Raw genomic sequence first — 72,089 nt, forward strand, 5'->3', positions numbered from 1 at the left:
GGAGAAATTTCTTGGTGGAAATCTGTCTTTCCCTGAAGTGCTGAGAGTAATCTGGCTGAGACAACTTGGTTAAAGTAAACCCAAAGGATTTCCACCTGGGACTTCGGGTTTACCTGGGAAGCCAACCCCAGGTTTGGGAAAGGATTCAATTCATCTGTGAATCTTTCCTCCTTAGCCTTTTATAGACAATCTATAATACTTAGGTTAGATGGCTAGTCAGATAATTTGGGGGTCTAGATAAGATCATTTCCTTTTCTCAATACTCCTTTAAAAGTCTTTCTGATTAAGTTATATAATAATCTGAATTCATCATATGATGAAAATCTGGAAATACTTTAGATCAAGAGGGCAAGTTTGAATAACAACAGGAGGGAGAGAGGAAAATGTTTACCCTCAAAGGAGACCTCAAAGGAGAGGGTATCTGATGTAAACATTTGATCATGAATTTGTGTTCCCCAAAATTTCCATGACTGCTTTTAGAGACTTAATTAAACTCTGTTTGCATGATGGGAAGAGTGTCAGGAGTGAGGGAGGCTCCTTTTTTCCAGTTCAAATCTGGCTTCAATTGCTTAAAACCTCTATGACTCTGAGCAAGTTACTTCATCCTTTTTCCTTCAGTTTTTTTATGTTTGTAAATCTGATGGAGAAGGAAATGGTGAAGCACTCCAAGATCTTTGTCCAAAAAATGCCAAGGAGGTTTGTGAGAACTTGCCCAAAAGCAAAATCACTGAACAACAAATCCAATGTTGTGGGTATTTCCACTTCTGATATAGAACTTGTATATAGTTTCAACTCTGTTTGTCAATGGAAAGTCATAAATCCCACCTTCTCTGAATCAGCAGAGGTACCTCCAGATGCCAGACTAGGAAACAAGATCAACCATTCAAATCACTAGAATATTATTAAACAAGCAGATTCAATCAAGCTGAAATATTAATTATTTTTTATTTTTTTAATTAATAATTTTTTATGAACTCTCTAAAGTTATGACTCACTGAAAAATACAGTATGCCATGCCCAAATACAAAGAACAGGACTTTTTTAGTGAAGAAAAATATTAAAAAAAATTTCCTCTCCTGTGAGCAATACATTCCTTCAACCTTTCTTGTACAAAATGAAGTTCCCAGTAGAGATGCATTGTCATATATTTGGTGGAAAATACGCTATGAACACTTTTATTTAAAAAATTTAAAAAGTTATAGTGTCTTGTGCAGATTCTGTTCATATTCATGTCTTTAGGAAAAGATGATATTGAGGAGAAGAGGGAGAGTTGGGAGAAAATCTCCATTCAGAAATTTATCATCCTTGCACTTCCAGACTTCAAAAAAGTTATTCTAAATGTCTGCCATAGATAGGAGAAGTCTTAAATCTTCATTTCCTCAGTGAATCTCCCTTTTAGCAATCATTCTTACACTGATATTTTTTTCTCTTCCTTATATCGAAACTCAGATTCCAAGTTCGACATGCAGTGTGGCCTGTGGCCCCGGCTTCAGGAAGCAATTTCATAAAGGCCGGCCCATCTGCTGCTTTGACTGTACCTTGTGCCCTGATGGGAAGATTTCCAATAAAACAGGTGGGTGCCTAAAGAGAAAGAGTTCTGCCAAATGATAGACATTGGCTTTCTTTCTTTTTTATTTAATTTTAGTTTTGTTCTGAACCTGAGAAGTTTTTTTCTTACCTTAGTAATATGGAAATATTTCTATGTTATATGGTAGTCCTAAGACTATTTACCTGAATTAGTAAAATTCCATTCACCACAGCTTAGACCTTGAAAATTATATTTGCATGTTTTCCTCACAGTTATATTCCTTTCATTCTTTACTTATCAATCAAAACTAACTTCATTTTGAGGTTTCAGAATACAGAGAATACATTATAGAAGTTTTATATTAATGTATTGACAAAATATTGGTAAAATATTATATACATTTAAAAAGTTTTTGCAAATCATAGCAAAATGCTTTTCAAATTAAAACTGAGTTTATTATAGTGATCTTAATATTGTCTTTTAAAAAGATTCCATTAACATTCAATAGTGTTCAGATATCTATTGGTATTATCTTATGGTTAAAAATATCAATTCATAATTTAATAGCATGCAGTTTAAAACACATTTAAACTGTAATTCTAAAACAACAATTTCTTAAATTTCCAAAATATAAGATGAATTAGAAATAGAGTATTAATGTATAATATGATATACTTAAAATGAAGTACAAAAAATAGGAACAAAGATAATCCCTTATTCCCGGATAGGTATTTTGCATTTAAACTAGGAAGAGATGAAGGAATTATTTTCTATTTGAAACTAATGATTATACTAGTTGGTTCACTTCAGTCTATTTTCCTCTCCCCTTTTCCAGTGCATAGGCAGAATAGAGTATATAAGACTTAGAATGATCTTTTATGACATTTGCTTCTTTTATATATGTTTTTCCTTGGTTGCTAAGATGGAATAAAATGAGGGTCAAATATTCTAAGAATCCATGACTGTCTCCATTTCTTAATGGGAAAAGAATTAAAGATTTTTAGTCTCATGGTGCTAATATTCAAATGAAATGGAGATACTGAGTGTAGGAATTCCATGTACAAATCACAAATGATGACTGGTCATTCTTCTTTCTACCTTCTATTGATTCATTTTAGTTATATAGTTTTGTCCATGGTTTGATGGCAAGAATGGTTTTCATCTAATATTTCCAGATCATGACTTAATTAACATCCACACTCTAATTGAATAATGAATGATTTCTAAGCCGCCACCAGTGTTTGAATAAATGCTACTTAATCAAATTTCTTTAACTATTAGCTTTCTCTTGCATATCTCTAAATTTCACTCTATCCAAATCTCATGATCTTAAATAGAAATCCAAGTTAATAAGTATACAATTTATTAATAGTTCAGGTAAAATATAGTAAAGAATTAGAAATTTATATACATTTATAAGAAACACACTTGGTGAGAGTAATAGCCCCTGATACTGAAATAATGCTTATGTATGCAATAAAAGTATCATCTTAATGAGTGGAAATTTTGAAGAAGACAGATTTGAAATCAGCATTTAATAACCTGAGGAAAGTATGGAGCCATTGCCATAGATTCATGACATAGTTTCCAATTAAAAAAATTAAAATTTTTGTGAAATTTTTATGAAAACTATGAGTAACAATTTCAGTGGAGAATATTTGATTTCGCTCAACAGAATCATGGATCTAAATAACCCTGAGGACTTGCAATTGTGAATTTTCCTTAAAAGATTGTTATATAAGACAAAGATTACACAATAATTATTCTCTATTTCATTACTACTTGGAGCATGCAATAGTAGTAGTTGTCTCTCGGTAACCGAGGATGACTATTGTCTTTGTGTGTTTTTGTGCACAAAGACACTTGTACATGAAGATTTAAGTGGAAAAGTTGATGCACAGAGCTTTGCAGTTTCCTAAAAATACTTGCTGTAGTCCATTGCAAGGTTCATATTCACAATAATGATTTTGTCTCATGAGGAAATAATAGAGTGCATGTCACAGCTAAATTTGCTGCAGAACAAAGTCCTGAAATTATATTAAACCTCTGTAATCAGTGCTACAGGTTTAGCAAAAGCATACACAGAGAAAGAGGTACTGTAAAGATTAAAATTTAGGGGAGACAGGGAGACTGAGGCATCTGAGGCAGGTAGAAATTAGTTTCTCTCTGCAAGGAGTATTATAAATTTTTAGAGGTTTATTGAAGATTAAGGATTAAAGAAAATACAGGATAAGAACATGTGTCCAGGCCATAGAGTGGCCTAGACACAACCTCAACTACATTATGTAAAAAGCCAGGCCTGCCCCAAAACGGAAGTCCAAGAGTCAAGAGACCCTCAAAAGCCTTTGAATCAGCTTAAATACCTTCTTCATCTCAGCCCAGGTGAGATTACAAGGCATTCTGGGAAAGTGGAGCAAAGACTCGTGGGGATTCTAGTCCTGTATTCGAGTCTATTTTTTTACATTTCTCCGTATGATCATTTTGGAAAAATTAATTTTTCCCCAAAAGGATCATAAAAACATAATAAACTTAAAAGATTACAATAATGTGAGAAAAAGAGAAAAAAAGAATAAAAACAATAATTGCTGAACGCATTGACAAAAAGCCAGTTAGGGGGCAGTCCCCTTTGGCATGAAAGTACAGATACAAATAAATGTTCAATCAACCACACCCAAAGTTCAATTTGATCCTGTGCAGCTTGTGGTCTGGAGGCTTCTTCATGGTGGCTTCTCCAACAGTTCAGTTCTGGATTCAGAGAGGTAGCATCTTCTTTACCTAAAATTCTTCTCAAAAGGAATTTAAACTTTGCAATTTAAATAATGATATTTTTTACATTCCCCCGTGTTGTGGGTGATTGAAAGATTCAGAATCAGTTAGGGATGCATGGCTGAGGTATGAGGTACATGAATCAATTGGCAAGAGATATTAAAAAGACATCAGAAAAATCAAAAAGAAAAGAAAAATTCCTGGATGAAAATATAGACTATCAAAGTCTTATGTGTAAAAATTCCAAGTAAAAGAAAAATAATCTATAACAGGTCCTTGAATCAGGGCCCAATTAAAATGATCTAAGCAATGAGGCATTTACCCAGTCAGTGCCAGGACTGCAGAAAGGTACCACACTGAGAGGCAGAAAAGGGGACCAGAGTATATAAGCCAAGGTTCCGGGAGCCAAGTTTGAGGTACTTGGTAGAATGTGGAACAAGGAAGACCTGCTTTTAACACATGTTAAACAGCCGCAACCTCGAACCCCAAACACATTCAAGTCTTCTTTGTCTAGGCTCAAAGTGACATCAATTTCACCAGGATTGGTTGGTCTCTTTGACCTTATGCTCTATTGGCACTATGCAGTGGCTCTTTTGTGTATATCTTGTCCTAGAATTAGACAGAATCATTAAGCAAAAGTCCCATAATTTATTTAAATAATTAGTAGCATCATTTTTATAGTCACAAGCTTTTCGGAGCATGCATTAGCAAATGTATTTCAAACTTGTAGCACTGAAAATTCAAAAAGTTAAAGAAAATCTTAATGCTGGTGACATGTGCTTCAAATATAAAAAGGAGAGAAAAATAATAAAAAAATTTGAAAAAGTATATTGCACATGCAAGAAAAATATAATAATAAAAGAGCTTTTAAGAAAATTCAAAAATGTAGCTTATAATCATTGACACTCTGTGTCAGCTAAGAAAATATAAAATGCAAGGCTTTCTCATCAAAAATGAGATCCATTTCCTCTTTGTATCTGGCCATGATCACTGTGAGTAGAAGGCAAATGAATTGAACAAGGTTAACAAATTTTTTTCATTTTAAAAAATACAGTAGTACAAATACGTAGTTACCAAAATCCCCAAAATTCTCAATACTTGCAATAGCAAACAAACACACTTTCATATTTCACATAAGTTGCTGTATGACATTTTTTTTAAACCCTTACCTTCCGTCTTGGAGTCAATACTGTGTATTGGCTCCAAGGCAGAAGAGTGGTAAGGGCTAGGCAATGGGGATCAAGTGACTTGCCCAGGGTCACACAGCTGGGAAGTGTCTGAGGTCAGATTTGAACCTAGGACCTCCCATCTCTAGGCCTAGCTCTCAATCCACTGAGCTACCCAGCTGCCTCTGCTGTATGACTTTTTTAAAGCCTATGAATTGATGGACATTTGTCACAATTTTTACAAACATAGCAATCTTTCAACCTTGGTATTTAAACATATTTTTTAAAACAAAGTAAAACTCATCTTGGGTTAAGAACATCATCAAGAAATCTATATATCATTCTGGTAGAAGTAAAATAGTGAGCTGAAGAGCATAAATAAAGGGGTGCTCCTTTTTTGGAGGCTTTTAGGGATACAAATGCCCTAAGATTAACTGCCCAACTTCCATTCACATATGGGAATGTTGGGGTTTATAAAATGTATTTCACTTCAGCTACAATTGGCCTTACCTCATGGTAGGGGAAGGCAAAAATAACCAGAGATTGTTAAGAAAAAAATTCCAAAAATCATATTTAAAAAACCCTTAAAATCATTTGAGATATTTAGCATATTAAATCTTCCAAAGGTTCTTATATAATTATAACCAGTTCTGAAGTCCATCTATCCTCGGCAATGTTACAAAGGCAAAATAGAAAAACTGTTTTTTTTTTCCATATTGGGCTTAATCACTAATATTTTTTCAGCACAGTTATAGGGGAAAAACAGCAGAATTTCAAAACTCAGTACATTAAAAATAAATTCAATCAACCTTCAGTGTAAGAGAATATTAAATCCAGTAATATATGAATTTAAAATCACAAAGTTAAACCTTAAACAAAACAATCAGGAAAAATGCAATAGAATACAGAGATTTTTATTGACCATTGGAGTCTGAAATGCCTCAAAATATAGCCTTTAGTCTTTAAAGTTCCTTGGGTGGGTTTTTTTGTTTGTTTATTTGTTTGTTTTTAATTATCCATTTAAATGTCTATTGTCTGAAGGTAGAGTAGTAAAGGCTAGGCTATGGGGTTCAAGGGACCCGTCCAGGGCCCCACAGCTGGGGAGTATCTGAGGCCAGATTTTAACTAGAGACCTCCCGTCTCTGGGCCTGGTCCCCAGTTCGCTGGGCCACCCATTTTCCCCTTCAAAGTTAGTTGAATCTTCTCCCTGACACGCAGGTGAAGTTAATGCTATTACCAGAACAGTCAAAAGGCTTAAAAATTTTTAGAAAGTTTTGAAACAATCCTGTCCTTAGATCATACCATCCTGGAAGAGCTGAAAACTTATAAATTTCTAGATCTAGTTCTGAAAGTATTTGCACAAATAAACTGAAGCTTTTCATCCCAGGAAAAGAGATCAACATTAACAGTATTTTTTTAGATAAAAACCAAGAAAATGGTTATAAAAAGAAAAAAAATGAAAAATGAAACTGAGTGTAAAATGGTATTTGGTGATAGTGAAGACAAGAACAGAAACACAGAAGAAGAAAAGAAAATCAATATTGCTATATCCAAAGCTTCAAAGAAAAATATTAAGTTAATCTTAAGCCAAAAAGGAATTCTATGAGGAATTCATTTCTCTTACTTTAAGCAAAGTGAATGGAGAACTTGACATACAAATTAGCATAGTGAGTAGCAGGTCTGCCAATTGGTGTGTATTTCTTCTTGCTAAGGCTGAGAGTTTTATGTGAGGCTTGGTCCTCTGCTGGGTCTGGTATCCTGTCTCAGTTCTTTATTAAGTTGTTGAGTTGTAGGCACCACGATTGTTGGGGAGACTGTAATGTCACTAAATATAGACCATTCTCTTTAAATTAATAAGAGATGCATTTTTTCAATCTCTTTGTGCTCACCTGGGGTAGCATGGTGCCTGACTATATTTTACTTATGATTTATTGATTAGGACAAAGTTTGTATCATTTTCCAAATCGCTAAGAGAAAGACTGATGTGGGCTTCCAGGCTGATTTGCTACTGGTGATTTGATTTTCTTGAATTATTTTAAAAATCAAATTGATGGATACTCAATCTTTTTTATTTTCTCTTCTTTGTCACCACAATAATTTTCTATGCTTATTTTTTTATATTTCCTCATTTTCCTAGCCTTTTCTCTTGACCTTTATTTTTATCATAAAGGTATTTCCTGTTCTCAGGGCAGAGAGGGCATTTTCTTAAACATCACCTTTAGTTGTGGGATCCTATACATTTCAGCTCTGCTAAGGTGATGTGACTGCCTGGGGGCTAGGAGGTCTGAAAGCCACCTCTCACTGCTGATTCTGTCTCCTCCTTTTGTCTTGTACAGCTCAGAACACTGTGAGCTACCTTATTCTGGGCTCATGGTCTCTGCTTGTTTGGGCAATAGCTCTGGTTCTCATGCTGAACTTGAGGCTTGGGTCTCTCACTTTGCTGTTGGGCAGGATTCATGGCCCCATTACGGACTTCAAATGGACAAGCACAGTATGGATAGCCTTGCAGCACAGTATTAGTCCTCATTGAAAATTTGAGAAAAGACTTGGCACCTCCTCTTGTGATTGAACCAGTCAGGTAGACTGTGGACTGCTTTGCTTGAAGCTATAGTGCATTGCTGAGAGATTTTGCTACGAATCCATAGCACATCCATATGAATCCAGAGTATTTAAAGAGGTATTCACAGGATTACTGTAAACCTCAAAATTTCTTAGGCTTATAAATGTTGGAAATTTCACCGTTGGGAAATTTCATACTTGAAAAATTTCCTATTGATAGTGGGTCTTGGCTATTGGAATGTGAACCCCATTGGCATGAGAGTTTCCTCCTCCTCCCTTCTTAAGATTACTTTAGGACAGAAACCTTTTGCTGAACAATGGAAAGGACTTTGACCTATGCTTAAGCATAGAACAGGAATTTCTTTGAGTCATGATTGATTTTAGAATTGATACAATGGAGATACTTGGAATCAATCTCCACCCTACTCAGTCCTAACAGGATTTAGGAAGGGCTGTAGCATAGATCAAAATTTAATTATTCCAATCTCTACCCTACTCAGGTTAACAGGATTTAGGAAGGGCTGTAGCAAAGGATCAAAGATTTAATTATTTGAAAATATGACCTTCAACAGACATGAGCAAAGCCAGAGACCTCTGGGCAGTCCTGACTTAAGCTAGAGCCTCCATTGGCACAGGGAAATTGATGGACAGTGATTGGTAGATGTGAGAACTGAGGGGAGGGAACTTGGATGGTTTCCTTAAAGATAGAGGGCTCTGAAGACTCAGGGGTGGTGGTTGAGGAGTTTGTCTGAGTGGTTGGAGTGTGCTCTGAGAAGCTTGCTCTGAAGGAAGCTGAAGGTGGGGGCCTCTGAGACTGTTTCTCCATTTTGGTCACGTGAGTAATAGGGACTGATCTCTTTTCTTTGCCCCAGCTATCTAAGGGCTTGGGCCTTTTGGCCCAGCCTAAACAGAAGGGGTATTTAAGCCCTATTCCCTTCTCTCCCTTTTCTCTCTCTCTATCTCTAATTCCTTTTTTCCTCCTGTTGTAATTAAACTCCATAAAAGATTGACTGCTGATTTGAGTTTTCATTTAGGAATTACATAGCTGAATTCCTTGGCGACCTTAAATTAATATATATAAGTCTTTTAAAGTGATTTCCTTGTCACATACTCTTATGTTGACTTAGGGAAGAGCTTGGGGTCTTAGAGCTGGCTTGAATACAGATTCAGAACTCTGAGCAATTGGGTAGAGTAAGGGAAGGCTTGTTGTTGGCTTGTACCTGTGATTCTGGGTGAGGCCTTTCTGTAGAGTAGGTCCCCCTCTCACTCCAGGGAACCTATCTCTGTATACCTTCCAAGTTCTTTTCTGAAGCAAAATCACCTCATTCTGTCTCTTAATTGCTTCTACCACTCAGGAATTCACTTGGAAGTCACATTTCATTGTTGGCTTTCCAAGATTCTCAGAGAAGTTTGAGCTTTCCTTGCCTCTACTCTCTTGTTTCAGGTCGGCCTCTAAGCTTTCATAATTAAGAGTACATTTTCTATAATGTAGAATAGTTTTAAAATTAGCACAAATATTTAAACAACACAGAAGAGAAGATTTTGCCTATTGGTCCATATCTGAAATCATCTGCTTTTATTTTGCCAATCTCTACTTTAGACTGATGTAAAGTCATTTTGTCCTCCCTCTCCTACTCTTGAGAGGAAGTCAGCCAGCATTTATTGATCACCCATTGTGAGCAATGCATTATGGTAGGCAAAGTGGATATAATGTTATGTCATGTTCCAACTTAACTTTACTTAATCCTTAGCATAGAATGAAATTGGTCCTAAATATTCAGTTCAGATAGGATGAAAATGAGCCAATAACACATTACAAACTCGAATTCCTTAATTCAAAGAGTGAGATTTTAAAAAGAAATATTTTTTTTAATATTACTAGATGGTAGTTTGTCATAATGACAGTCTTATAAAGGAAACAAGGATAGGGACCATCATTTCCAAAATGCATGGGTAAAATATACCATGGCTGGATCACATGGTAAATGTAGAAACCAGTATAGCAATCATCATTTCTAAAAGGCATGGGTAAAATATATGGGAGCTGGATGACATGGTAAATGAAAAAATAAGTAGGGAAATGTTAGTGTGTTCCATTTATGTTGTTTAGAGATATAAGGGAATATATGTAAGACAAATATTAATCTTACAATGTGAATCTGATGGGAAGACAGAGACAAGTTTCTCCCTGAATTTGTAGTTATTTCTGTACTATGATCAAACTCTATGATGGAAAAACCCACCTTGAGGACTTCCTACCAGGACCTGATGAATGTTTCAGATAAATTAGTTAACTGTGCCATTAGCTTCATGTGGATGAGCATAATGATCAAAGTGGACCCAAATCCTAGTATGGAAATTTTGGTATTACATCATCTTCTAGATCCATCTCAATTGTCAGTGGCACAATTACTCTACTGAGTCCATGGCATCCACTATTGAGGCAACAGGCCCACTTAAGAAAAATGAGATTCATCAACCTAAAAGCATTGTTCTAATTCTATTTTTATTACTACTAATTCTTCATTCATCAATGGTTTATTGTCTGGCCAAAGCATTGTTAAATGTAAAATTCATCTCAGGATGGGAATTTGGGACTCTGATCTTGACACTATCACTCATACTTTTGCCCTTCTCATGTCAAACTAGACACGGAAACAGGAAACATCTGGTGATATTGAGTCATTGCAGAGTTTTGGGTTAGTGAGAAGGAACATTACATTCTGGAACACCTTGAAGCCTAACTTGGGAGGGATAAGAGAGCCTTTGGGGCATTTATAAACCCATGGAAGCTGCTGCTTCTCCAGGCATTGTATACAAGGAGTCAGGATCCCAAATTTATTTTGTCATTCACTTTGTAACTCAAGATGGAGATGCAGTGTTTTAGGGCATGATGTTTTCCAGTGGCCCTCACTTTCAGATACTCTCAACATACTTGTTTATCTTGCACTCCAGAGGCATGACTATGTGGCAGCTTCCATTTTCTAACACACATGGTGCAAAGTGAATAATATGTAGGAGGCAAAAATGCCACAGAATTATTTCCTGTTCTGTGTAGCTTCCCCCTTTGTCCTAAACAGAGGTCTATCCTGTGTCCCACATTAGGATTTCTAATTTACAAGGGATAATTCAAACCTGGAACACAAATTAGAGAAAAAAAGCTTTTGTCACAGAGAATATTTTAATATACACATGATCAAAGACTCTGAGTCATCTTAAGATACCCCTACTCCTTGGTTCTTTGTAGATTTTGAATAGTGGCTATGAGCTTGGGTTTACTGGGATTCTCTTCCTCTAGTGTATTTGTGATCCTGATTTATCATTTTTCATTTCCTGAGCACCGTATTGGGAAGCATTCTTGTCACTATTAGAGATTACAGTCTCACATCTAGAAAAGAAAGTTACACGGTCATTTTCTCCATCTTTGTGATGACTGAGTCTCAAATTCCCAGGAACTTTTCCTGGGAATTCCCCCATGACTTTCCTCTATAAGCTCCCACTGAGTATTTAGTTCTACATTTTGTTGAATATTAGAGGGAACAATGGGTTAGTTTGACTGAGAAATGAGTTCTTCAAGGAGATCCAATATTACAACTACAACAATCAAAAGCTCAAGGGAAAGTAGTATGTTGACTAGATTTTGCCATAAATTCCATGGGATGAGCCCTTTCAGAGAGACAAGGAATTCTGTATTTACAAGATTGGTCATGGAGCTGATGAGCCAGCTGTTAAATAAGTTGCAGACAAATGCTTGCACTAAAAAAACAAAACAAAACAAAGTATTTAATGAAAAGCCAGTTGTTAACTAAGTTCTGAACTGGCTGTAACTCCATATTTCTAAAGTAAACATGTGGGAAGCAGGACAAGGCCAAAAGCTTTTCCCAGGTTTTTCTTAATCCTAATTTAGGCAGTTGTTCCCTAAAGGAAAGGATATTTAGAAACAGCTCTCCTAGCTAGGACCTTAGGGCCCTGTTGCTAAGATGTAAAACAGCTGAATTCTATTTAATTTAAGGAGAATCAAAATGTTTTTTACTCACCCTCTTTTGCAGCAGCTGTATTTTGAAGCTGAGTTAGCATGTTTTAAAAGACTGACTGACAGAGCAAGTAATATAGAGAGAAAGGAAAGAGATTTCACAGAAATTTTTGAGGGTTTTCGTCACAACTTACAAGGTCAACCATAAACTGTAACAGTTAAAAGAGTGATTGCCTTAAACTGTGACCGTGAAAATATGGTTTCAAGACAGTGTCTTGCGTTAAATCAAAAATAAAGTGGTTGCCATGGGAAAAATTCCCAAATGTGCAATACCCAAGTCAGCTGGGTTTTATAGAGATTTTAATTAATACAAATTAAGAAATTAATGAAAGGGAAACAGAGAGTAAGAGGTCATAATGAGAAAAGGGCTAGGTCAGCCTAGGCCAGCCTAGGCTTAAGCCTTAAGAGAGAGATCAGTCAGTCTTTAATCCACTCACCACAAGATTTTTCCCAAGCAAGATTCTAGTGTTCAGAGACACCCACCAGTTCAGCTCCTCAACTCAACCAAGTTCAGCCACCAAGCTGAATTCTCTTCTATTCAGCTTTGGCAAGCTGACCTTCTCAGAGACCTCTTCTGACCTCCTTTTAAAGAGAATTTTCTCCTATGTCACCTCCCCTAAGTTTTCACATCTACCAATCACAGTAGACATTTTCCAAAAGACTGACCATTCTTAATTCACACCTTCTTTTGTTAAGCTTGTCCCTTGAAAGTTTGCAAGTTGCCTGACCTTTTAGTGATTAATTTGACCTTCATAGGTACTTAGCATCTTTTTGTATTAGATCTAAAAATAGAGTTAGCTTAAGGGCTTGGCCTCACTATAAGTATGGGTTATGTACTTTTTCATTGTTCAGGAGGGAGTTTACAACTTTATCTCCCCCTAAGGCATTGTCTAAGTATGGGTGGAGTAATGTAAAGTTCTCACATACATTCCTGACTAAGTCCCTTCAATGTTTAAAATGGTGAATGGTCTTAACCAAATGTTCTAAGGTAGAGTCTGAGAATTTTTAACATTCACAAGTCTGAGAAATTTTAAGATTCACAATATCAGGAAAGCCATCCACATAATTGAATATATCAATAAGCAAACCAACAAAAATCACATGATTATCTCAATAGACACAGAAAAAGCTTTTGACAAACTACAACACTCATTCCTATTGAAAACACTAGAAAGCATAGAAATAGAAGGGCCTTTCCTAAAAATAATAAACAGTATCTGTCTAAAACCATCAGCCAACATCATCTGCAAAGGGGATAAACTAGAAGCCTTCCCAATCAGTTCAGGAGTGAAACAAGAATGCCCATTATCACCTCTATTATTTAAGGTTGTACTAGAAACACTAGCAGTAGCAATAAGAGAAGAAAAAGAAATTGGGGGTATTAAAATTGGCAGTGAGGAGACCAAGCTCTCACTCTTTGCAGATGACATGCTTGTCTACTTAAAGAATCCTAGAGAATCAATTAAAAAGCTTGTGGAAAAAAATCAAAAACTTTAGCAAAGTTGCAGGATACAAATTAAAAACACATAAGACATCAGCATTTCTATATATCTCCAACGCAGCTCAGCAGCAGGAATTAAAAGGAAAAATTCCATTCAAAAAATCACCCAAGACAATTTAAAAGACTTCGGAATCTATCTGCCGAGACAAACACAGGAACTATATGAACACAACTGCAAAACACTTTCCACATAACTAAAACTAGATCTGAGCAATTGAAAAAAATTGATTGCTCATGTTTAGGATGAGCTTGCATAATAAACATGACCATCCTAGCCAAACTTATCTATTTATTTAATGCCATACCCATTGAACTTCCAAAAAACTTGTGTTATTGTAGACAACATATCATAGGATTTTGATGTTTAATTTGCTTTGTTTTCTGGTTCCATCTCATGGATTAGTTTTTCCCATTCACATTTATTGCTTTGATTATTACATGTGAATTCACTTCCAAAGTATTTTCCCATTTTGATCCTTTCCTTCTCTCCATTCACTCTTCTTTATCTGGACTGTTTGATATGACCATTATCTCCCTCATTTCATCCTCCCTTTCATTAATTCTCCCCCTTTGTCTCTGACCTGTGGTGTGACATTGCTGTGGAATACCCTCCTCCCTTACCTCAGTGTAACACAATCTCTTTGTCTCTATTCCCAGATGTTTTCTAAAAAAAAAAAGTTGTTTCACTTTGTTACCTTGTTGATTCTACTCTACCAGAATTCTTTTTAAGCCCCATTACAAGGTTATTTGGAGAGGTTTGAGCTTTCCTTACCTCTACTCCACCATCTTGGTCCACTTCTCAGATTTAACCATTTACAAAAAAAGATGTTCTTTTATTTAAAATGGAAAAGAAAATAGCCCAAATTCTCTAAAAATCTTGTGGAAGACCAAACTTTGTCCATATGTCCATATTTGAACTCAGATGCTTAAATATGGCCATACTCTACTACAGACTATGGTCAAGTCATTTTGGCCTCTTCCAATCTTGCTTTTGAGAGCAAGAAGTCAGCCAGCATTTATTTATCACTTATTACATGTAAAGCACTGTTATAGATATTGGGGATGAAATAACTGGCCATGTGCCAATGTATCTATCTGGTAGCCATGGCTTAGGGTGAAATTGTTCCTAAGTAGTTAATTCAGAAAGGGTCACAGCAATGAGCTGATAGAACATTACATAGAAAACACTAATTCTATAATGAAAAGAGTGAATTCCTTTTAAAAATGAATACTTTTGATAGGAGTTATCAAATTGGGGTTTGTTATAATAATGGGTACATGAAGGAAACTAGTGTAGAGATCAGTATTCGTTATATGCAAGTATAAAACATAAGTAGACTGGATCACATGGTAGGTGTAGCAATAAGAGATGAAGTGATAGTATGTTCTATGGTTACATTTGTCTTATACTGAGAAATCAGGGATACATGTAGGCTAGGTGTTGGTCCCACAATGGGAAATTGATGAGAAGACTGAGAAAAGGTTGTTCTACAATGAATAGTTATATCTGGGTTGTGATCTCCATCTCTGGAAGAAAAACTTATGTTGAAGGCATTGACTTGAAATTCTTTTGATTATTATTATGTATATGTTGCTTTCAGTAATGGTTAAGTGTATACAGCCACTGGCCAGAGCATTGTGGTTAATATTATCAAGGCTAGATTCAACACCTTCTCGGACCTGTCTGGCGTTGTCATGGAAACTATCACTCTCACTTTCTGCCTCTTCATATAAGGCTGGAGTCTGCCTGATGTAATATCTGGAAATATAGAGTCATTGCAAAGAATTAGTGTGGTGAGAGTGGAAGTATCACTCCAGGAGTCCTTAAGCACTCAATTGTGACAGATGAGACAGCACTTTGGACATCTCAAACCCCAGGGAAGCTGCTAATACAGCAGGGATTGAAACAAGGAAGCAGGTGGCCAAACTTATTTTATCACTTGAGTTTTTTAACTCAGGAAGGAGGATGCAGGTGAAGAGTCGCAGGTCAGGACGGTCGCCAATGATCTCACTTTCTGACTCTGGTCAACATGTTTTTTTGACTAACACTCCAGAGGCATAAAGATGAGGCAATTTTCACTCCATATCTATAGGGAACAAAGTGAATAATATCCAGAAGGCAAAAAAGTCCCATAAATGTACCCTTTTTAGCTATCTTTTTCCTTTATCATAAACAGATGCCTGTGTCATATCTCTTATTAGGATTTTCCAAATAATAGGGGCTCTTTAAAGTAGAACAGTTTAAAAAATTATTAGAAAAGTAAAATCTTTAGAAACAGAGAATGTGTCTGTAGGTTCATGAAAAACATCCCCAATCCTTTTAGATTTCTTTACTTTTTACCACTTTATATATTTTGGAATTTGGCCATGGATTTTGGGAAACTGGGGCTATTTTTATTTAGATTATTTGTGATCCTGATTTTTCAGTTTTCCTTTTTTGAATATCAGATGGGGGAGCAACCCTGTCACCTAAAAAGACATTACAACCCTAATTATAGAAAGGCAGGACATATAGTTATAGAGGCCTTCCTTTCCCTGTTTTGGAAGGGACAACGTAAAATTAAGAAGAGAGATTTCAGCTGGTCTCCGGTCTGGTCAATGGGAAATCCAGAGTAAGTTGTAATTTCTGTTATTTTTCTTACTGGTGTAATGTCATCATTCATATTCCTGACTGACTATTCTTGTGGGAAGAATTGTGTTTTACCTGGCCTCACAGCTTTGGGTAGAGAAAAGATTTGGGCTTGAATGTTGTAAGGAAAATGGCATTCAGGAAGCTGTAAAATCATAGGCTTTTTCATTGTGTATTGTGCAGCAAGCAGACAGAAAGTATTTATACACACTATGTCGTGATATAGATACAGAGAAATGCATCACCATGGATGGAAGAAACTCATTGAGGGCAAAGATTGGGGAGGCAGAGCAGGGAGGGAATACACTCAATGTTGGGATCAAGTGGTAAAATTAGGATCTCCCAAAATACCCTCATTTGAGAAAAGGCTACTAGTCCCAAGTATAGACGGACAGATTTGTTATCAAACATATTGACGAAGAAGTGTTTGGGATCACTTATTTATCCTCTCTTTGGATGAGATTTACCAGGGCTACTCTCGGAGTCTTTTGTAATAAACTAAAACAAGCATCTATCATTAACTTGCTAAGGCACCAGAAAAGAGAACTAACTCAGAATTCCATAATGAATCTAAAGTTTTCTCCAACCTATAGCTTCAAGTCTTATCTGCCTGAAAGAGAGTTAGCAGTGGAATGGTACAAAATGTTTCTTTCCTTATATGCTTTTATGCCTTTAGGACAACTAGGTGAAAGTGACTTCTTACTGGAGCTTTATCATTATCATATAATAGCAAAGTATGAATAAAATATCAAACAAAATTGAGTTTTAAATGAGTACAAGAACCATGTATTTAGATGCCTGAAAAAATTCATCAATTGTATTGAGTTTTCACCATTTCTATACTCAGGAAATATAAACTTTTGGGCCATTCCACTCCATTGAACTATCTAACCACCATGTGCAGGTCAGGAGGAATGGATTAAGAAAAAATGACCTTGACCTCACAAATGACATCAATTAAGAACATGGAAAAGTTTGGTATATTTGAGATTATTGTTTGTGTCAATAATTCTTCTTCTGAGTTAGATTGCTTTTTGGGAACCTTTAGAAATGGAGTACATATAAAATGCCCTCACTTGTCTTTATTAATCCCAATCTATTTACTCTGATTTCTCTGTTTTTGTTTCCTCTTCCTTCTCAATGTTTTGATTTTTTCTTTAATTTTAGGTGAGAAGATAGTGATTTAATCTAATTCTAGCATCGTCATTAGGTGGTTGTCATAATGTCCTTCAAGAAAATGGCATTGTTCTGTTTTCTAGGATACATCCAACCTGAGTTGTGAGAAGTATACATCATTTCTTATTCCTCCTGAATGTAATATCTAGTCAGCAGGCGGAGTTTTGCTAAGATGTGGGCATGCACAATCTCTCAAAAATATTTTCCTTCCTCTCATTTAATTCTTTCCCTTTACATGTGATAATATATTAGGACTCCTCATATTCTTCCCTCAAAAATCTACTTCTTTTTAATCCTTTTTCTGGTTAGAATTCCTTGATAATTGTCTTCTTTTTTTGCCACAATTCCTTCATCTTGTCTTCATTCTGAACATACAACTGTAAGGATGGAGAAAGTATTTCAGCAATCTCATTAGGTTTCATTATGATAAAAGTATATCTTAACACTAATAACTGTCAAGATTTTCTTTCTTAAAATCTTCAGTTAGTTACCGACACTCTTCTGTTTATATTGGAAAAGACACCAGTGTTTTCAATCTAAATATCCCCTAAATGCAATAACTCAAGTCCCATCTTTTCTAAAGGCTTGGTGAAGTACAAGAGTATAATACATCATATTTTCAGAAGGCACAGAGCTAAAAGGCATTAATAAAAGAATGAATGTAAACTCAGGTCAATGGATAGTTTTGGAAGATATGATGATGGCAAAGGAATCAATAAGGAGAACCTTGGTTGTGTTATCTGCATTCTTTATTTTGTTTTCCAAATCAACAATACCAGAATATTCCACCTGACATGAATACAATGAGAAAAAATGTTGGAATAATTTAGTGAAAAATGAATTGTTTGGAAGGGAAGAATTTCCTGATAGTACAAAGAATGTGAGGATCTCTCTAGGATAAAATTCTAATAAGACCACTTTTGGTGGATTATGTTCTTTTCTGTTCCCAGCATTGTAGAAAATTTGACAGTAGGTTGAAGATGTTGAGACATAGTGGAAATGTGGTAAATGTCACTGTATCAGTCCACAACTGGGTATGCACTAGGAAAATAACTGATCTGGAAAGATTGTCTTAGGAGAGAGCATACTCAGTCCTGCAAGAAAGGCATTGATCTTTAATCTCAGCATTCCAGAGGTTTAGGCGCGAAATCAGGTTTTTTGTTTCACCTGAAAAAGGATATGCCTCTATCTTTTCATAATTTACATCTGGACCAATGACAATCCATTATGTCTCCATTAATATGCAGTCATCATGTACCAAAGATGGTTAATCTAGAAAACTCACTTCATTTTTGGGTGGAAGGGGTTTTGAATTAATTTCATAAATAGGGCAGCTGATTTAAATTCATAAACATATAAATTTAAGTTCTTGGAAAGTACTGACTCCTAATAATTAAAGTGATATAAATATTAAATGAATTCTTTTTAGAGATTGTATAGCCCTGAACCTTAAAAGAAAGCAGAAGACCTGATGTATCTTGGAAGGCCTATTTTTTGGTAAGAATGTTTGAATCTTCACAAAGCTTCTGGAATAATGTTTGACGACATGAGTGTTTGTGCCAATGTTATTCTTGGCTCCCGTAATAAAGGAACATCAATGTCTGATTATGGCATACAAGGCCAAATTAGTACTTATCTGTGGCAGTTTTAGAGCTTTTCCGACTCTGACTCAAAACTATTTTTCCTTTGAAGGTTTATTGCCCAATGATAATATACAAGTCATTGACATTGAGTCTAATCTGATTTACTTGCTGTCTTTCTTTCCTGAAATCTCAGGTCTTTTGTATCTTAACACAGGCTGTCTGAAAGATGCTTTCATGTCTACTCTGCCACTCAAAATACTTTTTCTTCCTTTAAAGCTGATCATGTACACTATTTAGTATAAGGATTTTACTTTGAATCTTCATGTTATCATAATTAAATTCCTGTAATTTCTTTGTAAGAATTTGTGGTATATCTGTTTTTATTGTATGTGTTTATATATGTATATAAGTTATTTTCTGTGAATCAAATATAAGAAAATACACATTAAGTTTTAATTTTTATTCTTAGATTTCTAGCTCTCTTGCTGTTTGGCACAGAAATGTATTTTGCAAACAAATATGTAAATAATACATAACAGAGAAAATCAGAGTAAGAGACATGTGACTAGACTTGTACTGTGGAATAGCATGACTTCTCAAAAAGCACCAAAAACTTCTTTAAGCATTGTCCAACTCTGACCACAGATTATTGTTGGTAACTGTTGCTTCTCCCTTTAATCAGGTACTATTAAAAACATAGTGACTATCACAAAAATTTGCAGATTGATTTTGCTATAAAATGTACTTGTGTATTGTTGTACTCTACTATGGGTGATTTCTTTTTCTTCTCTGCACCATAGCTATTCTAAATCTGTGCTTGCTTTCCAAATTCCCGAATCTCATTATTCTCCTCCTCTTCAGCTGCTCTCATTGCCTTAAAATATAATGAAAACAAGCCATTAGGTTTATTTCCTAATCCTCCCAGTCCATTGCCAACATACTCTTCCCACATTTGTCTATCCTTTCTTCATCAATTCCGGTGTGTACCGGAAGAGGTGTGTACACTCACACACTCTTAATAATTTCAATCAGCCTGTCAACTTTTCAGTTACATCTTTTTTTTTACTTCACTCATTGACTGCCCTTTAAGTATCACTCATGTTTTACAAATATTATGTGGAATATTCTGCTAACGACCCATATTTTATCAATTACGATACTTTGCCATTCCTGTGCCTTCCAAGTTGTGCCTTGTTCTGACTTTCTTCTTGTCACATTAGGTACATGCTCAAGCATTACCAACATTTTCTCACTGTCCAATTTGCTGTGGATGAGATCAACAAGGACCCCCATCTTCTGCCCAATGTAACTCTGGGATACCAGTTACTCAATAACTTCCATCAAAGCCACTTGGCTGTGGAGAGTTCTTTGATATGGTTGTCTGGGAAGGGTCCAACTATCCCTAACTATAGCTGTGACAGGCAGCACAAATCAATGGTTGCCATTGGAGGGATGTCATCTACAATGTCCATGGCTATGGCCCCCTTGTTAGATGTATATAAAGTCCCACAGGTAAGTGAGACAATACTTTTCCCCTTTTGCAACACATATTCTCTTTGTTTATAATAGCTAATACATCATATAATCCGTACTGGCACCAGAGAGCCAATCCACATTCATCAAGAAGCCCTCGGCACAGATTTGAAATCAGAAATAGAAAAAGTAGAGAAAAGTCCCTTCCATGAAGGAACTCACTCTGTTCTTTAATTGAGATTGAATTTTTTGTTTTGAGTGATGATTTTGAATCAAATTAATATCTTCCCAAATTATAGAGCTATCATCTCAGTTCACCTTGTTATATTTGAGTAAAATTCTGAAGAGTTTAAATATAAAGTTTGTTTTTTCCTCTTGCAATGGAAAATTGCCAGTGTTAGGAATATATTCCTATACATTGTGAAATTAATTTGTACATTTATCCTACATATATGAAGCACTTGTCCATCCCATCAGTGTTCTAATATTTAGTATCCAATTCTTTGTTTACAGTGATCATTACATTTCAATTGAGAATTTGTTCCGTTCTTTCATCTAGGCCTCATATGTCAAATATGTGACATATTCTTTAGACATGAATTGTTTATTCAATTGAATGTATTTCTGGGGAATAAATATCAAATGTCTGATGTGCATTTTCTAACTGGATCCTCAGTGAATATTAAGATTAATGAAAAAAAACCTCTGAGTGGTCTGGATATAGAGTCATCAGGACAATGAAGCAAAATTAAGAGTTGGTTCAATGAAAAAGCAGAATGCCATTTACTTGGTTGCCCAAAACCATCCTTCCATAGGCAATGAAGATGGGTGTTTGGATCAGGAAAGTAAGAAATGATATATTTTAGGAAATTCCCTGATGTGTCTTTGCCACAACTTACATATACAGTCATTGCTTCTTTACATTATTCATTGGTATTCTCACAGATGTCATTCTTCAAAGATCATCATGATCTATCATTCCTTTTTTCTTAGCAGTTTCCTATGAGGAGTAGTTGTAAAAATAAGCATTTATTTCAACAGCCATTATCACTGAAATTCATGAATAATTACCCAAAGTTCAATCATTACAATTACATTTACACCACAATAATTATGTATTGTCACGGGATATCCATTGTACAAACAAGTAGGAATCAAGAACATGTAATCATGAAAAATAAAAATATTCTCATTTTATATAGTTTTTATTATTCTGTTAGATCAGAAAATGGGTGCACTAATTATGTTATATTCATCAATTACTTTTGTACTTCCCTTACTCAATAGCTACTCTTTTAACTGCCTTCACGGCCTTTGGAATAAATTGTTCTCATCAGTCCATTCCGATGGAGCAGCTTTTCACTAGCTTGAGATAGACATCCTATCTGACTAAATGGTTTCAGGATACTGTTACCCGCAGTCTAGTTTAGAATGTCTGAAAAAAAGGGTTTACTGTTATGTGGTCACTTTGCATGCTAGAGCACTTAGGAGCCACACATAAGTTTTGATAGTCACCAAAGGATTATGGGATTTTCGGAGGGGGTGGGGTGGGACTAGAAACTCATAGGCTTATTGAGTCCAATTCAGGGTTGCACTATTATTCTGATATACACTCAATTGGGGACTTTTCTGCTCTTAGTGATTATTAACTCTGGGGCCTTCAATTCTTCCTTGTTATCCTGACATGAATAGACTCCTTGACTTAGAAAGCTGGATAAAGGAATATTTGATTTATAAGGTGAAAAAGTGATGAGATCAGTTAGAGAGCACATATAACTAAGCTTAACCATTAAACGTATAAGTTCATTTGAGAGACAGAGTCTGTTCTTTTTGCATCACTATGAAAGTATGTGAAGCAATGAGTTGATGTTCCAGAGAAACTGATTTTTAAAAAGATGAATGTAAGAAAAGAGGGACTAATAGGAAGAGCTGTCTACAAGTAGAATTGTGGTTTTAGAGGAAAATAATATTTCTTTTTTACAAAGTTTTAAACACAGAATAAATAATTGCTTAAGGAGACATGGAAGGAAGGATTATTTATTCAGTCCTGTTTGAGTTCTTTTCAAAATGGCTCTGTTCTAAATTCTGTGATTTGGTGACCTGAAACATAAATCCACCTACAAAATTGTCATCTCTTCAATCAATTGTAGTCATGATCTATCCAGTCAAATGAACAAGAATTTATCAATACTTTCTATGTATTTACCTTAAACAATTGCTTGAGATGAAATTTTAAAGAGAACTCAGAAATTACGTATATTTCAGCTTTCCAGTTATTTGTTCTTTGTATTTATGTAGCTCAGCTATGGCCCATTTGATCTTGTCCTGTCTGATGAGTCTCAGTATCCATATGTCTATCAGCTGGGCAGCAGGGAATCGACTCTGCACCTGGCAGCAGTCCAAGTGATGCTACATTTTGGCTGGACTTGGATGGGGCTGATTATTTCAGATGACCTGAGAGGGGCACAATTCCTCAGGGATCTGAATGAGGAGATGGCCTCGAATGGTATGTGTCTGGCTTTTACAGAAAAAGTTCCTGAAAACTTTCTAAAGGAAAATGAAGACATTAATTTCTTGTCTAGGATCCTTCAGTCCTCATCCAATGTGATATTCATCTATGGAAATACAGATGCCATTAATGAAATTTCTCATTTATTGAAGTATTATGCTTTCTCTGGGAAGATGTTGGTCACCACCTCATCCTGGGATTTTAGTACAGTAGCTAGTGATTCAAAGATGACCAATTTTCATGGTACATTAATATTTTCTCAATTCAGGAAGGGGATTCCTGGTTTCACAGATTTCCTAAGAAGTGTGCATCCCCGTGCCAACCCTGAGGACATTTTCCTAAAGACCTTCTGGGAGGTGGTCTTTGACTGTACACTTTCAGAAATAAGTCCTGTAGATATGGTTCATCGAGGATGCCATGAAAATTTTTCCTTTGCACAGGTTTCACCTCTTTATTTGGATAAAATCATAATGGAAAAGAGTTCTAATATCTACAATGGAGTTTATTTATTTGCTCGTGCTCTCCACCACATGCTTCAGACTGAAGGAAAAGATGTATCAGAACTTGCAGCAAACCCACTTCTTTCTTGGAAGGTAACATTTCTCTTGCATTGTCCTGGGTACTGTATGGAGAGGGCCAGGGTTCCACCTATGAGAGAGAAAGCAGAGAGGTAGAGAAAGATAGAGAGAGAGAGATAATAGAGATAACAAAGCAAGCACCAGATGGGAACACTTGGTCTCTAAGAGCTCCTTTTATTGTGGCAAAAAGGAAGACTTTGATAGAGAGTAAAAAGCTAAGCATTACAAGATTCTTGGGGGGTGCTGCTTTCCCACAGAATACTGTTTATAAAATGACTTCACATTAGCAAACTGAGAAAGAGTGACAGTTTATCTGTTCTGTGTAACTTAGGGAAAGGAGGGTTTGATTCTTTCATCATGATATTACAGACTTCTTGGCTCTTAAGAGTAAGGATGGACTCAGCGTTTGATGATGACCAAACTGGGGGAGGAATCCTTTCTTGTCTAAGTTACAGCCCGGAGAACAGCTGCACTATTAGCCGAGATTGTCCTTTCCAAGAGTCTCAGCAAAAGTCATAAGCATGTCCTTTCTGTCTGTTTTTCTTCAGTGGGCCTAATTTGTCCTAGGTATCTCCACTGCACCCTTGGAGTTAGTATAGTCTACTCACACCATTCTTTTTTTTTTTGTTTGTTTGTTTTCTCTATGTTTTATCTTAATAACAAATTTCTACATAAGAGTTCCAATGTTATATGATTCAGTTTGTCTCCCTTGTTTCTTCTCTCCCCACACTTGAGGTTGACAAGAAATACAATCTAGATTGTGCATGCATTATCACTCAAAGCATATTTCCATGTTATTCACTTTTCTTAGTGAATAATCTTATAAAACCGAAATCTCAAATCATATACCCAAATAAACAAGCACTCACATCATTCAATAACTAGTTATCTCTTGTTTGTGTGATATTGCAATGATCTTAAATGTCAATATGAGCTCTTGATCCTTATGAATTTCATGTCTTTTATGTAATTAAATGACATTCAGTGTACTACCATTGCTATTTTCTCAGATAATCACCAATTACAACAGTTCTGATACAATAATCTCGCTGAAAATGTTAATATTCTTCTTTATACAAATCTTTATCAATATGAGTCTATGTGTTGTTATGAGAATTCCATTAAATTAACTTCAATTTAGGGTATTTATTCTGGCCTGGATCATAATCCCACAAATAATATGATATTTATATAGAATATCTCACTGATCAATTTTTTTGTATCTTCTAACAACAAATCTCTGCTGGCAAATATATTTGATACTTGCACATGACAAACATGTATATGGCTGTATTCATGATACATTTATTTCTAAAAAGGTAGAGGAACTCATTATTGAAAATCTTATTCTATGTCTTATTCCTACTATCTGGAGTAACATGTTGCTTTGGTAGATATGCTGGGAAACTGGAGTCATAGGAATTATCTTATCTAAGTATGATTCCTAAAATAATATTATATATATGTTCATAGAAAGCCTAGGCTTTGCATGAGCATATTTAAATACAATTATGTGGTATATTTACTATGACCTAAAGTTATCAGTCACCACAGAAGAGATTGGAAGTTCAAAGGTTTTTATTCAGTAATCAGTAAGAGAAATTTGAGCTAGAAAAACATGACTTGCTTAAATAGAATCATCATGAGTCAGAGAAACTTACCAACCAACTTTGACCAGACCAGGAGGAAGAAGTTTAGCCAGGTAACAGATGATCCAGAAAAAAACACACAAACAACCAGACAGGAAATAGTACTCTATGATTAATGCCAGGAACAACAAAGATTAGAATAACCCATTTTCTATTGAAAAAAAATGAGACTGATCAAAAAGGTAATTTCAAAATACTTTGTAGCTATTAAAGTGTTTGAAAGAGAAAATGGAAGAACAGGTAAGTATTCAGCTCTGAGTGCATGTGCAAATGAGAAATGGCAATAGAAAAGGGCTGCTTAATTTTTTTTCTCAAATTCTCTTTTCCATGAGTAAATGTTTTATGATAGAATACAGAAAAATAAAACAGTATAGAGGAAGTTATTTGGTCTCAATAGGAGTCAGATTATAAAATCCTTGAATCCCTGAATTAGCAAATTGAGGTTTAGTAAATATACTGGTAAAGAATAGCCAGACCAGGTCAGGGATGAAGGTGACCCAACTGCAAGTTTTGGATTTACGGACTCCAGTTTCTAAGCTCATTTGAAGCTGTGGGTCTGTGGTCAAAAATGAGAGACAGAAGCTCCTGTCCTTTGTGTACTGACATCACTACCTCCCATCTCTTAAGTGACAAGACAGCTATGATAATTGACTGAGTGTTGCATCTGGAGTCAGAAAGATTTCACTTAAAACTAAGCCTCAGATATTTAATAACCAGGTGACTCTATCCCTTAATCTTTAAATTTAATCTATTTTTCTTGTAATCCTCAAGTACAACATAGGGATAAAATAGCACCTTTCTTCCTGGGCTGTCATGATAATAAAATTATTTCTAGCTTATGGTAGAACATGATGTCTGAAATTTAATAGATACTATGTAAATGCTTGTTTTAATAAAATGATAATTATTTTAATTATCATGTATATAATCATTACTAAATATAAAACATGATTATGAAATATAATGAAAAATACATTATATAAGGTATAATTATATAAGAACACAATAGTAATACACCTCTACTACTACAATTATGACTAAGACAATTATGATTATTGCTGCTAATCCTATACAACTATAAGTACTACTACTATTACATCTACTACTACTAATGGAGTTTGGAGAAATAGGTGGTTGGTTTCCAGTATATCACTAGCAGATATCTCCTGGTCTTTTTCCCCATAACATTTTAATACTTTAATCTATTGTCTAATTGCAACTTCATTTTAACTTTAAATTTTGACTTCAGATTACTCTCTACTTTCCACCACTTCTTCCATTCACTGTGAAGGCAAAATATATGATGACATATGTATGAAATCATGCAAAGCATGTCTGCATTAGCCTTCTCTCAAAAGAAAAAGGAAAAAAAGATAAAGTCAGGAAATTAAATTTCATTTTACAGTTGTAGTTCATCATTAATCTCTCCAGTAGTGCCTAGTATGTTTTCATTATGAATTCTTTGGAATTGTATTGGATCATGTTTTTCATCAGAAAAGTCACATCTTTCACAATAGATCATCATAGTTACCCTCTTGTTACTATGCACAATGATGTCCTGGTCCTTCTTGCTTCACTTTCTACCAGTTCATAAAAGCTTTGCCAACCAACCCCAATGTTATTTCCCTTAGCACAATACTACTCCATCACAAATATATGCCACAACTTATTCAACCATTTTCCATTTGAAGAACATTCCCTCAATTTCCAATTCTTTGTCTGCAGGGAAAGAGCAGCTGTAAAGATTTTTGTAAATGTAGGTCCTGTTCCATTTTCTTTCATATCCTTTGCACATAGTTCTAGCATTGCTATTAAGGGCTCAGTGGTTACCTGTAATTTATATCTCTTTAGGCATAGTTGCTAGTTTTTTTCTGTAAAGTGAAGGGAGAGGTTCACTACTCCACAAATAGTTTGAATTTTTATTTTTCCCTCATCTTCAGCATTTGTCATTTCTGATAAGTTTAAGTTGGTATTCCCAAGTTGTTTCAATATCTATTTATCTAATTACTAATAATAGAGCATTTTTTCCCATATGCCTGAATTAACTTCTTCTGAAAGTGGCCAGTTTGTATTTTCTGACCATTTATCATTTGCAGAATATCTTTTAATTTGATGTTTGTCTCAGTTGTAGACGACGTATGTATTTCATAAATGAAATCATAGGTGGGCATCTGGATGGTTCAATGGATTGAAAGCCAAGTCTAGAGATAGGAGATCCTGTGTTCAAATTTGTCCTCAGACATGTCTTAGCTGTGTGACCCTGGGCAAGTCACTTGACACCCATTGCCTAGCCCTTAGAAATCTCTACCTTGGAACCAATACACAGAATTGATTTTAAGTTGGAAGATAAGGGTTTAAAAAAATAATGAAGTCTTTACCAGAAGATCCTACTGTTAATTTTTTATATTACTTGGTACCCTATGGGATAATTTAATTTCCCTAATTATATCTTTTAATTAGGACTCTTTTGGTTTTTGTTTTGTCAGAGATCTTGCTAAGTACCTCTTAATTTTTCACCTCAGAAAAAAAGTATACATTCAGCTCCATTCTTTATTTTAATTCTAGATCTTTTCATCTTCAATGTTTTTCTTGCATATGATATATTGTTTGATTTTGATTTCTGATGTATTCTATTCTGATTTCATTAATGGGTGAATCCATTCTTATTTACACTCATATTCATGATTACTACCACTGCCTATTTCTCTCAATTTTATTTTCTTATTTATCCTTCCATACTTATTGTTGTCCTGTCCTCTCTTTAAAATTCTATTTTCTGTGCATTCATCATATCTTTTATTTTATCTTATTCCTTTTCCTACTCCTTCTCTGAGGTTTAATAGTTGGGTGTCCACTTTTATTTTCCTTTCTACTGGAAAAGTTATTTTTTGAGTATATCTTTTATGTAAAATAATTTCTAGTTTGTCTCCTCATTTTCTGCCAAATGAAAATCTTGGTATTATAATCATTCTTTCTGAAATCTTCTTCAATTTGTGTTACTGTTTCATTTTTTATAATCAGTCATAATGCAACAACTTCTTTCTATTTCTTTTCCACTGGAATTCTTTTTCTTTATTTTGTTTCACCAAACTATTTGGAATTGTTTAATCTTTTCATTATTTATATTCCCTTTTTCTTCTTTAACTTCAATTTCTGAAGTATGAATTCAAAAATGTCCTTTACTCCTAAGTTTACCTTATTAAATATACTATAAATCTTGGATAGGCTTTTTTCAAATTAAAAAAAGACTTCTCTTTGTTGAAAGCAATAAATCATGAATACAGATTGTACAAAATATCTTGGAATGACAGATATCAGAAATATTGTAAAGAAATTCTTGATTTGTTGGAAAGGATATGAAATTTTGAGATTTTATCATTATCTAGAACATATCTAGTACATTACTATTCTACCGTGTTTGACTTGCTTGGAAAACAAATTAGAATTAGAGTGCAGAGTGCTAGGTAAAGCTCAGTAAGAAGAATTTTACAAAAAGAGAGTGACAGCTTTTGTAATCTTCAAATACATAGCCCATTATGTGTTGATTATCAGGACTTTGGAGAGTGAATGAGCCCTTCTTTCCTCAATAAGTAACAATCTTCTCCCCTTGCCTTCAGCTCCACCATTTCCTAAAGTGTGTTAATCCTGTCACTGGAATCAAAGATGAGTTATGTGGGGATGGACCCTCCATGACTGCTGAGAAATATGATATCTTGAATTTTAGATCATTACCTGGCTCTATTAGGAAACAGGTGAAAGTTGGAGAAGTGATTCCTCATGAAAAAGAGTTAAGAATTTATGAAGAGGACATAGAATGGCCAGAAGATTTCCCTCAGGTAAGAGTCAGGTGAAAAATACTGTTGTCTCTTCATTGGACCTAAGAACTTTCCTGAAGACATTGGGATTGACTAGGATGGGGCTGAAGCATCAACTTTTCTCTTTTGCTCTCTCTAAGACAGAACCTTGATTTCTCTGATTTCCTTTTTTTTTCTTTCATTTTTTTGTTAATTTACTTTCTTTTTTTTAATGTTATTTTTTTCTTTGGTCAATTTCAAACATTATTTTTTTAAAATATATTTTATTTGATCTTTTCCAAGCATTATTCGTTAAAGACATAGATCATTTTCTTTTCCTCCCCCCCACCCCCCATAGCCGACGCGTAAGTCCACTGGGCATTAGATGTTTTCTTGATTTGAACCCATTGCTTTGTTGATAGTATTTGCATTAGAGTGTTCATTTAGAGTCTATCCTCTGTCATGTCCCATCAACCTCTGTATTCAGGCAGTTGCTTTTTCTCGGTGTTTCCATTCCAATAGTTTATCCTTTGCTAATGAATGGTGTTTTTTTCTCCTGGATCCCTGCAAGTTGTTCAGGGACATTACACCGCCACTAATGGAGAAGTCCATTACGTTCGATTATACCACAGTGTATTAGTCTCTGTGTACAATGTTCTCCTGGTTCTGCTCCTCTCGCTCTGCATCACTTCCTGGAGGTTGTTCCAGTCTCCATGGAACTTCTCAACTTTATTATTCCTTTTAGCACAATAGTACTCCATCACCAACATATACCACAGTTTGTTCAGCCATTCCCCAATTGATGGGCATCCCCTCGTTTTCCAGTTTTGGGCCACCACAAAGAGCGCAGCTATGAATATTTTTGTACAAGTCTTTGTGTCCATTATCTCTTTGGGGTACAGACCCAGCAGTGCTATGGCTGGGTCAAAGGGTAGATATTCTTTTGTTGCCCTTTGGACAAAGTTCCAAATTGTCCTCCAGAATGGTTGGATCAATTCACAACTCCACCAGCAATGAATTAATGTCCCTACTTTGCCACATCCCCTCCAGTATTCATTACTTTCCTTTGCTGTTATGTTAGCCAATCTGCTAGGTGTGAGGTGATACCTCAGAGTTGTTTTGATTTGCATCTCTCTGATTATAAGAGATGTAGAACACTTCTTCATGTGCTTGTTAATAATTTTGATTTCTTTATCTGAGAACTGCCTATCCATTTCCCTTGCCCATTTATCAATTGGAGAATGGCTTGATTTTTTGTACAATTGATTTAGCTCATTATAAATATGAGTAATTAAACCTTTGTCAGAGGTTTCTATGAAGATTTTTTTCCCAATTTGTTGTTTCCCTTCTGATTTTAGTTATATTGGTTTTGTTTGTACAAAAGCTTTTTAGTTTGATGTAGTCAAAATTATTTATTTTACATTTTGTGATTCTTTCTATATCTTGCTTGGTTTTAAAGCCTTTCCCCTCCCAAAGGTCTGACATGTATACTATTCTGTGTTTACCCAATTTACTTATGGTTTCCTTCTTTATGTTTAAGTCACTCACCGATTTTGAATTTATCTTGGTGTAGGGTGTGAGGTGTTGATCTATTCCTAGTCTCTCCCACACTGTCTTCCAATTTTCCCAGCAGTTTTTATCGAATAGTGGATTTTTGTCCCAAAAGCTGGGATCTTTGGGTTTATCGTATACTGTCTTGCTGAGGTCGCTTTCCCCCAGTCTATTCCACTGATCTTCCTTTCTGTTTCTTAGCCAGTACCAAATTGTTTTGATGACTGCTGCTTTGTAATATAGCTTTAGGTCAGGGACTGCAAGGCCCCCATCATATGTGTTTTTTTTTTCATTATTTCCCTGGATATCCTTGATCTTTTGTTCATCCAAATGAACTTTGTTATGTTTTTTTCTAAATCAGTGAAGAAGTATTTTGGTAGTTCAATGGGTATGGCACTAAATAGATAAATAAGTTTGGGTAGGATGGTCATTTTTATTATATTGGCTCGTCCTATCCATGAGCAGTTAATGTTTTTCCATTTGTTCAAGTCTAGTTTTAGTTGTGTGGCGAGTGTTTTGTAGTTGTGTTCATATAGTTCCTGTGTTTGTCTTGGGAGATAGATTCCTAGGTATTTTATTTTGTCTAAGGTGATTTTGAATGGGATTTCTCTTTCTAGTTCTTGCTGCTGAGCTGTGTTGGAGATATATAGAAAAGCTGATGATTTATGTGGGTTTATTTTGTATCCTGCAACTTTGCTAAAGTTGTTGATTATTTCAATTAGCTTTTTGGTTGAATCTCTAGGATTCTTTAAGTAGACCATCATGTCATCCGCAAAGAGTGATAACTTGGTCTCCTCCTTGCCTATTTTGATGCCTTCAATTCCTTTATCTTCTCTAATTGCTACTGCTAGTGTTTCTAGTACAATGTCAAATAGTAGAGGTGATAATGGGCATCCTTGTTTCACTCTTGATCTTATTGGGAATGCATCTAGTTTATCCCCATTGCAGATGATATTAGCTGTTGGTTTTAGATATATACTGTTTATTATTTTTAGGAATGACCCTTCTATTCCTATGCTTTCTAGTGTTTTTAATAGGAATGGGTATTGTATTTTATCAAAGGCTTTTTCTGCATCTATTGAGATAATCATGTGGTTCTTGCTGGTTTGCTTGTTGATGTGGTCAATTATGTGGATGGTTTTCCTAATGTTGAACCAGCCCTGCATCCCTGGTATGAATCCTACTTGATCATGGTGAATGATCCTTCTGATCACTTGCTGGAGTCTTTTTGCTAGTATCATATTTAAGATTTTTGCATCTATATTCATTAGGGAGATTGGCCTATAGTTTTCTTTCTCTGTTTTTGACCTGCCTGGTTTTGGAATCAGTACCATGTTTGTGTCGTAAAAGGAGTTTGGTAGAACTCCCTCTTTGCTTATTATGTCAAATAGTTTGTATAGTATTGGGATTAACTGTTCTCTGAATGTTTGATAGAATTCACAGGTGAATCCATCAGGCCCTGGGGATTTTTTCTTAGGAAGTTCTTTGATGGCTTGTTGGATTTCAATTTCTGATATGGGATTATTTAAGAATTCTATTTCCTCTTCTGTTAGTCTAGGCAGTTTGTATTTTTGTATATATTCATCCATTTCTCCTAAATTGGTGTATTTATTGCCATATAATTGGGCAAATTAATTTCTAATGATTGCCTTAATTTCCTCCTCATTGGAGGTGCTGTTCCCCTTTTCATCTTTAATGCTGTGAATTTGCTTTTCTTCCTTCCTTTTTTAAATTAGATTGACCAGTACTTTGTCTATTTTGTTTGTTTTTTCAAAGTACCAGCTTCTTGTCTTATTTATTAAATCAATAGTTCTATCACTTTCGATTTTATTAATTTCTCCCTTAATTTTTAGGATTTCTAGTTTGTTTTTCTGCTGGGGGGTTTTAATTTGATCGTTTTCGAGTTTTTTCAATTGCATTTCCAATTGATTGATCTCTGCTCTCCCTTGTTTGTTAATATAAGCTTTCAGGGATATGAATTTGCCTCTGATTACTGCTTTGGCTGCATCCCAAAAGGTTTGAAAGGATGTTTTGCCATTGTCATTTTCCTTGATGAAATTATTAATTGTTTCTATGATTTCTTCTTTAACTAAACGGTTTTGGAGTATCATATTGTTTAATTTCCAATTGGTTTTAGATTTGGTTTTCCATGTACCATTACTAATCATTATTTTTATTGCCTTGTGATCTGAGAAGGCTGCATTCATTATTTCTGCTTTTTTGCATTTGTGTGCTATGTTTCTGTGACCTAGTGTATGGTCAATTTTTGTGAATGTGCCATGTGGTGCTGAGAAGAAGGTGTATTCCTTTTTATCCCTATTTATTTTTCTCCATATGTCTATTAATTCTAATTTTTCTAAGATTTCATTCAATTCTTTTACCTCTTTCTTATTTATTTTTTTATTTGATTTATCTAAATTTGATAATGGTTGGTTTAAGTCTCCCACTAGTATGGTTTTACTGTCTATTTCTTCCTTCAGTTCTCCTAGTTTCTCCATTAGAAATTTGGGTGCTATATTATTTGGTGCATACATGTTGATTAATGATATTTCCTCGTGTTTAGAGTCCCTTTTAACAAAATATAATTACCTTCCCTATCCCTTTTGATCAGGTCTATTTTTGCATTGGCTTTATCAGATATCATGATTACCACTCCTGCCTTCTTTCTATCAGTTGAGGCCCAGAAGGTCTTACTCCATCCTTTAATTCTGACCTTGTGGGTGTCAACCCGCCTCATGTGTGTTTCTTGAAGACAACATATGGTAGGGTTTTGGATTCTAATCCATTCTGCTATTCATCTACGTTTTATGGGTGAGTTCATCCCATTCACGTCCAAAGTTATGATTGTCATTTGTGGACTCCCGGGCATTTTGATTGCCTTCCCTAATTCTAACTTTTTCTTCTTCGGCTCTACCTTTTAGTCCAGTGATTTACTTTGAATCAGTCCCCCTTGTCCCCTCCCTTGATATTTCCCTTTTTAGTCCCTCCCTTTTTCTTCCCTCCCCCTCCCCCCTCTCTTTCCCTCCCTTTTTGTTCTCCCTCTCCCCCTCCCCCCCTTGGTTTTCCCTTCTCCTTACCCTTGTTGGGTAAGATAGAATTCAAGATCCCAATGGATCTGGATGTTTTCCCCTCTCAGAGTTGATTTCCCTGAGATTGAGGTTTAAGTAAACCCCCCCCCCCTCTACCTCTCCTTCTTATAGGAGTTTTCTTCCCCTCCCCTTCCCATGTGAATCTTTGTGTGAGAACCATTATTCTATTTGGTCTTTCTTTACCCCCTATTTATACATTACATTTTCCCCACATGTTAGTATACATAGATTGATATAAATGTAGTCCTTATAGAAGAGAGTTTGAGTAAAAGAAGAAGATAACATTTTTCCCCTTTCCTTAATATTTACCTTTTCAGGTATTCCTTGCTCTTTGATTTTCGGTATCAAACTTTCCACAGAGCTCTGGTCTTTTCTTTGCAAAAAGTTGGAAGTCTTCTATTTTGTTGAATGCCCATACTTTCCCTTGGAAGTATATAGTCAGTTTTGCTGGGTAGCTGATTCTTGGTTGGAGACCCAGCTCTCTTGCCTTTCTGAAGATCATGTTCCATGCCTTACGATCAATTCAGAGTAGAACTTGCAAGGTCTTGTGTGACCCTGATTGGCATTCCTTTATATCTAAATTGTCTTTTTCTGGCTTCCTGTAGGATTTTTTCTTTTGTTTGATAGCTTTGGAATTTGGCAATTACATTCCTGGGAGTTGTCTTTTGGGGGTTTAGTGTAGAAGGTGTTCTGTGAGCTCTGTCAGTGGCTGTATTGCCCCCTTGTTCTAGAATCTCTGGGCAATTTTCTTTGATTATATCTTGTATCACCATGTCTAGTTTGGTGTTTATTTCTGGCTTTTCTGGGAGTCTAATTATTCTTAAATTTTCTCTTCTCCCTCTATTTTCCAGATCTATCACCTTGTCTGTGAGATATTTTATGTTCTCTTCTAATTTCTTGGTGTTTTGGCTTTGCTTTATTAGTTCTTGCTTTAAAGCCTGGTTTTCTTTTACAGTTTGGTCAAACTGGTTTTGTAGATGCGTGAATTTCTTTTGCATTATTTCCCACTTTTCTTCCCAGAGGGCTTCCATCTTTTTGGTCATTTCTGATTCAAATTCTTCATGGGTTTGTGGAGAGTTTCTATTTCCTTTGGAAGATTTTGGAGAATTTTCTTGTATATCTTCTTCTATCTGCTCTGTATTTTGTATTTTGGCTCCATAGAATGTGTCCAATGTCGCCCCTTTCTTCTTATTTTTCTTGGTATTTTGGGGCTTCTGTGCTTCTGTGGAGTTTGCCATCTCTGAATGTGGAGGATTAGCTTTTCTTATCTCTGTCTGGTGTTCAGAGGCTTTAGTCCTGGGCAGATGTTGGTTCTATGAGCTTTCCCTGGGTTAAACTGAATATGCCTCACTGGAACTGGAATGGAAGTGTTGGACCACGAGGCCACAGTCTCCCCCCGGCTCGCTTTCCGGAAGTTGCCTTCAGAATCGCTGGCCGTGAGGCTGTTTCGTAGGCCTGCGGGGGGGTGGGATGGGCTGCAGCTTCCCCAAGCTGGACTTTCACTGAGACTTGGATAGCAGGATCCAGCCCGTGAGGCTGTCTTGCCCGCCCTGAGGGTTGCTGTTCTTTCGACCAGCTCTCTGCAGCGGGAGCCCCAGGCAGTAACTTTCACTGGGACTAGGGTAGAAGGCCCTGAGGGTTGTTGTTCCGAGGACCCTGCTCTCTGAGCCTGGCCAGGCTGCGGCTTCCGGGAGCCTTGGACTCTGCGCTCCTACCCCTGAGGTCCAAGTGATCTCGGGTTCTGGCTTTTGAGGGGAGCCGTACCTTTTGAACCGGGTCCAGGTCCAGGAGGAGGGTTCCCAGGGTCTGTGCTGTTGATCGTTTTGAATTTCGGCGCCTTAGGAGCTTATAGTTTGAGATCGGTCGGGAAGGGTTTTCCGGAGATCTGAACTTTAGCTTTCTCTAAGCCGCCATCTTAACCGGAAGTCTACCTCAAACATTATTCATTAGATACAAAAGTCATTTTCTTTTCTCGCCTCCCCTCTTGCCCACTTCCCCCATAGCCAATGCATATTTCCACAGGGTATTACATGTGCCCTTGATCCAAACCCATTTCCATGTTGTTGGTATTTGCACTAGGATGTTCATTCTGTGTACACATCCACAATCATATCCCCTTGACCCCTGTAGTCAAGCAGTTGCCCTTCCTCTGCATTTTTACTCCCACAGTTTGTCCTCTGCTTGTGGATATTGTTTTTTCTTATAGATCCCTGCAGATTGTTCAGGGACATTGCATTGACACTAGCAGATAAGTCCATTATGCTCTATTGTACCACAGTGTATCAATCTCTGTGTATAATGTTCTCCTGGTTCTGCTCCTCTTACTCTGCATCAATTCCTGGAGGTTGTTCTAGTCCCCATGGAATTCCCCCACTTTATTATTCCTTTTAGAACAATAGTACTCCATGACCAACATATACCACAATTGGTTCAGCCATTCCCCATTTGAAGGGCATCCCCTCGTTTTCCAATTTTTGCCACCACAAAGAGCACAGCTATGAATATTCTCGTACAACCCTTTTTTCTTATTATCTCTTTGGGGACAAACCCAGAAGAGCTATGGCTGAATCAATGGGCAACCAGTCTTCTAGTGCCCTTTGGGCATAGTTCCAAATTGTCCTCCAGAATGGTTGGATCAATTCACAACTCCACCAGCAATGAATTAATGTCCCCACTTTGCCACATCCCCTCCAGCATTGATTATTTTTTATTGCTGACATGTTAGCCAATCTGCTAGGTGTGAGAAGGTACCTCAGAGTTGTTTTGATTTTCATCTCTCTGATTATCAGTGATTTGGAACACTTTTTCATGTGCTTTTTAATGGATTTGACTTATTTGACTGAAAATTGCCTGTTTATGTCCCTTGCCTATTTATCAAATGGGGAATGACTTGGTTTTTTTGTACAATTGATTTAGCTGTTTTTAAATTTGAATACTTAAACCTTTATTAGAGGCTTTTTTAAATGAAGATTGTTACCCACTTTGTTGCTTCCCTACTGATTTTAGTTCCATTGGTTTTGTTGGTACAGAAACTTTTTAATTTGATGTAGTCAAAATTGTTTATTTTACATTTTGTTACTCTTTCTAAGTCTTGCTGGGTTTTAACATCTTTCCCTTCCCAAAGGTCTGACATGTATAGTATTCTGTGTTCACATTATTTACTTATTATTTCCTTCTTTATGTTCAAGTCGTTCGCCCATTCTGAGTTAATATTGGTGTAGCATGTCAGATCTAAACCTAATCTCTCCCACACTGTCTTCCAATTTTCCCAGCAGTTTTCATCAAATATTGTATTTTTGTCCGAAAAGCTGGGGTCTTTGGGTGTGTCATAGACTGTCTTGCTGAGGTCACTTACTCCAAGTCTATTCCACTGATCCTCCTTTCTGTCTCTTAGCCAGTACCATATTGTTTTGATGACCACTGCTTTATGGTATTGTTTGACATCTGGCACTGCAAGGCTACCCTCTTTTGTATTTTTTTCATTATATCCCTGGGTATCCTTGATATTCCATTCTTCCAAATTGTAAGACTCCTCCTCATGTTTGTCCAATCCTGTGAGATCCTACATGGGGTAACGAAAAATGAAGAGTAACAAAAGAAAAGATGGACACTATATGAAAGAGAGCAATAGTGCCAAATTTATTTGCTTCACACAGAACTTTTATAGGCAAAGACTACTTAGACAAAACCCACAGGAATTTATGACTTTATATTCTAGAAACCCTAACCTTGGTCCAGGGATAGGCAGGTGTTCAAAGATTAATCCACATCTTCATCTAATACAAATCCAAACAAGGGGAAGAGGGGTAGACAAAGGGAAGAGGCCCCCACCTTATCACAATTTTCTTTTCATAAATGTTATCCTGCTTCCTTCATGTTTACTGTTCCATCCTTGGTCCCAGGATGGGTAAAGGTTAATCCACATCTTTGTCTGAAGCAAAGACAAACAAGGGAAAGAGGAGGTTCCACCTCAACTACACAAATGACCTTTTTTATGATTCATTCTAATTCTGTAAAAAAGTTTTTTGCAAGTTCAATGGGTATGACAATAAATAGATAGATAATTTTGGGTAGAATGGTCATTTTTATTATATTAGCTCAACATACCTATGAGCAGTTAATGTTTTTCTAATTGCTCAAATCTACTTTTAGTTGTGTGGAAAATGTTTTGTAGTTGTCTTCATATAGTTTCTGGGTTTCTCTCGTCAGAGAGATTCCTAAGTATTATATATTGTCTATGGTGATTTTGAATGGAATTTATCTTTCTAATTCCTGCTGCTGAGATGTGTTCAAGATACATAGAAATGCTGATGATTTATGTGGGTTTATTTTTTATCCTGCAACTTTCTAAAGTTGTTGATTATTTCCACTATCTTTTTAGTTGATTCTCTAGGATTCTTTAAGTAGAGCAGCATGTCTTCCACGAAGAGTGATAACTTGGTCTCCTCATTGCCAATTTTAATACCCTCAATTTCTTTTTCTTCTCTAATTGCTATTGCTAGAGTTTCTAGTACAATGTTGTATAATAAAAGAGATAATGGGCATCCTTGTTACACTCCTGGTCTTATTGGGAATGCATCAAGTTTATTCCCATTGAAGATGATATTAGCTGATGGTTTTAGATAAATACTGTTTATTATTTTTAGGAAAGACCCTTCTCTTCCTGTACTTTCTAGTGTTTTAAATAGAATGGGTGTTGTATTTCATCAAGTGCGTTTTCTGCATCTATTGAGATAATCATGTGATTTTTGTTGGTTTGCTTATTGATATGGTCAATCATGTTGATGGTTTTCCTGATATTGAACCATCCTTGCATTCCTGCTATAAATCCCACCTGATCATAGTGAATAACCATCGTGATGACTTGCTGGAGTCTTTTTGCTATTATCCTGATTAAGATTTTTGCATCTATTTTCATTAAGCAGATTGGTCTATAGTTTTCATTCTCCATTTTGGGCCTGCCTGTCTTTGGGATCAGTACCATATTTGTGTCCTAAAATGAATTTAGTAGAACTCCATCTTTGATTATTATGTCAAATAGTTTGTATAGTATTGGGATTAGCTATTCTTTGAATGTTTGATAGAATTCACTTGAGAATCCATCAGGACCTGGTACTTTTTTTCTTGGGAAGTTCTTTGATTGCCTGATCGATTTCTTTTTCTTATATGGGTTTATTTAAGAATTGTATTTCTTTTTTATGTTAACATAGGCAATTTATATTTTTGTAAATATTCATCCATGTCATCTAGATTGACATATTTATTGCCACATAATTGGGCAAAATAGTTTTTAATGATTGCCTTAATTTCCTCATCATTGGAGGTGAGTTCTCCCTTTCCATCCCTGATTTTGTTAATTTGATTTTCTTCTATCCTCTTTTTATTAGGTTGACCAATATTTTGTCTATTTTGTTTTTTTTTTTCAAAATACCAGCTTCTAGTCCTATTTATTAGTTCAATAGTTCTATCACTTTTGATTTTATTAATTTCTCCCTTAATTTTTAGGATCTCTAATTTGTTTTTTTTCTGGGGGGTTTTAATTTGTTTGATTTCAAATTTCAATTTTTTTTATTTGCATGCCCAATTAAATGACCTCTACCCTCCATAATTTGTTAATATATGAACTCAAGGATATACATTTTCCCCTGTGTACTGCTTTGGCTTTATCCCATAGAGTTTGAAAAGTCTCATACTTGTCATTTTCTTTAATGAAATTACTGATTGTTTCTATGATTTTTTTTCTCTGACTAGTAAATTTTGGAGAATCATATTATTTAATTTCCAATTAATTTTTGATTTTGCTCTCCATGTACCCTTGCTAACCATTATTTCTATTGCTTTTCTGAAGTTGTATGCCAAGATTTTATGCCCTAGTATATGTTCAATCTTTGTGAATGTGCAATGTGCTGCTGAAAAGGTGTATTCCTTTTTGCCCCTATTTATTTTTCTCCATATATCTACTAACTCTAATTTTTCTAAGATTTCATTCACCTCTTTTATCTCTTTCATATTCATTTTTTGATTTGATTTATCTAAATTTCATAGTGGAAGGTTCAGGTCTCCCACTAGTATATTTTTATTATCTATTTCCTCCTTCACTTCTATGAGTTTCTCTATTAGAAATCTGGGTGCTATTCCATTTGGTGCATACATGTTGATTAGTGATATTTCCTAATTATCTATACTCCATTTTATCAGGATATATTTACCTTCTATATCCCTTTTAATCAGGTCTATTTTTACTTTGGCTTGGTCAGATATAATTATTGCAACTCTTACCTTCTTTCTGTCAGCTGAGGCCCAATAGGTCTTTCTCCAATCTTTAATTCTGACCTTGTGAGTCTCATGTGTGTTTCTTGTAGACAACATATGGTAAGATTCTGGGTTCTAATCCTCTGTCTTATTCATCTTCATTTTATGGGCGAGTTCATCCAACTAATGTTGAAAGATATAATAGTCACTTTTTAATTCCCCAGCATTTTGATGTCCTTGTTGGTGTGTGCTGGGGAGGGTAAGTGACTCGCATTTAGAGTGCCGCCATGCTTACCTGGAATTCTTCTGATTTCCTTTTCTCAATATGCTTTTCAAAATCTTTCCAATTAATTCATATAATGATCTGAATTCAACATATGATGAAAATCTTGAAATACCTTAGACCAAGTGGGCAAGCTTAAATGAGAAGGGAAGGAGGAGTGTGGAAAATATTTACCCTCAAAAGAGACTTGTAACACCAAAGGTTAGCTGAGAAAGGAAATTCCGCAACCACAGATATATTTTATCATGAATTTGTCTTCCAAGAATGTTCATGACTGCTTTTAGAGGCTCTTAATGACAATGTTCTTGCATAATGGGAAGAGTGTCAGGAGTCAGGGATACTCCTTTTCTTTAGTTTACATGTGACTTCAAATATTTTCTAGCTCTATGACTCTGGGGAAGTCACTTAGTCCTTTTTCCTTCAGTTTTTTTCTGTTTGTAAAATCTGTTGGAGAAGGAAATTGTAAACCACTCCAGGATCTTTGCCAAGAGAATGTCAAGGAGGTTTTATAAAAGTTCAACAGAAATAACAAATGACTGATCAGCAAATTAGAATCTTGTGGTTATTTCCTCTTCTGATATAGAACTTATAAATATATATACATATATATATATATTCAGTTATTGTCAAAAATCCCACATTCTATGAATCAGCAGAGATTCACATGAATGTCCAAATATCAGCCTTATAAACAAGATCAACCATTCAAGTTCACTTGATTCTTAAAATGAAGCAGATCAAATCAAACTGAAGTGCTTAGTCAGTTCATTTCATAATAAACCCTCTAAAGTTATAACTTCCTGAAAAATTCAGGATTCCTTATTCAAGTATAAAGAATTGGACTTGTTTAGTGAACAAAAAATTAATAAATATTTTTCCTTCAGTGATCAAAGAATTCCTTCAACATTTCTTGTATTGAATGAAGTGCACTTTAGATATATACTGTCATTTATTTGGTTGAAACCATGCTGCCTACCCATTAATATTTTTATAAATGGAGGAGCTCTATTATGTCTTGTGGATATTCTGCTCATATTTATGTCTTTAGGAAAATATGATATGGAGTACAAGATGGAAAAATGGAAGGAAATCTCCATTCAGAAATATATCATCTTCAAACTTCCTAACTTCAAATTTATTATTCTAAATATCTACCACATTATTGCCTCAATGAATCTAACTTTCAAGAATCATTCTTATAATAATATTTTCTTTTCTTTTTGTGGGAACTTAGATTCCAAGTTCTACATGCAGTGTTGCCTGTGGCCCTGGTTATAGGACACAGTCTCTTGAAGGCCAACCTACCTGCTGTTTTGACTGTACCCTATGCCCTGATGGGAAGATTTCCAATAAAACAAGTGGGTGCCTAAGGAGAAAGAGTTCTCCTAAATCATAAACATTGAATTCATTTATTTTACTTTAGTTTTGTAACTTAACCTGATAATTTTTTCCTCACCATAATAAATTGGAAACATTCGGTTATATGGTAGATCTAAGAATATTTACTTCAAATAGCAACATTCAATTCACCACATCTTAGACCTTGAAATTTATATTCTCATATTTTCCTCATAGTTGCATTTCATTTGTTCTTTACTTATAAATAAAAACTAACATCATCCTGAGGATTCAGAATACAAATGAAAACAAATACAGAATACATTATAACAGATTTGTATTAATGTATTAACATTATATCTATAAAATATACAGTTAAAAACTTTTTTATAATTATGGTCAAATGATTTTAAATTAAAACAGTGTTTATTGTAATAGAGAATATTTTATTTTAAAAATATTCCATTAAACATTTAATACTGTTTAGATATCTATTGCTATTATGTTAGTTTTAAAAAGATCAATTCATATTCTAATAGCATGAATTTTAAAACATATTTTAACTGTAATTTGGAAACAAAGATTTCTTAAATTTCATAAATATAAGAGGAGTTAGAAATAGAGGATTAATGCATAATATGATTTATTTAAAATGAGATACAAGGAATAGAAACAAAAATAATTCCTTAGTACACTGATCAGTATTTTGCATTTAAAGAAGATACAGATTAAAGAATTATTTAATATTTGTTATTTATGTATGTATAATTTATTTCACACCAGTCAATTTCTCTTTTCCTTAACTGCCATTTACCATTGCTTAGGCAGTATACTGTGTAGAAGAATGAGAAACATATTTTATGATGTTTGTTTTTCTTATATTTTTTTTATCCTTGGTTGCTGTGGTTGAATAAAATAATGAGGTTCTAACATACTAAGAATCCATGATTGCCTCCCTTTCTTAATTGGAACAAGTAAAAAAAAAATTATTCATCTCATGATATTAGTATTCAAATGAAATGGAGATACTGAGTGGGGAAATTCCATGTATAAATCAAACCTTTCTGTCTTCTATTGATTCATTTTTCTTAGATATTTTGAACAAAGTTCAACAGTGAGAAAGGGTTTATTTTCAACATTGGCAGATGATGACTAAACTGACATTCACCCTGTTATTGAATAATGAATTATTCCTAAGTCATCACTTATGAATAAATGCTATTTAATCACATTTCTCCTTTATACACTTCCTCTTGTATATCTCCAAATTTTACTCTCTCCTGTAGTCTCATGAGCTTAAATAAAATTTCACCTTAATATGTGCTATAAAAATTTATTTATTCCATTCATAAAGAGAAAATTCTAGATAAGAAAAAGCTTTTTTTTGTCACCTTTAAGCTCTGCCCTTTAAGACACTTAGGTGACAGGTTCTTATTCTGGCCCTTTAAGGAAATGACATAAAAGTTCAATGAAAAAGAATTCTGGGCTCCTGTTTCTCTGACAGTCAAAGGGAAGAGGAGTGGCTGGACTGAGCTCTAGCTCTGAAAGACAGTTGATGGCATTTGGAAAGAAAGAAAAAGAAATTCAAAAAAAGCTGAAGAAGAAAACATACTGGTTTATTATTAAAAAGCTTAGTGCCTGAGGAGTTTTTCCTCTTAGCAATTCTGAGAAAGGGGTAGAGATTTGAGGGCTGCTCTCAAGAAGAACTCCAGGGGGAGCCAGAGAGCTTGTCAGTCAAAGCTGTTGGAGGTAGAGCTGTCTTTGAAGTTGACTCACACACAGGAGCTGCATTTAGTGGGAGAGAAATTGACTGTTGGAGTTTCATGAATTTCTTTAAGAAGATTTTATAAATTACTATGAGGTAGGAAGACAGAATTGAATCTTGAGGTAGTTGAGTGGAGCTCAGTGTAGTGTCTACATTAGTCATCAAAGAAGAAGCTCCAGGAGGAGCAGTTGAGGTTGTGGTGTTTAGTCAAAAGTTTAGTATTAGGGATTTATAGACATCCCAGCTTATTCCTACTTCCTGCTTCCTTTTTATACTTCTCCTCCCTAATAAAATCATATTAGATTTAACTGCCTCCAGCTATTCATCCACTGCCTGAAACCAGTTTGGCCCTGACAGATTTGGCTGTATCAGTAGCAGCTTCAGTTTGATGAGAACAGTTGCCTCCAGACCTCCAATAAAAGCCAGTGAATAGTTAGCAACTAATAGCTTATTAATAATAGTTTTGTTATCAATACACCAGCTATTTTTCACCTCTTACTGTTAGCTTCTTGACTTCCATCAGCTGCCTGCAAACAGTTAACCCTGACAGTTTTAGTTTATCAATAAAACTGGGCAATCAACATTATCAATATTTAAAGCCAACGCATTCAGATCTATTATATTAATAACATCTGGGCATCTTTTATTTAATCATAGCATAAGTATACAAATTATTAATAGTTAATGTAAAATATAGTAAAAACTAGGCATTTGTGTACATTCATAAGAAGTAAACTTGGTGAGAGTAATAGTCCCTGATAATGGAAATAATATTCATGTATACAATAAAAGTATCATCCTGATGAGTGGAAATCATAAAGAAAGACAGAATTGAAATCGACACTTAAACTGAGAAAAATAATGCAAGAAATAGTTTCCTATTTAAAAAATAAAAACATTTATGGAATCTATTGTTAATAAATTTGAATGAGGTTTATTTACAACCCTTAGGACTTAGAATTATGAATTTGTTTTAAGAGATTATTATATATAACAAAAATTACAGAATAAATTATTTCTCTATTTCATTCCTATTGTAAGAATACACTAGATATATAAAGCAATCACTTTAGGCCTTACTATAGATAGTTTAATTTTGGAATGGATCATTGAAAGCTTAATTTTTATTTTATGAAACTATGACAAGAAATTGACAATTAATGATTTTAATCCACAAGTACAGATGAAGAGAAACTGAAATATAGGTTCATTTTATTGACTCTCTAACAATCTTATTCTTCTCACTTAGAAGAAGGAGTCCACAAGTTAGCCAAGCTTTATGTTGAGTGACTAATGTTGCACTTTACTGGAGTAAGAAAACTCTGCTCTATAAAAATACCATAACATTCACTTTTGTTGTATTTCCAGATGCAGAAGAGTGTATGCAGTGCCCGGAAGATCAGTACACAACCAAGGAGAAAGACAGATGCCTGCCCAAGACAGTGACTTACCTGGCTTATGAAGAGACTCTGGGAATGATTCTGGCCTCTGCAGCTCTCTGCTTCTCCATTCTCACTACCTTTGTCCTTGGAGTATTTGTGATACACAGAGACACCCCCATAGTAAAAGCCAATAATCGCAGTCTGAGCTACATTCTGCTCACCTCCCTCACACTTTGCTTCCTTTCTTCCTTACTCTTCCTTGGTCGTCCTACAACAGCCATTTGCCTCTTAAGACAAACCACATTTGCCATTGTATTCACAGTGGCTATTGCTTCCATCTTGGCTAAAACCATCACTGTGGTCCTGGCCTTTAGGGCCACTCAACCAGAGAGCAAGCTCAGGAGGTGGTTGGGATCATCAGTATCTTATTTTCTAATTTTCATTTGCACACTTATCCAGATGGGCCTCTGTGGCATCTGGCTGGGTACATATCCCCCATTCCTTGAGAAGGATATACACTCTGAGGCCTCCTTCATTGTCATTCAGTGTAATGAGGGCTCCCTTGTTACCTTCTACTGTGTCCTTGGCTACATGGGCTTCCTGGCCTTAGTCAGCTACGCATTAGCTTTCCTGGCAAGAAATCTACCAGATACTTTCAATGAAGCCAAGTACCTGACATTCAGCATGCTGGTGTTTTGCAGTGTCTGGATTGCCTTCTTGCCTGCATATCAGAGCACCAAAGGGAAGGCCATGGTGGCCATGGAGATCTTTTCCATCTTGGTCTCCAGTGCTGGGATTCTCATCTGTATCTTTGCTCCCAAATGCTACATAATCCTTCTGAGGGCAGACAGAAATACTCTGGAGATATTGAAAAATAAATCTAATCCCTGAGGAGCAATGTGTTCTCAGGCTCTTAGAGATGTAGCTCCTCCTTTTTAATTAATGATTTAAAATAATCTAGCTTTTATTCCATTTATTTTCTGTTATCTCTTTCTTTGTAATAGACTAAAAAGTATTTTGAAGAGGTCATATTGTTTGATTTCTGAATAGAGGTAGAATTAATTTAGTAATTATATAAAATACCATCTAAAGAGCAGAAACTTAATGTAGCGATGAGGATGAAAATAATTATATAAAAATCAATAAATAATTATAATAAGTGGCTGGTTTTGTATTCTTCATTTAATAACTATCACATTTCTTATACTGGAAAAGTTCATCTAGAATTCTGATATGAAGGTATCTTATTTATAAAGTATCATATCAGTCATATTTATTGCTTAATATTTGATGAATTAAATATACACAATAAATGATTTGTTGGGGAATTATTGAAGGCAAAGTCATTTGTTGAGGAAGATGATTCATCCTCAATAAACCATTTTAAGAAGTTATTATACTTTCCATTCACTTTTCCATTATAGATTTATAGATTTATGGAGTGTTGTGGATAATCCTCTGTCACAGATTCATTGTTCTCTGAATGATACCTTGAATATATTGGAAGCTTTTTTTTATTTGTAAGGCATAATAACAATGAGAAAATGGTCATGCATCCATAAGAATTCAGTTTTCTTTTTTTTTTTCAACTCTTACCTTCTGTCGTAGAAACATTAGCAAATATTTGTTCCAAACCACTTGGTAAGTGTAATGGAATTAGTGTAAAGAGACTCATCTAGGGTCACACAACTAGAAACTATTGGAGGCCCTATTTAAAAACAGAATTTGAAAACTATAGCCTTAGTCTTAACCAACCGAATCACTAAGCTATCCCTTTTGGACTTTCATTATGAGTCCTATAGAATGAAATGAATTTGGTAAGACTTCTTTGTTTATTTTGTCAAATATTTTGTGTAGTATTAGGATTAGTCATGGCTGCCAATGGATAAAGTGCAATATTACTGCAATTGTCCTACAGACTTGTAGGAGATAAATCACTTTAATTGAACCCTGGTTCAAGAATGTGTTATGGGCTTATTCTTGGTTACTCTAAATTTTATATGTCTATAGATTTTGATACCCCCCCCCAATTTAAATGTCTCCTATTTTTTTTATGTTTTTGGTTTTTCTTTTGAGAATTAATTCATATACCCCATAACTCGGGCATGTATCCTGGGTTGATACAGGTGTTGGTCAACACCCTTTTCAGGAGGGTGGGGATTGTACAATTTTTTTCATAAAATCCTAGATTAAAAAACAATTTTTGAGAGAAATTTCAGGAAAACAAGCTCACCAATTCCCGGAATCAAGAAAGTGAACTCTTTTAAAGGATGTTCTATAAAGAAGCCCATGAAAACCATACTCTTCACCAGAGGATCTAGAATGAACCTTGGGATATAGTGAATTGAACTGAAGGTGGTTGAACACATTTCTTTTAAATATAAAGTTTTATGCCAAAGGGAGGTGTCTCCTAATTGAATTTTGTCAATGTGTCTACCAATCATTGGTTTAGTTCTCTCCCTCCTTTATTAATCTCTTTTCTTAAATGAGTATATTTTCCCTTAGAAAATTCAGTGTGGTATGCACCTTTAGCTAGAAGATCTTTAGAAGTATAAGCTGGATATTTGAGATGATTCATTGAGGAGATTAGGCTTGTAATTCTGGGAGATTTCAACATGATTGTTTCCCAATAGAATCCCAGGGTGGACTGTGAAAGGGAAATTTCTATTTCCTTTGTCTATTTTAAGTTAATTAATCAGGAACTTAAATCCCTACTTTTAGATTTTTTATTTCTGGTTGGACTTAATATTAAATTGGTAATCCCCAGGGATCTAATTTCTAAATCCCAAAATGAATTACTCAAGTAAGTTGAATTTATAGAAATTTACTTTTACAATAGAGGGAAGATATTATGGAAGAGAGAAAAAGGGGGGAGAGCCCTGGCTTCCTCTGGGCCAGGTAGAAATTCTAAGGCACCAATCAGGGAAAAGGAGTCTCAAGATGATGGGACTTTCTCAGAGGCTCACACCTCCAGAAAAGACAAGGAACTAAGTCAGCTTTTGAACTCACCATGGTAACAGTCTAAAAGGAAAGCCGTCTGAGGTCTCCTGCACTAGTTCCTCCAGAGGTCCAGTTCCACAGCCAAGTGTCTTCACTCCAAGTCTGAGTATCTGTCTTCAAGTCTCTTCTCAAGTTTCTCTCTTCCCTCCAACTCCAAGTGACTGATGATGAACCCCATGTGTCTCTAATTCCACTATTTAAATAACATTTCCTCTTGTGTCACCTTCCCTAAATTTTACGCCTACTAGTCACAAAGGATGTTCCTCTCCAGGACTGCCCACTCTTTCACAGGTGGATCTCAGACCTCACTCAACATATGAAATGGGTGTTCATTTTTGTGGTTAGTTCACACATTTTTGTAGTTAGTTCATACCTTTTTTTGGTTAAAATGGGTAGATCTTTAAAACTGGGTTTATATTTTGGGGATTAAAATCTAAAAATAGACATGGGATTATAATTTAATCTTCACAATAAAAGAAGAGCTAAGTACCTTCATTGTTACAATCAGAGGAGAGGAAAATCCAATCTTCATACTACTGAACACTTAGAAAGTAACTAACAAAGAAAGTCCACCAGTAATAGTGCACAAGCACTGCCTCACTCTGGGCAGTGCTACGCAAATTGAAAGACTGTGATTGATTCCTGAGATTTGACAAGGATAGCTGAAGGGTGTAGAAAAATGGTATATGAGCAGGATCCTGAGAGAGATTCACTCTTCCTTTTTTTGGCTTTCCATTTTTGGACTCTCATTGATTGCCTTCCAGATTTCTTGGCTCTTCATTCTTGAGCTTTTCATTGCTTAGTGAATTCTTAGACTCTTTGTTCTTGGTGACCTTTAGTCTAGGGACCATGAGCTCTAGTGGAATTCTTGGTGGTATTGGACTCCTGTGCACTGAGAGTTCTTGGCAGTGTTTTTTTCAGCTTCTTTGGCTCTTCCAAATTCAGTCTCCTGATCCAGGGTTTGGATTCTGGTTGGATTCTAATTTGGATATGCATTCATTATCTGGAGGCTCAAAAGTTAGGACTTAGGGTATTTTTTAGCTAGCTTATATTTTTCTACCTCCTTCCTACATTTCACCCTTTACTATCTTTAACTTGCTGTGTAATAAAGCAACTAAACCTACTTCAGCATCATGACCTCAGAATTAGCTTTTAAAAACACTGAACAAAACAGTTCTTTATTATTTCTGTCAAACCAAAATTTTAACTATTACATTTGAGCACCCAATTTTAATTATTATATTCTACAATCCGGGGGAAATCACTTAACCCTGGATGCCTCATTTTCTTCAACTCTAAATTGAGCTGGAGAAGAAAAAGCAAAACATTCTACTTTATTTACCAAGAAAACCTCAAATGGAGTGACAAAGGTTTGAAATGACTAAAATACCCAACATTCTCACAGAAAAATATAACATTACATTATTATGCAGAGAGATATACCTTATGAAGGAAGGTACTTTCAATGGGATGTAATACAAGGCCTTCTCTATTTTGCATTTGATTTTTTCATTCATTCATTCACTCAAAGATTCAATCTTATAGGCATAAATATCTTTATACACACATACACATATACTTCTTAAGGGTGTATAGTATCATTTTACATACATAGACACATATTCATATGTATTTTTATATGTTATAAATCAAGAGGCATTAATGTATACTTGAATATATACACTCACATATACAAATATGTATATATAGGTATACATCTATTCATGCATACATATATGTGTTTGTATCTGCCATTACCTACAGTCAATGTATTTTCATTAAGGATCATTGGGACAATGACCTTGATTTGTTAGAGAATTAATTAACAATTGTTTTTGTTGCTTTCTGGGACCAGAATTTTCAGAGTAAAATGGCACCACAATCATACACATAGAGCAATATCATAAAATAAGAAATATACTCCACCATAGAATTCATGGAAAAATCATGTGCTAGATGTTACCAGACCAAGTTGTACTTTAAAGGAGGGCTGCTCTTTCATCTCTATTATATGATCTCAGTAAGTTTTGTCCCCATAAATAGATTACATATAACCCCTGCCCTTATTTAATTTGTTATGTATAAATAATTTTACTCAAATAATTTTTGTTCCTATTTGGTTTATATATATTTTTTTCTGTGTTTACATCAATGAATTAGAAAGAAAATGTGGGTCCATCAGTCAAGGAATAGTCAAAGAACATGTGGCAAATGAATATTATTAAAATATTTATGTAATATGAAATTAAGGTATATCAAGCAACCTAAATTTCAAATGTTTCTCAAAAAATCACAAGATAATTTATTTCATGACCACAATATTATTGGGGAAAGAAATATGTGTAAAATCACTTAAAATCTGGTTAATGAAACAATTAATGGTGATTTCAGAAGACTGACGTAATTTACATCACACTTCACAGAATAGAGGTGAGATGCTGGAGATACCGAATGAGATAAGAGTTTAACATGTGACCAATTCATTGAATGTTTTTCTTGGCTATCTGCAATTGTTATAAGAAAGGTATCCCTTTGGGAGTGCAAAGGGTATAAAAATTATCAGAGATAAATAAATTTTTAAAGGTTAATATAAAATATTTCAAAAGCAGTATAATAAAACTAATTGAAAGGAATATAAACAGATATTTTGATGTAAGCATTTAAAACTTCCTTTAAATTACCTCCTGTGTACCTTAGAAGATTTTCTTGAATTAAGTTCACCTGGCCAAGATGTATGAAGATGTAGAGTTTAAACCCAGGTCTTTCTGGCCATTGGCCAACATTTTATTCATTATATCACACCGTTTGCCATAAAATTAATTGAATTTGGACTTGGCTGAATAATAAGATTGAAATAGAAGATGTAAATGCTTCTGTCTTAGTGGGGCAGGTCTCCAGTAGCATATCCCAGACATATGTGCATGACTAATTTTTGTATAACAATTTTTATCAATGACTGGGGAAAATGCAGAGATGACATGTTCCTCAGGTTTCCATATGACACAAAGCTGTTAGTTATAGTTAACATAGTGGATGATTGTGAGAGGCCAAAATGATAACATAGGAAGAGGTACAATAAGGAAAAATTTAATAGGAGTGAATGAAAGTGAATGAAAAAAATTTTATGCAAAGCTTTGATTCCATGAGCTCAAACTAAAGGAAATGAAGTGAGATGGGAATTTCTTTTAAATAGGCCTAGAACAACCAAGAAAATAAATTGAATTCATCATGTGAGGCTAAGAAAGCAAATAGAATTCTTGAGGTACATTAAGATTTTCCATTTGCAAGAAGAGAATGTAACAGAAATATTTGCATAATCTATCCTTTATTGTCAATATCCTGAATGTTACTTCAATTCTAGGTACTCTGATGTAAGAAGGAAAATGGTGGGTGGGAGAGACTCCAGATGAGGGTAACCAGAGTGGGAAATTGCTTGATTTTGAGATGGGTTGAATAAATGGAATATTTTTACTTCTGAGAAGACTAGAGGACAAGAAGTAAATCAATCTTTGAGTGCTGGAAAAGCTACCACAAATAAAAGGGATCAAATTTCCTCTGGGAAGGGAGTGACAAGGGCAATTCCTAAGAAAAGTTTTTAAAAATTTCTTGACATTCTAGATCTTCAAATAAATTTCCTTTTGATTGTGCATCTATTTCCAATGTGTCATCTTTGTATTCTTTGGCATTTTTGTAAATGCTCAAATTAGATTGTATCATTAAAAAATTATATTGGCTCAGTCCAGCTATGAATAATGGAAAATGCTAACCAGTTTTCATTTGAAAAGAGCAGCTGGACACTGCTGAGCACTGAGGAAAAATATCTTCAGGGCAAAAACTTGTAAAATGTAATTGCCAAATTCAAGAGCTCCCAAGCTAAGGAGAAAATATTACAAGAAGCCAAAAAGAGAAAATTCAGTTACTAAAGAGCACCAATCAGAATTACACAGGATCTGGCAGCCTCCACACTAAAAGACTTCAAGTTTTGGAATATAATATTCAGAAAGGCAAGAGAATTGGGTCTACAATTAAGGATCACCTATCCATCAAAATTGACTATATATTTTAGGGGAAAGTATGTCCAATCAACAAAATAGAAGACTTCCAAATATTTGTAAAGAAAAGGACAGAATAAAACAGAAAATTTGATATTCAAATACATAAATTAAGAGAAACATGAAAGGGTAAATAAGAGAGGGTTCTTAATTTTTTCCTTTAATGGCTTCAATAAGGCCAAATTGTTTATATTCCTATATGGAAAAATGTTATTTGTAACTGTCAAAAACTGTATTCAATCTTGTAATAGTTAGAAGAATAATCCATTGGAGTACTAAGTGGTTTACAATCATATATAAAAAAGAAAGAAAGAAATGAGGGTGTAGAAGATGGCACCAAGAGAAACATGAAGGAATTAGAAAATTAGGATAATACATATTACACAAAAAGGCACACAGGAGTGGGAGGGGAATAATACAAGTATAAGAAGGAGTAGAAGAGAGTGCTAAAAGATACTACTCAAATCTTACTCTCTTTAGAATCAGTTCTGAGAGGGAAGAGCATCTAGATCCATTGGGTTATCAAATTCTATCTTACCATATAGGGAAGTTGAGAGGGGAAAATTAAGAGGGGAAATGGTGTGGGCAGTTAAAAAAAGGAGGAAAAGAGAGGGGGAAAGGAATTGACCAGACCCTTAAAATATAAGGGGAATAAAAAGGGAGAGTGCAAAAAGTTATGGTGGGGAGGGAAGCAAGACAAGGGAGGGAGAGTGTGTAGAATACTTTAAAAGATCCCAAAAGAAAAAAAAAATAAGAGAGAAATAAGAAGGGAAGGGGGGGTAAAGTAAAATAAGGTTGGGGATTAGAGGGACAGATTAAAAATGGAACACTGGTTTAGAAGGAAATAATGAAAGAGGAATGGGAAGGACAAGGAGAGAAAATCAAAATGTTGGGGAATACACATGTAGTAATCATAACTTTGAATGTGAATGGCATGAATTCAACTATAAAGGAGAACCAAATAGCATAGTGGATTAGAAAAAAAAATCCTACCATATGTTGTCTACAAGAAACACACATATGTGGAAGGTAGACACATATAGGGTAAAGGAAAGCAGATAGAGCAAAATTTATTGGGCATTATCTGAGAAAAAGAAGGGAGGAGTTGAAATCATGATATCTGAGAAGTAAAAATAGTAAAAATAGATCTAGTTAAAAGAGATAGCAAAAGTAATTACATCCTGATAAAAGGCAGTATAGACAATAAGGAAATATCCCTACTCAATATGTATGCACCAAATAGCATAGCATCCAAATTTCTAAATGAAAAACTAGTGGAGCTTAAGGATGAAATAAATAGGGAAACTCTACTAGTGGGAGATCTGAAACTTCTTCTATCAGAGCTAGATAACTTGAAACAAAACAATAAATAAGAAAGATGTAAGAGAAGTCAATGATATCTTAGAAAAATTAGAGTTAGTAGATATGTAGAGAAAAATAAGTAGGAACAAAAAGGAATACACCTTCTTTTCAGCAGCACATGGTACATCCACAAATCTTGACTTGGTCATAAAAACATGCCATACAAATGCAGAAAAGCAGAAATAATAAACGCAAATTTTAGAACACAAGGCAATAAAAATATTGATCAGTAAGGGTACATGTAAAACCAAATAAAAAATTAATTGGCAATTAAATAATATGATTCTCCACAATCAGTTGTTTAGACAACAAATCATAGAAACAATTAAAAATTCCATCTAAGAAAATCACAATGATGAGACATCCTTTCAAACTCTATGGGATGTAGCCAAAGCAGTACTCAGGGGAAAATTTATATCCTTGAGTTCATATATTTACAAATTAGAGAGGGCAGAGGTCAATAAATTGGGCATGCAAATTACAAATCTAGAAAGTGTACAAACTAAAAATCCCCAGATGAAAACTAAATTAGACATCCTAAAAATTAAAGGAGAAATTAATAAAATTGAAAGTCCAAGAACTAAGAATTAATAAACAAGACTAGAAGTTGGTACCATGAAAAAACAAATAAAATAAAGTACTAGTCAATCTAATAAAATAAGGAAAAAAGAAAACAAAATAGACAATATCCACATTGAAAAGGGAGACCTCAACTCTAATGAAGAGAAAATAATTAAAAACTAAAATATTATGGCCAATTATATGGCAAAAGTATGGCAATTTAGGTGATATGAATGGATATTTACAAAATTATAAACTGGAGAAGGAGTCATGATGGTGGCCTAGAAGCAGCAGAAGTTCAGACCTCTGAATACCCTTTCTTACCGATCACAAACTGAATTCTCCTAAGGGACTGGAAATCAAACCTAACAATAAGACAGAGCCAAGGAAGCCTCCTGCTGGACTCAATTCAAAAGGTATGCTCCCCCAAAAGCTGGAATCCAAGAATACTAGGGTTTAACAGGTAGGCAGAAGGAAGGTCCCAGGATTCCTCCCCCCCCACATACCTAGAGAGTGGGAACCTTTGGGTAGTGTAAGGTGCTTGTCTGGAGGATGTACCTTGCAGGCAGGCTGTGCCAAGCTCAGAGTGTCAAAAACAGATGGCGGGAAGGAGCTGGAGCTGGAGCATAGAGCTGTCAGCTTGGTCAGAGCTGTGGAGATCCTCCATATTGAGACAGCCTTCCAGGAGGTTTTGGCCTCAGAGCACACCCAGCACAACCCAGCTGAACTTAATCCCATCAAAAGTCTTCACAGCTCCAGGAATAACAGGCACTAACACATCTGAAACTTCCTCTATCTGAACTAGATAAATCAAACCAAAAATAAATAAGAAATTGGTAAGAAAAGTGAATGAAATCTTAGAAAAACTAGAGTTAGTAAATATGTGCAGAAAAATAAACTGGGAAAAAATGGAATACTCCTTCTTTTCAGGAGCTCATGGTACATTCACAAAATTGACCACGTATTAGGTCATAAAAACATTGTAAACAAGTTCAAAAGAGCAGAAATAATAAATGCAACCATCTCAGATCACAATGCAATGAAAATAATAATGAGTAATGGTACATGGAGAGGTAAATCAAAAATGAATTGGAAATTAAACAATAAGATTCTCCAAATCTGGTTAGTTAAAGAATAAATCATAGAAACAATTAATAACTTCATTGAAGAAAATAACAATGATGAAACATCCTTTCAAATCCTAAGGAATGCAGCCAAAACAGTAGTCAGGGGGAAATTTATGTCCTAGAGTTCATATATTAACAAATTAAGAAGGGCAGAGGTCAATGAATTGGGCATGCAAAAAAAAAAAAACAAACTAGAAAGTGAACAAATTAAAAATCCTCAGATGAAGACTAAATTAGAGATCCTAAAAATCAAAGAAGTTACTAAAATGGAAAGTCAAAGAACTATTTATTTAATAAATATAACCTAGAAGCTAGTACTTTGAAAAAAAAAAACAAATGAAATAGACAAAGTACTGGTCAGTCTAATAAAAAAAAAAGAAAGGAAAAAACAAAATTAACAGTACCCAAGATGAAGGTTATACCTCATTTCTGATGAAGAGGAAATTAAGGCAATCATTAAAAACTATTATGCCTAATTATATAGCAACAAATATGGCAATCTATTTGATATGGATTAATACTTACAAAAATATAAATTGCCTAGACTAACAGAGGAAGAAATAAATTACCTAAACAACCTCATATCAGCAAAAGAAATTGAATAAGCCATTAAAGGACTCCCTAAGAAAAAATACAAACTATTTGACAAAATAAGCAAAGAAGAAGTTCTACCAAATTCATTTTACGACACAAATATGGTACTGATATCAAAGATAGGCCGGTTAAAAACAGAGAAAGAAAAAAAAAACTATAGACCAATCTCCTTAATGAATATACATGCAAGATTTTAAATAGGATACTAGCAAAAAAGACTCCAGCAAGTCTTCACAAGGGTTATTTACTATGACCAGGTAGAATTCATACCAGGAATGCAAGTATGGTTCAATATTAGGAAAACCATCCACATAATTCACTATATTAAAAGCAAACTGACAAAAATTACATGATTATTCCAATAGATGGAGAAAAAGCCTTTGATAAATACAATACCCATTTCTTTTGAAAACACTAGAAAGTATAGGAATAGAAGGGTCTTCCCTAAAAATAATAAACAATATACATCTAAAACCATCAGCAAACATCATCTGCAATGGTGATAAACTAAAAGCCTTCCCAATAAGATCAGGAGTGAAACAACAATGCCCATTATCACCTCTATTATTAAACATTGTACTAGAAACATTACCAGAAGCAATTAGAGAAGAAAAAGAAATTCAAGGTATTAAAATAGGTAATGAGGAGACCAAGCTATCACTCTTTGTGGATGATATGATGGTCTACTTAAAGAATCCTAAGCAATAAACCAAAAAGCTAGTCAAAACAGTCAACAATTTTAGCAAAGTTGCAGGATACAATATAAACCCATATATGTCATCAGCATTTCTATATATCTCCAACCCATTTTAGCAGTAAGAATTAGAAAGAGAAAGTCGATTTAAAATCACCCTAGACAATATAAAATACCTAGGAATCTATCTGCTGAGACAAACACATAAACGATATGAACACAGTTAAAACTAGATCTAAACAATTGGGGAAACATTGATTGCTCATGGGTGGGATGAGCAAACATAATTAAAAAGACAATCATACCTAAATTACTTTACTTATTTATTGCTATACCTTTTGAATTACCAAAAAATGTTTTACTGAATTAGGAAAAAAATATAACAAAGTTCATTTAGAAGAACAAAAGATCAAGTATATTCAGGGAAATCATGAAATAAATTGCAAAGGAAGGATGACATGCAGTCCCAGATCTCAAACTATACTATAAAGCAGTGGTCATCAGAACAATTTGGTACTGGCTAAGAGACAGAACAGAAGATCAGTGGAATAGACTTGAGGTAAATGACCTCAGCAAGACAGTCAATGATAAACCCATATATCCCAGTTTTTGGGACCAAAACCCACTATTTGATAAAAACTGTTGGGAAAATTAAAAGACAATATGGGAGAGATTAGGTTTGGATTAACATCTCACACCCTACACTAAGATAAACTCAGAATGTTGAATGACCTAAATAAAAAGATGGAAAATATAAGCAAATTAGGTGAACATAGAATAGTATACTTGTCAGATCTTTGGGAAAGGAAAGACTTTAAAACCAAGAGCTTTTTTTTTAAAGCAAGAGCTAGAAAAAATCAATAATTTTGATTGCATCAAATTAAAAATTATTGCAAAAACAAAAATAATGCATCCAAAATTAGAAGGGAAGTAACAAATTGGGAAATAATCTTCATTATAAAAACCTTGACAATGGTCTAATTACTCAAATTTATAAAGAGCTAAACCAGTTGTACAAAAAATCAAGCCATTCTCCATTTGATAAATGGGCAAGGAATATGAATAGGCAATTTTCAGTTAAAGAAATCAAAACTACTAATAAGCACATGTAAGTGTTCTAAATCTTGTATAATCAGAGAAATGCAAATCAAAACAACTCTGAGGTATCACCTCACACCCAGCAGATTGGTTAACATGACAATAAAGGAAACTAATGAATGTTGGAGGGGATGTGGTAAAGTCAGGATATTAATTCATTGCTAGTGGAGCTATGAATTGATCCAAACATTCTGGTGGGTAATATGGAACTATGCCCAAAGGGTAATAAAAGATTGTCTGCCCTTTGATCCAGCCATAGCACTGCTGGGTTTGTACCCCAAAGAGATAATAAGGAAAAAGACATGTACAAAACTATTCATAGCTACACTCTTTGTGGTGGCAAAAAAATTGGAAAATGAGGGGATTCCCTTTCATTGGGGAATGGCTTAACAACTTGTGGTATAGGTTGGTGATGGAATACTATTGTGCTCAAAGAAATAAGAAAGTGGAGGAATTCCATGGGGACTGGAACAACCTCCAGGAATTGATACAGAGTGAGAGGAGCAGAACCAGGAAAACATTGTACACAGAGACGGATACATTGTGGTACAATCGAATGTAATAGACTTTTCCATTAACAGCAGTGCAGTGATCCTGAACAACTTGGAGGAACCTACAAGAAAAACAACTATCCACATTCAGAGAAAAAAAAACAAAGAAAAACAACTTCTTGAATACATGGATCGAAGGGATATGGTTCGGGATGTAGACTCTAAATGAACATCATAGTGAAAACAAAAACATGGAAATAGGTTATGATGAAGGACACATATAATACCCAATGAAAGTGCGCTTTGGCTGTGGGAATGGTGGGTGGTAGGAAGGGAGGGAAATAATGTGATTATTGTAACCAAGGAATAATGTTCTAAGTAGACTAAATAAACTAATTCAAATGGAAAAAATTTATGAACTGAATAGATTAACAGAAGAAGGAAAAGAATACTTAAATAACTCCATATCAGAAAAATGAAATTGAAGCAGCCATCAAGGAATTCCCTAAGAAAAATTCTGCAGTGTCGGGTGGATTCACAAGTGAATTCTATCAAGCACTCAAAGAACAACAAATCCCAACATGATAAAAAGCATTTGACATAATAAGAAAAGAAGGAGTCTACAAAATTCCTTTTATGACATGAATATGGTACTGATTTCAAAGCCAGGTAGATAAAAAAAATACTGAGAAAGACCATTACAGACAAAACTCTTTAATGAAAATAGATGCAAAAATCTAAAACCAAATACTCACAAAAGTGTCCAGCAAGTGATGATGAGGGTTATTCATTATGATCAGGTAGAATTTATATCAGGAATGCAAGAATGGCTCAATATTAGGAAAATGATTCCCATAATTGACCATATCATCAAGCAAACTAGCAAAAATCATATAATTATCTCAATAGATGCAGAAAAAGCCTTTGACAAAATACAACACTCATTCTTATTGAAAACACTAGAAAGCATTGGAATAGATGGGTCTTTTCTAAAAATAATAAACAGGATATATTTAAAACCATCAGCAACAACATCTGCAATGGGGATAAATTGGAAGTATTCCCAGTAACATCAGGAGTGAAACAAGGAAGTCCATTATCACCTTTATTATTTAACATTGTATTAGAAACACCAGCAGTAGCAATTAGAGAAAAAAAAGAAATTGAACATATTTAAAAAGGTAATGAGGAGACTAAGCCATCACTCTTTGTGGATGATATGATGGTCTACTTAAAGAATCCTAGAGAAGCAACTAAAAAGATAGTAGAAATAACAAACAACTTAAGTAAAGTTGCAGGGTAACAAAACAAATCTGCATAAGCCATCAGTATTTCTTAATACTTCCAACTCATCCCAGCAGCAAGAGTTAGAAATTCTTTTTATAATCACCATTGACAGTATACAATACTTAGGAATCTATCTAAGACATACTCAGGAGCTACATGAACACAACTGCAAAACACTCTCCACATAATTAAAACTAGATCTAAATCACTGGAAAAATATTAATTGCTCATGGGTAGGTTGAGCTAACATAATAGAAATGACAATCCTACCCAAACTAATTTACTTATTTGGTGCCAGAACTATCAAACTACCAAAATTTTTTATAGAATTATAAAAAAAATAACAAAAATTAATTGGAAGAACAAAAGATCAAGAATATCAAGGGACATAATTTTAAACAAAATGAAGGAAGGTGTCCTATCAGCACCAGATTTTAAACTGTAATATAAAGCAGTGATCATCAAAACTATATGGTACTGGCTAAGAGACAGAAAGGAGGATCAGTTGAACAGATTTGGGTTAAATGACTTCAGTAAGAGAGTCTATGATGAACCCAAAGATCCCAGATTTTGAGACAAAAATCTACTATTTGACAAAAACTGCATGGAAAAGAGGAAATCCATATGGGAGAGATTAGGTTTAGATCAAAATCTCATACCCTACATGAAGATAAACTGAGAATGGGTAAATGACTTCAACATAAAGAAGGTAACAATAAGCAAATTAGGTGAACATGGAAAAGATTTCTTTTCATATCTCTGGGAAAAGAGAGATTTTAAGACCAAGAAAGAGTTAGAAAAAAATACAAAATGCAACATATATAATTTTGATTAAATTAAATTAAAATTTTTTTGTACTAATAAAACCAATGTAACCAAAGTTAGAAGGAAAGGAACAAATTGGGAAACAATCTTCATAACAAAAACCTCTGACAAAGGTAAAATTACTCAAATTTAAAAGGAAGCAAATCAATTGTGCAAAAAAAAAATTAAGTCATTCCCCAATTGATAAATGGGCAAGGGACATGAGTAGGCAATTTTCAAATAAAGAAATCAAAACTATTATCAAACACATGAAAAAGTTTTCTAAATATCTTATAATTGGAGAAATGCAAATCAAAAGAACTTTGAGGTATCACCTCACATGTAGTAGATTAAGTAACATGACAGCAAAGGAAAGTAATGAATGTTGGAGGGGATGTGGCAAAATTGGGACATTAATGCATTTCTGGTGAAGCTGTGAAATGATCCAACCATTCTGGAGGGCAATTTGGAACAATACCCAAAGGGCACTAAAAGACTGCCTTTTGATCAAGCCATAGCACTGCTGGGTTTGTACCCCAACGAGATAATAAGGAAAAAGACTTGTACAAGAATATGCATAGTTGTGCTCTTTATGGTGGCAAAAATTAGGAAATGAGGGGATGCCCTCTGATTGGGGAATGGCTAAACAAATTGTGGTATATGCTGGTAATCTAATACTATTGTGGTCAAAGGAATAATAAAATGGAGAAATTCCATGTGAGTTGGAATGACCTCTAGGAATTGATGCAGAGTGAAAGGAGAACCAGGAGAATGTTGTACACAGAGACTGACACATTGTGGTAAAATAAAATGTAATGGACTTCTCTACTAGTAGCAATGCAATGATGCAGAAGTGTTTGGAGGGACATATGAGAAAGAATGCCATCCACAACTAGAGGAAGAACTGTGGGAAAGGAAACACAGAAGAAAAACAATTGCTTGATCACATGGGTGGGTGGGACTTTGACTGGGAAAGTAGACTAAAAGATAATCCTAATGAAAAAATTTATAATATGGAAATGGGTCTTGACCAATGATACATGTTAAACCCAGTGCAATTGTGCATCAGATATGGAAAGGGGGTGGGAGGCGGGAAGGGAAAGAATATGAGTCTTGTAAGCATGAAAAAATATTCTAAATCATGTAATAAAATACATTAAAAATAATAAAAAATAAAGATGAAATACTGAAATGAATGAATGTCTTGCCCAAGGTTTGATAGCTAGTGTCAGAGGCATAATATTAAATCATTTCGACCTGATTCCAAATCTAGAGCACTATCCATTCTACTGCTGAGCTAACTAATTGAACAAAACCTCCAATTATATAATTTTTGCTCTTTAAAAAATGTATTTTTTCCTTTAATGATTATTTTATGGTGACAAGTCACTTTCCTCACAGAAAGCTATGGCCTGGAGAATATACCACAAAATTCATAGATGAATTTAAATAAATCAAGGAAGTATTCTGGTAATTGTCACAGCTACTGTCTTTGAAACTATGCACATTCAAATTCCCTTCTAACCACAGTATGGATGTATGCCTGAGTATATACACACAAATATAACATATATGAAAATGTATATATATATATATATATGTATATATTACATATATTTAATATAGGCAAATATATACCTATGTGTATATAATATGCTAATAAATCCTTTGCAACACAAACTTTTTTCTGTACCTCTTCCCATACAGAAAGAGCCTTATGATTAAATGGATGATAGAAAGTCAGCAAGAACATATGTAGCCTTATTCATAGAAGATACACAAAAGTAAACTCAAGCTAGGAAGTATTCAAGCATGTTATACAGACTAACTCAGTGAAATGCATTTATTTCATGGGACAAGAGAAAGGATTAATGGAAAAATAAGTCACATTTAAGCTCCATCCAATGTCTTGAGCCACATTATATCCAGATGAAAAGAAGCATTAGATCTAGGACCTTTGCTATTGGAGCTTACTCACTTACTTCTTTTTATTCTAATTATTGCAATAGACCTGATGTAAAAGTCTAATTTATAAGGAATGCTAACTATCTTTTCTGAGGTGCTTTAATATTTACCTACTACTCTCCAAAATCCTCCAATTGTTACATGCATTTATTAAGGATTATTATTTTCCAGACACTTACTTAATTTCTAGGAATAGAAAGAAAAAGCAAGTATACTCCTTGCCTTTAGAGGACTTAAATTCTAATGGTCCTGGATAAATAGGTTGCTTAAAGTGGTTAAAGAGCCAAGTCTGGAGTCAGAAGAACCTGATTTTAAAAATCTGGCCTAAGAATTTTAAAAATTAATTTATCAGGTGGTTTCATTATAATTTCTAAGACAGTCCTTTCCTTGGTCCCTTTTCTTTTCTACACGATGGCACAATGAAAAGCATTATTTTACAACAAAAATTATGTTGTGTTTCTAATTATCATTTCTTTTTCTGTAGGTGGACATTCACAAGTCATTCTTTAAATATTCATTCTGTAACTGTATATAATGTTCTTTTTGTTCTGTTTGACTCTTCATTATTATATTTAGGATTTTCCTATATATAAAGGGATAACCTATATATAGGTTTTTCCATGATTTTTTAAAGTTAACAGTCATAATTTCTTTTGGCACAGTACTATTCCACAGTGTCAGATCTAGCTTTTAAATCCTGACATAGGGATAACTATGAACAGCACTGTTCAAATGATTTGATATTAGTACATTGCAATTACTTTCATTGTGTGAGATTTAAAATGGCTGAGGTCTTAAACTGTAGTGATTAAAATAATGGAAGATATAAATTGTGATAGATATAAGAGAGGGTGAGTAAATTTGACCACAGAAATATGTTTCACTACAGTGTCTTGGGTTTTAAAATCAAATATAAGGTGGTCGCCAGGGAAATATTCTCAATTATTCAAATACCCAAGTCAATTTGGTTTTATAGAGATTTTAATTAACAATACAATGAGTAATCAAAGAAAGAGAGAGAGAGTAAGAAAGGAATAAGTATGAAGGGCCTGAAGCCAATATGGCCTAGACCTGAGTCTTAAAAGAGAAATCAGTCAGTTTATTAGCACTCACCACAAGTTCTGACTAAACAAGGATACTAGTGACACCAGTCCAGTGTGTCTCAAAAAGTCTTCCAGCCAGAGATTGTTTTAAAGGGCCTCTCTCAAGAGCCTCCAGAGCTCCTACCCCAGAGGAACAGAGCCCCCAGAGGAGCTCCTCAAGGAGCTCTCCTTCAGAATGAGATTTCCTCCAAGAGCACTTCTCCTCAAAGAGATCTATCTCCAAGGAAAGAGCCCTCAAGCATCAGTCGTCAAGGAAATGAGTCTCTCAGAATGAGATCCTCCAGAATGAGAATCAGAAATCGAGATTCCTGAATGAGACCAAGCTCTTATTTTTAAGGGCAAAAATTTCCTCTGTCACCTCCCCTAAGTCCTTACCTCTACCAATCACTGTAGATGTTTCTAAAGGACGGCCCATTTTGAATTCACAGCTGAGTAGTTTTAATCTCTTTAGTAAGTCAGAAAAAAATGCTGCTGTGGCGACAAATTTCATTAAGAAAAAACCTATGAGTAAGTTATCACCCTTTTAGGTTTAAGTAGTTTACAAGTTGCCCCACCTATATGGGTACCTAGCATCCATTGTATCAATTTTAAAAACAGGCATGACTCAAAGAACTTCCTGTCCTTTCCATAAGCATGGGTCAAAGCACTTTCATTGTTCAGCAGGGAGTTTTCTGTCCTAGAGCAGTCTTAAGTAGGGTGGAGTAGGGATATTCCCAAGGCAAGGAGTTTTCACATTCAAGGAGAATTCTCACTATCTGCTAGGGAATTTTTTTTAAGTAGAAGATTACCCAATGGGGAAATTTCCAACATTCATAAGTCTGAGAAATTTTAAGGTTTACAATTGTACAGATGTGTCTAATTTTTGAGATGCCATTTGGGTTTTTTCTTGGCAAAGATGCTATAGTGGTTTGCTATTTCTTCTCTAGTTCATTTTTCAGGTAAGAAAACTGATGCAAACAGGGTGGAGACTTCCCTTCAGATATTGTTTATCCTTTGTTCTCAAAGAGAAACAATGAAAACATTGGGCAATATCTTGACTTGCTCAAGAACTGGATTTAAGTGAGGCCAAGTTGCTTGTAGTCATCAACCTCTTTTTCTTTTTGAGAGTCTTTTATATCAAGAGTGGCATGGCAAGACAAAAAACAGAAAGATTAATAATTGTGCAGAACATAGTGGATGAAATTGGCCTCTTCCATATCTTCTATATTTCTGTCCTATGCCATTTAGTATATAAATATTAAGATTCATATCTTTGATGGATCTTTCCAAAATGTATTTTCATTATGCTTTAATGAATTTATGTATGTTTTATTATTATATTTTTGGTGATAATGATTGCCATGTTATTCTTTAAAACAAGTCATCTGATCCATAATGGTTTTTACTGAAGCTTAATATTTTACTATTAAATTCATCTATCTCCTTGAATTGATCATCCTATAAATAAAAATTTTGCATTCATCTTTCAAATTAATTGTATGAGAAATCTCTTCCAATTCACATGAGAAATTAAGACAGATTTCCAAGTGAGCATGGCAGAAATCTAGAAGCTTCCTCTCCCCAGCACCCAATGACATAGTCAACCTCAAAAGACCATAAAAACCATTTTCAGAAGAATGAATGAACTCTACATTAAGGTGCAACATTGAAGGTACATGGGATTTGGGTATTTCCACATTTTAAAAGGGTGAAAAAGCTCCCAGCCAAAACATGAGTTGATCTGTCCTCCACCACTCCACCTATGGAGCCATAGCCAGAACCAGCTTGAGCCAGAACCAGGGAGTGAGTGAGGGGCACCTCTGGAGTGGGCAAGGGGCACATCTAGGACATGAGAGGGAAGAACATTTAGATTCATTGGGATCCTGAAGTCTATTTTATCCTATAGGAAAAGGTAGAAGGGAAAACATAGGGGGTTAGGAAGGAGGGAGCGCAAAAAGGGAGGCAAGGAAAGGGGGGAGGGAACTTCAAAAAAGTTCCTAAAGACCCTAAAGAAACAAGATGGGAACAAAAAGGGAGGAGCCAGAAAGGGAAACATATCAAGGGAGGAGATTAGGGGGATTGATTAAAAGGAAATCATTGGTTTAAATGGATATAGCAAAGAAGAAAGGACAGAACTAGGAGAGGATATCAAAATGCTAGGGAATTCATAAGTGAAAATCATAACTTTGAACATAAATGGAATGAACTCACCCATATTATATAGACTAATAGGAGAGTAGATTAAAATCCCAAATCCTACCATATGCTGTCTAGAAAAACACACCTGACATGGATAGAGACTCAATAAGTGAGAATTAAAGGGTGGAGCAAGACCTATTAAGCTTCAACTGATAGGAAGAAGGCAGGAGTTGCAATTATGATATCTGACAGCCAAAGTAAAAATAGACCTGATTTAAAGGGATATGGAAGGTAAATACATCCTGATAAAAGGGAGTATAGACAATGAGGAAATATCACTAATCAACATGTATGCACCAAATGGTATAGCACCCAAATTTCTAACAGAGAAACTAGTAGAATTGAAGGAGGAAATAGATAGTGGAAGACCTGAACTTAACACTATCAAATTTAGATAAATCAAATCAAAATATAAATAAGAAAGAGGTAAAAGAGGTGAATGAAATTTTAGAAAAAAATTAGAGTTAATAGGTATATGGAGAAAAAGAAATAGAAACAAAAAGGAATACACCTTCTTTTCAGCAGCGCATGGTACATTCACAAAGATTGACCAGATACTAGGTCATAAAACCATGTTATACAAATGTAAAAAAGCAGAAAAATAAATGCAACCTTTTCAGAACATAAAGAAATAAAAATAGTGATCAGTAAGGTTACATGGAGAGCCAAATAAAAAATTAATTGGAAATTAAAAAAAATGATTCTCCAAAATTGGTTATTTAGAGAATAAATCATAGGAACATTTAACAATTTCATTGAAGAAAATGACAATGATGAGACATCCTTTCAACCTCTATGGGATGCAGTCAAATCAGTACTCAGGGGAATATTAACAAATTAGGGAGGGCAGAGGTCAATGATTTGGACATGCAAATCAAAAAATTTGAAAGCACACAAATTAAAACCCCCAGAAGGAAATGAAATTAGAGATCCTAAAAATTAAGGGAGCAATTAATGAAATCAATAGTGCTAGAACTATTGAACTAATAAATAAGACTAAAAGCTGGTATTTTGAAAAAAAAAAACAAAAAATAGGCAAAGTACTGGTCCATCTAATAAAAAAGGGTAAAGAAGAAAAACAAATTAACAGTATCATGGATGAAAATGGAGATCTCATCTTCAATGAAGAGGAAATTAGGAAAATCATTAAAATATTTTGCCCAATTATAGGGCACTAAATATGCCAACCTAGGTGATATGGATGAATATATACAAAAATATGCATTGCCTAGTTTAACATAAGAAGAAATAGAATTCTTAAATAACCCCATATCAGAAAAAGAAATTGAACAGGCCATCAAAGTACTCATTAGGAAAAAAATTCCAGGGCATGATGGATTCACAAGTGAATTCTATCAAACATTCAAAGAACAGCAAATCCCAATACTATGCAAACTATTTGACATAATAAGCAAAGAGGGAGTTCTTTCAACTTCCTTTAATGACACAAATATGGTACTGATTCAAAAACAGAGAAAGATAACTACAGACCAATCTCATTACTGAACATAGATGCAAAAATTTTAAATAAGATGCTAGCAAAAAGATTCCAGCAAATGATCAGAAGGGTTATTCACTATGATCAGGTAGGAATTATAGCAGGAATGCAAGGTTGGTTCAATATTAGAAAAAACATTCACATTATTGACCATATCAACAAGCAAACCAACAAAAATTACATGATTATTTCAATAGATGCTGAAAAACCCTTTGACAAAATATAACACTCATTCCTATTGAAAACACTATAAAGTATAGGAATAGAAGGGATTTTCCTAAAAATAATAAACAGTATCTATCTAAAACCATCAGTCAACATCATCTGCAATGGGGATAAACTAGATCCATTCCTAAAAAGATAAGTAGTGAAAACTAGCAGTAGCAATTAGAAAAGAAAAAGAAATTGAAAGTATTAAAATTTGCAATGAAGAAGCTAAGGTATCACTCTATGCAGATGATAGGATGGTCTACTTAAAGAATCCTAGAGAATCGATTAAAAAGCTAGTCGACATAATCAACAACTTTAGCAAACTTGCAGTATACAAAATAAACCCACATTAGTTATTAGCATTTCTTTATATCTCCAACAGATCTCAGCAGCACGAATTAGAAAGAGAATATCCTTTCAAAATCACCTTAGACAATATAAAATACTTAGGAATCTCTCTACCGAGACAAACACAGGAACTATATGAACACAACTACAAAACACTTTTCACACAACTAAAACCAGATCTGAGCAATTGGAAAAATATGAATTGCTCATGGGTAGGACACACTAACCTAATAAAAATGACAATGCTACCCAAACTTATCTATTTATTTAATGCCATACCCATCAAACATCCAAAAAACTTTTTTAAACTGAATTAGAAAAAAACCATAACATTCATTTGGAAGAACAAAAGGTCAACGATAACCAGGGTAATAATGAAAAAAATACAAAGGAAGGTTACCAAAATAAATAGCATTATTGGATGTTAAATGGATTATTTTGATGAAATATAATTTAAAAAATTATCAACAGAAAATTAGTATAGCCAAAAAATGAAGAAAAAAAGTGATATGGGGAATTTTTTTACTAGAAAGTTTCTAAGATAAAGGGATTATTTCTTAAATATATAATCAAATCAAAGTGAGAAAACAAGTAGTTCCCTTACTGATAAATGGTAAAAAATATGAATGGGCAATTTTCAGAAGAAAAAATAGTCAAAACTATGTATAATCAATATGAAAAAAGTTATAAACCACTATTCATTAAAGGAATGTAAATTAAAGTAAATATCATGAAGTTATTTTTGACCGAAAGGGAAAAGGAGAAAAGGAGAAAGAATTTGGAGAAATAGAGAGAGAGAGAATGCTAGTGGAATGATATAATAACTGAACAGACTGTTGTGGAAAGAAATTTGAAATCTGTGTCTCACGGGCCATAAAATGGTGTATTCACTTGGATGTAGCAATATTTTATTCTTCTATGGATATAACTCAAAGAAATAAAAAAAGGAAAATGATCTACATATACAAACTATTTATAACAACTCTTTTTGTGGTGGCAAAGAATTATAAATTGAAGGGATGCCCATAAATTAGGGAATAGTTGGACAAGTTTGGGATATGACTATGAAGGGATATTATTGGGCTATAAGTAATGATAAGCAGCATACTTTTATAAATACCTAAGAAAATATTCACGAACTGATGCATAGTGAAAGGAGAACCGAGAGAATATTTAATGTGGTAACAGTAAAATTATACAGAATCAATCATGAATGAATTAGCTACTTTTAGCAAGACAATAATGCTTAAAAATTCCAAAAGACTTATGATGAAAAATACTCTGTTCCTACAGTAGAATTTATAGTATTTCAATATAGATGTAAGTATTTTTATTTTACTTCCAATATTATTATTGGGATTAGGGGACAGCATATTCTTTTGCAACATGGCTAACAAGGAAATGTTTTACATGACCACACATGCATGATCAATTTTGAAATGCTTAGTTGCTAGAGGATGGTAAAGAAAGGGAAGCAGAGAATGGATTTGAAACAAATGTAGCTTGGAATCCATCTAGAGCATAGATATGGCTGGAAAAATCAGAGTATATTTCTAAGGCTTTTTAGATCTTAAAAGTAAATTTTTGAGTAAGGACAAGCAAGAGTCCAGCTTCACTGTCCCTTGGGCTCAAGCCCCATATATCACATCAGTCAAACAATGAATTTATTTGGGAGCCTGCCTTGCCCTGGAGATCTTCACCTGGGTTTCTTGTTCTTAGTGAAAAACAAATGGAAAATTTACTTGGAAATAAATGTCCCAATAAAAATTCAATCTACAGGGATTTGTCTAATTTCATGATTTATGAGAAAACAATAATATACCCTAATCCCTCTTGAGAGGAGGTTGGAGATTGTGGAGAGTCCCAGGATTATGCTTCTTCTGTCAACACACAGGGTCCTGTGGTGATTGTGGATTGCCAGGAATTACATCAGGCAGGAAACTTTGAGAGGTGACAAGGTAAGAAAGTGTGACTATCTGTGACAGGGCCTGGCACCTCAGGATCCCAAATTAGACCTTTATATCAATAAGATTCTCTGGCACAGTGTTTGGCCAATGGTAAATATTTAGCAAATATTTACTGATCAAATGGAAAGTACCAAGATCAATATTAAAAGCTAGCACATCTATTTACATATGCTGTCTCATTTGATTATTATGATAAGCATGTGAAGAAAGTAGCTTTATTATTCATGTTTTCACGAGGAAGAAAGTGAAAACGTGAACTGAACTGCCTTGTCCAAAGCTTCATAATTAGTAAATATCCAAGTCATGCTCTGAACCCGTCTCTTCCTAACTCCAAATGCAGAGATGTGTCCACTATGCCACCAAACATCCCAGTGGAACAAGATCTGAAATATTTTAAAGTAACAAACCAATTTTCTCACAAAAATTCAAGATCATAGAAAAGGATATATATATATATATATATATATATATATATATATGCATACATATATATTCACATAAACAGATACACACTCACACACATATATATTTCTACAAAAAGAAAGCACAAAAGCTCAAGGATAAAAATATCTCCCCCAAAATTATATAGAAGAAATAGAACATAGTGATTACATGAGCCATCAAGGAAATAATGAAACAGACTCAAAGGAAGGAAACAAAATAGAAGAAAAAACCTCTTGCAAAAAATATGAACATTTTATATGAAATTAGCATTATGATGGATTTATTACCCAAATTCAGTCCATGAATTAAAGGGAATACTGTCTTATAGCAAAACAAGTTATTTCAGTTGATTAAATATATATATATGTATATATATATAAAACATATATTTGTATGTATTTTGCATTAACAGTGATGGACCACAATAAAAATTTTCTTTGCAGCAGCCATATTTTGACAGAAACCCTTTCTGGAACATGTGTCCATTTCTAATACTTCAATTCTCAAAAAACTAAATAATAGCAAATATTCTTGTAACCTTTCCCCCCACAAATTAATAAGGAAAGAGTAAAAGTAAAATGGACTCATATTTGATTAAAATAATAGAAAGGGGAGAGAAAATACTTTACTTTTCTTCTGAGAGGGGAGTTCCAGAGATTACTTTTCATTATGTAGGAAGTTCTTCAAAGACAGATTTTCAATTTGAGTCCAATAGAAATCAATCTGTTCTCTTAGATGATGGAACAAATTATCATGTATGACTAATTATTCACTTGACTTTTTATAAAGAAAAAATTAACCCCAAATAGAGATCCATATAAGTTACTGCAATCCATCCCTCATCCCTCAAATCAGGAAATCATGTTCATTCCAAAGAAAAGGCAAGTTTTGCACTTGCCAAGGATAATGAGTTTCAATGATTTCATGTTCATATATTCCTAAGAGAAAAATATTTATGTTCAGTCAATTTGGATTCATTATAATTTTATTTTATTTTATTGTATACTTTTACCAATATAATAATATATTAGTTACATTATAAATATTGGAAGTAGAAATTAAATGTAATAAAATAAAGACAAATATTATGTATTTTACTTAGTATACTTTTTTGCTCTCATTATTTTTTTACATAAATCTGTAAATTTTACATGGTATAAATAGACCTAGAGAAATCTCTACTGCTATATGCTTAGGAGGTTTCAATTTTCAATTGCTCATTCACCTGTGTGTAGGGTATAGCAACAGTGAAGAATTAAATGATTCATTGAGCACTAGAGTAGGGAACATTCTCTGTTTTTGACCTGCCTGGCTTTGGGATCAGTACCATGTTTGTGTTGTAAAATGAATTTGGTAGAACTCTTTCTTGGCTTATTCTGTCAAATAGTTTGTATAATATTGGGATTAGTTGTTCTTTGAATGTTTGATAGAATTCATTTTTGAATCCATCTGGACCTGGGGAATTTTTTCTTAGGGAGTTCTTTGATGGTTTGTTCAATTTCCTTTTCTGATATGGGGTTGTTAAGGTAATTTATTTCTTCCTCTTTTAGTCTAGGCAATTTATATTTTTGTAAGTAATTATCCATATCACCTAGATTGCCATATTTGTTTCCACATAATACAACATAGTAGTTTTTAATGATTGCCTTAATTTCCTCTTCATTAGAGGTGAGGTCTCCTTTTTCATCTTGGATACTGTCAATTTCATTTATTTCTTTCTTTTTTTAATTACACTGACTAGTACTTTGTCTATTTTATTTGTTTTTTCAAAGTACAAGCTTCATCTTATTTATTAAATTAATAGTTCTTTGACTTTCAATTTTATTAATTTCTCCTTTGAGTTTTAGGATCTCTAATTTATTCTTCATCTGAGGATTTTTAATTTGTTTGCTTTCAAATTTTTAATTTGCATGCCCAATTCATTGACCTTTGCCCTTCTTAATTTGTTAATATATGAACTCAAACATATAAATTTCCCCCTGAGTACTGCTTTGGCTGCATCCCATAGGTTTTGAAAGGATGTCTCATCATTGTCATTTTCTTCAATGAAGTTATTAATTGTTTCTATGATTTGTTCTTTAACTAACTATGATTTTGGAGAATCATACTGTTTAATTTCCAATTAATTTTGGATTTACCTCTCCATTTTCCCTTACTAATTATTATTTTCATTTCATTGTGATCTGAGAAAGTTGCATTTATTATTTCTGCTCTTTTGTACTTGTTTGCAATGTTTTTATGCCCTAATATATGGTCAATTTTTGTGAATGTACCATGTGCTGCAGAAAAGAAGGTATATTCCTTTTTGTCCCTATTTATTTTTCTCCACATGCCTACTAACTCTAATTTTTCTAAAATTTCATTCACTTCTCTTAACTCTTTCTTATTTATTTTTTGTTTGATTTATCTAGTTCAGATAGAGGAAGGTTCAGGTCTCCCACTAGTATAGTTTTTCTATCTATTTCATTCTTGAGTTCCTCTAGTTTCTCCTTTAGAAATTTGGATGCTATGCCATTTGGTGCATATATGTTGAGTACAGATATTTCCTCACTGTCTATACTACCTTTTATCAGGATGTAATTACCTTCCCTATCTCTTTTAACTAGATTTATTTTTACTTTGGCTTTGTTGGATATCATGATTGCAACTTCTGCCTTTTTTTTCAGTTGATGGCCAATAGATTTGGCTTCACCCTCTTACTT

The 72,089-nt window shown here is 34.4% G+C and overlaps 1 protein-coding gene across 2 annotated transcripts; it reads left to right on the plus strand.

The window, feature by feature from the left end:
* Positions 1-15,920: 15,920 nt before the first annotated feature.
* Positions 15,921-45,562, plus strand: VN2R641 (vomeronasal 2 receptor 641). Of its 2 annotated transcripts, XM_016422770.2 has the most exons (6): positions 15,921-16,165; positions 20,162-20,453; positions 22,713-23,516; positions 28,768-28,986; positions 41,354-41,477; positions 44,591-45,562. In XM_016422770.2, the coding sequence occupies exons 1-6, from the start codon at positions 15,921-15,923 to the stop codon at positions 45,493-45,495; spliced, it is 2,589 nt and encodes an 862-aa protein (XP_016278256.2). In that variant the 3' UTR covers positions 45,496-45,562.
* The last annotated feature ends 26,527 nt before the right edge of the window (positions 45,563-72,089 follow it).

Source organism: Monodelphis domestica, chromosome 6, assembly GCF_027887165.1.
Source record: "Monodelphis domestica isolate mMonDom1 chromosome 6, mMonDom1.pri, whole genome shotgun sequence".
In the NCBI taxonomy this organism is placed as follows: Eukaryota; Metazoa; Chordata; class Mammalia; order Didelphimorphia; family Didelphidae; genus Monodelphis; species Monodelphis domestica.

Excerpts from the sequence above, each read along its gene's own strand:
- VN2R641 (XM_016422770.2), top strand. The coding sequence starts at position 15,921 with ATGGATTTTGGGAAACTGGGGCTATTTTTATTTAGATTATTTGTGATC. Across the intron at positions 23,517-28,767 it reads ACCCACTTCTTTCTTGGAAG|CTCCACCATTTCCTAAAGTG; the intron begins GTAACATTTCTC and ends CCTTGCCTTCAG. Across the intron at positions 41,478-44,590 it reads GAAGATTTCCAATAAAACAA|ATGCAGAAGAGTGTATGCAG; the intron begins GTGGGTGCCTAA and ends TTGTATTTCCAG.